A 72,089-nucleotide genomic window follows, 5' to 3' on the forward strand; every position below is an offset into this window, starting at 1 on the left:
TCATGATCTTCAAAATCTACGGCCTCGGTGGGACTAATGCAAGGAAGAAGGAAGCGCATGGAAGCAGAACGGTGGACCTTAACGTGAAAAATGGGTGTCTCGTCGAAAGAAAACTCACGTTCCTTGTAATGAAGACGGTCATGACGAGGAGCGGCTGTTGAACTTTTTAAAAACTTGGGTATCACCAATCGGAAGTCGACCATGGTGAGTCGCCGCTTGAAGACACCGCCTTTTCTTGCCCATAACAGTGCTAAACGAAGGAAACTCCATGCTCTTCGACCAAGATCAGTACCGTTTTTCTTAGGCATTTTGGTTAGTTTCATTTGCAATAGGAGAAAAAAAAAAACAAAAAACTGGGACAATCAATTAATTGCTCTGGTTTGGTTACTGAAATAGTAAGACTTTTTGTTGGAATTGTAGTTTGAGATTTTCTTGTGTTATGATGAGTGGAGTTTGGGTATTTATATGTTAATTGAATGCAATGATGGAGCGTTTGAGTACGCGGTAAGAGAGAAAAAAAAGAAAATATTTGTTTGTTTGGTGAGAAAATGGGGACCAATGGGCGGTGGGAAACACGGTTGTACGCGACCCAAATCGAGCTGTCCCCGCTTTATTTCCAAATATGACCTTCTCTCTTTTTGGTTTTTACTGTAGAAAATATTTCTGTTCGGAGGTTTTTTTTTTTGTTCAAATTTAATTTTGGTTAATCTATTTAAAAACTCCTTAAACTACTAGTTTTTGTTTAAACAAGTCCTTATGTTATTTTTGTAGCTAAATAACTTCCTAGCCTATGATTTTTTATCCATGAAAGTAATTGATTTTAATATTAAAATAAAATATTTTTGAATTTAGGTATAAATACCAAAACTATACATAAATTTTGATTTTGTGCAATTTTATACTTGAAATTTTGATTTGCTCCAATTCTTGTAAACTATTAACACAATTATTGATAGAATATCATTTTATGTTTATATATTGCATACATAAATATTTATATTGATCCATTATAAAAATAAATTGATGTATTTATTTCTTTAAATGTGTATAATTAAATCAAAATTAAAGTTTCAAGATACATTTGAACCACAATTAGAGTTTCGCATGTATAATTGCACCAAATTAAAGTTCGTATATAATTTTAAGATTTATCCCACTAATTTACTAATAAAGCCATAAAAGAGATATATAATAAATTATAAAATTAGAGGTGTTTATCGGTCGAGTCATGCCAGGTTATGGTCAGACTTAAGCATGATATTAACATATTTTATGATTGTTCTAGTCCCATCCAGTCTAAAATTTTGCCCAAGCCCATTCGTATTTGTAAAAGGCTAGCCTAAACTCATTTTAGGTTTACCTATATTATTTTAATTTAATATTTAATAATTTACTTTTATTTATTAAAATTTTATATATAGTTATCTTAACATTATTTTAATGTTTATATTATAGTAGTATTATATATTTAGTAGAGATTTTTCTTTATATGATAAATTACATAATATATAAAAAACGTAATATAAAGTATTATAAACTTAAAAATAGATCTAAATTTTTTTATCTAAATTTATTTTTCAAATACTCAAACCCTCCCAAAATTCAAATAAATCTTCATGTGAAAGGGTATTACAGTCAAGACGAAAATAATGATTCAACACTTAATAGTTTTAAAAATAATATGTTTTAGTAAAAAGAAAGAAAGAGGCAAATGATTGAAGTGTAGGCCCTCCTTTTGGGAGGCTTTTTGTTGCGTTTTTATTTAGGATAAATTAACATTTAGTCCTTAAATTTGATAATATTTTTCCATTTGATCTCTAAAGTTTTTATATTTATATTAGTTTCGGTTTTTTAGAAAATTTTCACATACCCTGAATTTAGATTCTATTAAAATATGATGATAAATTTTCATTATATCTTAATAGAATTTAAATTTAGGAATTAAATTGAAAAAAAATTGTCAAGTCTTGAAAGTAAAATGGACAAAAGTTAAGGGATTAAAATGAGAAAATGATAAAATTCAAGATGAAATATTTTTGGCAAGGTAAACGCATTCCGTATTGTTTAAAAGTACTGCCGAATTAAAGAAATTGAAGAATCCAAAGCTCAACCACTATGATAATTGATAATAAAGAATGAAAGGGACAGACCTTAACTTATTTGAAACACAAATTTCAAACGTTTGAACTGAATGCTCCTGGAAGTTGTACTAATCATATCATTAATATTTCCCTGAAACTTATCAACATTTTCACATGAAACAACAAAATAAGTTAACAACTCAAAACTAGTTGAGGACAAGTTTTCTTTTTTATTTTTTCATGAACGAAGATAAAGGGTAGACAGTGATTTTGGTCCTTAAATTGTTAACTTTCTCATTTAACACATTAATTTTCTTATAAAATTACATGTTAATATAATAATAAATTTATACTTTGACCTTCCAATAATTTTTTGTTCATCTTCGATCTCTCTCAAAGCAATAAGTTTGAACTCATTAAGAACAAATGCTTATATTTTCTTTAATAGGTGAGGCTCTCCAATTTTATAAATTTCTCAAAATCAGGAAATAAAAATCTGTTTTTATATTTAAATAATTGTAATTTTATTTGAATTTTAACTTAATTAATACTATTATTTACTATTTTTCAACTTTTTGAAGAAAAGGCACCTAAAAAGGAGTGAAATTGGCTGCGGGGCATTTTTTGTGGTATAGTTAAACTGTAGGTTCCCACATGTTTCAAACTGTTGGGTGCGGCTCCCACACTACAGCTTGTCGGATACATCAAAAACAGATGAATGCAAGAAATCCAGTTTTAAATTCAAGCTATGTTTTTAGTAAATTTAAAATCTAATTTTATATTTATATTTTTAAAAATTTAGTTTTTTTTTATTTTTAAAATTTAAAATTTATGTCTGTTTATATTAATTAAGTGTGAAAATGATAGGAAATTGCACTTTGAATTTATGGACGATTTTTTTAATTTTTTTTAATTTATAGAAGAGTGGTGCTGAGTTCATGGGCGCATGTTTCTTCTTCTAATTAAAATTATATTATGTGATAATTATGTTGGGAGTGTGGGGAGAATATTAAAACAACACTAAAATTTCAACCTGGACCCCGTGGATTTTAATTATTTCAACTTAGTCCTCCCATTTAATTTAAGAATAAGTTATAGAATTACTAAAATAGTTGGAAACTTTTGGTTGTCTGTCTCATTTTCTTGTTCCAAATGTTTTGTTGGCATATTTGATTTATTATTAAGCTGAAAGGGAATTTCGTCTACATTATAGCAATTTTATAACTGGATCCAAAGTTATAGTAAACATGTAATCTATTAACTGGATCTTGTAACTATGTACATATTAACATGTAATTTGTTATACCAGGACGACTAAAGTTATAGTTCAATATCAAAGAAGAATACGACATAAACGAGTTTGAGTTCCATCAAGTGTGATAAATATTCCGATTGGTTTAGTGCGGCATGTCTCCCAATGGTATTTATTCTGTTAAATTGGGGTACCAGTTAGTTGTTGATTTATACACTAATCTTGCTTAGTATAAGGAAGATGGTCCTTGGTTGCGTCTTTGGTATAGCCATGTACCGCCAAGGTTAAGGATTTTGCGTAGCGGTGTCTTAAATCATATGTTCCGACGAGGGGTAGACTTGCTGAAAAAGGAGTTAATATCGACGTTTCTTGTCCTCGTTGTGGGGGTTTGGATTCGTTGTATCATTTCTTGCTTTGGTGTCCGTTTGCCCAAGCGGTTTGGCAGCAGGCGGGCTGTTCATCGCCCCCATCTGGTGTGCAACAGTTTCTTGTGTCGTTGATTCATTCCCTTGACTCTATTGCGGCGAAGGCTGCTGTTGTGGGGCGTCAAGTTGTTCCAACGGGGTGAAACGAGTGGGGCCAATGCTAGGTACCCTGTGAATTGTTTTGGGTTGGGATCAACAGCGGTTCAAGTGCATCTAGATTGCCACTGAAGTTGTCTAAGCTTAGTTTTAGTTGTAACTTTTCCCATGGAAATGCGCACGGATTGATTTTCAGTGCATTGAGGAACTTCTAGAATTAAAAAGTATCAAATGGATAATAGTTTTGTTATTTCTGCAAACTTTATGACATACGATTAATGGAATTAGTGACTGTTATTTTGATGAAAGATGATAGCTGCAACACAATGAGATAAAGTTAGCTTAGACTTACAAGCAATCAACCCTGGCCTCTGAGGTGGTTTAATTATTGATAATTTGCTGCTGCTTTAGTTCATCAGATTTGTGGTCTCACTTCTTAGTTATTGTGCAACAACGTTTTCATATAATTGCCAATTTTTTCCTCCATAAATGAATTATAGGTTGACATTTAAGCTTCTTTTATGAAATCATGATAAATATTATTAGCTTTATTTTATGTTTATTTAAAGAGAAAAGTCGAGTTGAGTTCTGATAAACCCATAACTGATATGCTTGTTAAATGCTGCAGATCTTCATGAAAGAAATGAATAAGAAATAGATTCGGACGCCGCGAGTAAAGTCGTAAGTGGCTAAAGAGGCCCTGTAACGAGTAATGGCCTCAATTGTTAACGATGTTGGTGGCGGAGGTAGTTACCATGACAACTTTTACCTTTATTTACAAAAAAGAAACTCTTCTCTCTATACATCTAACAACGATTTAATTGTTTATGTAAACAAAATATGGATTTGAGATTTTACAAAGAGAAAAAAAATTAAATTACTCAAAATTTCATTTGAAATTATTATTTAACATAATATATACACTAATTAATAGTTTAATAACAAAATATTACAAATTGATAATATTATTGACCAATTTGTAATAAATTTTTATTCTTTTCTCTTACCGATAATTAATGGGCAGAATGATAAATCACATTATACTTCTTTCTATAAGAAAGCAATATTTAAATCTTAAAAGATAATTAGATTCGATATACTTTATTGAAGCTGTTGAGTTCGATGTGGCTGCCATTAGACGATTCCTGGATGTCGTAGTCCTCATAGGAGCAAATAATATCATGAACTCAAAATCCAACCCTTTGGAATTAATTAAAATATAATTAATTCAATATTATCTTATTTATAAATTAATTTAATTTATAATTTTTATAAAATATGATACTTATATAAACAAAAATCAAGTTGATAGATTTAATTAAAAATTAAGTTGATAAATTGAGCATTTGTATAAATATAATTAATTTTTAGAATTAGAAATAAATTGATAAATTTTGTAAATTTTAGGGCTAAATTTATTGATTTTTTAGAATTTGAATTAAAATAATAAATTTTGTAAACATTGAGGGTTTATTTTTTAAATATTTTATATTTAAGATTAAATTGATAGAATATGTAAATATATTAAAACTAAATTTGTTATTAGACCAATAAAAAAGCTCACATCAAATGTTCGTTAATCATCTAATGGCAATCAATGGGAAAGTGATTAAAATATTAGATTTCAAAAAGTTAGTGCCTAAATCGAAAAAATTAATAGTTCAATGACCAAAATAGAACAAAAGCAATATTGTAATGACCAATTTTGTATTTTACCCTAAAAAGTTTCTATATAACATTATATTTTATAATTAAATTGAAACAAAAATATACTATTAAGTCAGGGTGTTCTAGGTTGTAGATTGAATCACACATGGAATGTAAAAATAACTTGTTTGTAAATTTTAATTGAAACCAGTTTGAGTTTAAATATTCGATAACTATAAATGAAATTAGACTTAAATATATCATATCTCAAATTTTGTTGAATTTGAAAATAGAAAATTATTTTTATTTTTAAACTAGATATTTTTATATCGATTTTACGATTTATAAGAATAATTTTAAGTATTTTCTAATAAACATAAATAAAATCAAGTACCCATTCGGTAAGTAAAACTTGAGAGAATGGAGTTTTCCATTAATGCTTCTTTTCTTCGAAGAAAAAAGGACCAATTTAGTAACCAAATTAGTATTATTTTCGTTGCCAACACTATTTGTTGGTCATTTTAAGAATATTTTCTTCTGTATTAATCGTGTTTCAGACCCTCAACAAATAATATTATGTAAATCACTATTTCATTGTCTCAATTCAACAAAGGAATCTTTAATCTCTCTCTCTCTTTTTCATAATTAAAAAATAATACATTTGTGGCTCTTTTTTCTTTTTTGCCTCTATAAATGGAAGACAATGATCACCAATGACATGCATTTCCATCTTCAGGAACAAAAAGAAGGCTATCGGTGGTGGAAATGACGTGCCCTTGCAAAAGGGAAGAACACGTCCCCTTCCATGAGTTTGTTCAAGGAGGTACGAAACCTGTGGCCGAAATGGTGCCGATGTGGATTCGAAGGTAAGGTGGAAAGCGTTGGTTGTTGGGTTGGTGCATATCCAGTGCATTTACAAAGCACTCTGTTATCCCCATCTCATTCCTTGTGCATGAAGGTTCCCGCTCCTAAGATCATGTCGCTGTTGTCTCCGATGGCGTTCTCCATTTCATCTTTCGACGTTGTGTCAACTAAGTGACGTGAGCCTATATAGCTCACCTTGTGAAGGGAGCGACAAAGAGAAATGCGATGAGCACAACAACGAGGATAGCAACGAGGAGATTGATGTCAAGGCTGAAGATCAAATGAGACTTCAAACCTTGAATTCTTGAATTGTGATTGAATAAGTGAATAATTATGTGTGTGTAAAACCCTTGTACTTTGATATATCGAAAACTCAAGCTTTCATGGTAGCGAGTTGAAAGTTAGTACATTGGTTAAATAACTTATGCATGGCATGACTTCACTTACAATAGTGGAATCATAACTTAAATAAGAGAGTAAATGATATCATCTTTATTGGCGTTGTATAACTTATGAAAATGATATCATTTTCACCCCAAAAAATACAATAGTGCCCATGAGATAAAATGGATTGCATTAGTTAAAGAAGATAACCTAAAGGGATCAATGATATCCTATAAGAGTAACACACATATAATAAGGTCATTGGACAAAAAAACTTAATATTGTAGCTTTTGTAATGACATGTAACAAGGAGATCAATCGTGGTACTTTTAGTAGATTGGTTGTGACTAAATAACTTTATGATTAGTAGACAAAAAGCTGGGATCTAATTACAAATTATTTAAGCCAGAATTATATAAGTCTAGTCGGTTCCTCCGCCAACTCACTATAACTCTGAACGTATTGCATAATAAGAATTAATTGAATGTATGGAGAAAAAGCAATATATAATTAATAGATTGCATGTATTATTATTTGCAATAAATACATTTTCTTAAGAAAATAAGAGTTGACATAGAATTAATTTAATTTCTTTGTATTATTATTTAATTGGTTGAACATATTAAATAATTGAGTTAAATGTGAAAATTAAATTAAATAGTCATCATAATTATATTTTTATTTGGACAATTATAATTTATGCATATATTTTAATATACTAAAGTCATCGTGATTTTACTGAATTAAAATTGGATTATATAAATTATTTAATTTAATTAATTGATTTTAAGATAATTACTTTGAAGAACATTTAAAACTTGAGTTAAAAAATTATATGGGCTTCCTTTTTTTTTTTTGGTAAATTACAATAACAGGGCAAAGTGTAACACTCCTAACCTTTGTCCGTCGTCGAATTGGGGTTATGGAGTATTACTGTACAATCGGAACATTTAACATACATTACATATAATCATAAATATACTATAATTGAATCATTTTCATGTGTATAGTCCTAAAATAGAGCCTTTGAGGCCCTAAAAATACCTTAAAAGCATTTCGGGACCAATTAGAAATCATTTGGAAAGTTAAAGAAAAAGTTGTAATTTTTTTACTACAGGGGTCATACGGCCGTATGGGCATTCGAAATAAGGACACACGGTTGTATTCCAGCCCTTGTCCATGCCCATGTAACTCCCTAACTTGAGTCACACGGCCAAGCCACATGTCTGTGTGCCAGGCAGTGTGCTAGACCGTGTAACTGTCTGACTTGCATGTAAAGGAACCTACAAGGGACACACGGCTGAGATATACATTTGTGTCTCAGGCCTTGTGGTCTAAAAATCACTTAAAAACAAGCCTTTTTTCCAAACCAATACAAGCATAAACAATCAACTACCTAAATGCACTTTAACTAGGGACCTTTAACAACAACAAAACTCAATAAAACATGTTCAAATCTTATTTAAACAAACATCTTAATACCTAACCAATGTGCCCTCATTGACACCATATTTAAAACATCCATCCACAACAATATACCCTTCATAGGTACCTCAAATAAAATTTAAGCAATCAAATAATTGAATGTAGTAAAGACATGACCTATACTCATCTTTCTCAAAATAACTACCTTCACTGAGCATTATCATATGAAATAAGCATATAGACAAAACCAACCATCACCAAAACATGCAACATAGCATATATCTATGTATATTTACAATCTTATAAACACATATCTAAAACATTCAACTTCAAGGACATAGACACACCCTAGGTACATGCCAAATTTACAAAAAAAAGAAACATCATCGACGTTGAGTGCGGGATTCTTGTAGGATGCCGAGTTCGGGTCTACAATTTATCTAGCATGCAAACATGGAAACCAATTTACATTTAATAGAATTCATTTATATAATTAACCGCAAGAACAATCAAATAATATGAGCTTATATCTCCACCAAATAAAAATCTCAATTCTTCATTAATGATACCTATAACCAATTTTTTCGATAGTTCAAGTAATCTTGTTGTATGGTCTATTAGCTACATAGCACCCTATGCCTAGCGGACAAACCGTAGAAGAGTTTGTGCCTAATGTTAGTCGGGTTAGCAGACAATATTGAATGTGAGCCCAGCTCTAGCTGGATAAACCAACAATGTTTGCGCCCAGCTCTAGTCAAGTATACCGACAATATTGAATGTGAGTCCAGCTCTAGTTAGATAAACCAACGGTGTTTGAGCCCAGTGCTAGTTGGGTATAACAACGATTGTGTGCCCAGCACTAGTCAGACAAGCTGACAAAAATTGCACCCAATGCTAGTCGAATATATTGACAAAATCAGTAGTGAGCCCAACTCTAGCTGGTTAAACCAACGATGGTTGCGCATAACGCTAATCGGATATACCAACAATTGTGCAATGATTTACTTCCACGATTTCCTCATTCATTTTCCTTACATCAATTCGATAAAACACATACATTTTTATATCAAGTACTAGATTAGCATTGATTAATTAAATAGTAAATAGAAAAATTAAGTTTTAGTCTACGAACTTACCTTAACAAAACAGTAGTAATAGTGAGGCCGATGCTACTCCATTACTTTCGTTTTTCCACGATTCATGTCCGATCTATTCGTTCATTGATCAATGTTTACAATTTCATTCAATTAATACTATTTCTTCACATAAATAAATGCATTTATAAAATCAAATCCTTCTACTATTAATTGTGGAATCTTGACACCAATATTAAATATAAAAATTTGACCATATTAAATCATTAATACCAAAATTTAGGTTAATCACATCTTCATTACTTTTCCATAACATTTTCATAGTTAACTAATATACATATGGTTCATAAAAGAATTCCTAGATTCTTAAAAATAACAAATTAACACCATGGTAATTAAATTTATAATATTTAACTTCTTAAAATTATTACTAACAAAAACCCTTAATAAAAATATTTTAATCACTCATTACGCTTAGTAACTTAACTAAATTTTTCCAGGACAAAGAACTACATCCAAAACAGTCCTTAAACTTCACTTAGATAAATAATTTAGTCCCCCAATTCTACCAAACAACTTCAAAACTCAACTATTACAAAGATGATATGTTCCTCTACATTAACAACTAAAAATTTCGGCATGGGCAATTTAATTCATGATTTTAAGACTCCAAAAACACAAAATTCATGAAGAGAGAACCAACATTTAGTAACCGGTTTGAGCTTTAAAGCATGAATAAAATGACTGAAATTTTCTCTGTAACACCCCCTAACCCCAAACCGTCACCGAAACAGGGTTATGGAGCATTACCGAACCTATCGGATAATTTACAATTAATATACAAATAATTATCAAACATAATATAAAATAATCTTAAAGTCCCTTAGATGCACCCTCGAGGCCCAAAATACGAGTTAGGAGTGATTCAGGACTAATTCGGCTGCTTGGGGAAATTTTTATTTTATTTTATTATTTATTTTTTTTGTGCAAACTCAATATAACCCCTTTATAAATATCTAACCTTCCCTGCAAATTCAAACCGATACTAATCTAAACAAAAATCACAATCAATCCAATTTACATTTAAATACACCTAAATTATATCTAAAACAAGAACTTAATATTTTAATTAAATAAACATTCATAATATCATTCATTTCTATTTAACTTAGTATCAAAAATACCAAAGTGTCATAACTTTCCTTATCATTTCATTTAACCATCCAAACACTATAAGTCATCCTTTACAACCAAAACATAAGACATGTTCAAGTGACCTATATAACTCTTAAGTACATGCCACTTTTACCCAAAAGAAAGATTATATCACCAAATTTTCTCTAAAGTCGGGATTACTCTGGATGCTAATCCGAGACTCTTGACTTCTCTTGATCACAAGACGAAACAACTGCATAATCGAGTATATGTATACTCAGTAGTATTACCATAATTCAAATTATAATAATAATAATAAAACATAAACATCAAACATGTAATGTATAAATCATACATACAAATTTAAACTTAAATTTTATATTTCAACAATAACAATTCATCAGTTGATATCATATATCCACAGTTTGAACTTTGGACACATCATGAACCTTAGGTTCATTCCTCATTCTCATATAACATTTCAATTCACAATTCAACATTTTCATCTCATTTCAGCTCGATTGATCAAACTTATTCAGTTTATCATTCATTATTTACCGCTATTAACAAAACTCGAACCTTGGCGGATACACGGATCCAACCAAACACTTCAGTATGGCATTCAGTGCCTCATCAGATAGTTCGAAGCAATAGTTGACACCCAGTGTCTCATCGGCAAAGCCAAAGAAAGTTGGTACCCAGTACCTCATCGAATCTATCTGAAGAAATATAGTAACACCCAATGTCTCACAGACTCGAGGTCGAAGTATCCCTAAACTCTTCCAATCCTATGGCGTGCCAACTATATCCGACTCAACCCGAATAGTTAATAAGGTCTCCAAATTCACATTTCAATTCAATTTCACTTTTTCACTTTTAATAACAATTCAATTCAAAATTCACTTTTCCATTTTCAAGTCAATATTCAATTCAATTCCACACGTATATTCATCATCCAATTGAATTTCTTTCAACTTAATAATAATACTTACCTTATATTTCACTTACCATACATATAAATTTTAATATAGCATTTAATAATAAGTAATTTGAATTATAGTAATACAAATCGTAAATCTCCCGTTTTAGTCCTCGATAGCTTTCTCTTTTCCTTTCGATCCCGATGCCTCAAGTTCTTTGTTAGCTACGAAAATAATAATAATTTACATTATTAATTACAGCAGTAATTTACAATAATTAATTGAATTTCTTTTCAATTTATACCCTAATTCCAATTTAATCCTAATTAACTCATTTATTTTTCTAACTCAATTCACACTTCGTTTCTACTTAATATCTAGCCATATTCAACTTAACTATTCAATGTTCATATTAAAACCCTAATTTTAAACTTCTTTCAATTTAATCCCTACTATGTAAAACTTATAACTTACTTTACAATTCAATCCCCTTTTTCAATTCTATCTTGAAATTCATTCAATTAAACCCCTAATTCATTATTTTGTTCAACATGAACTATGTTCAAAAACCTAAAAACTTCTAAAACCCGAACTTAATTTCAACAAAACTTTATTCTAAAGCTTCTAAAACATCAAAATTAAGTAAAAAGGACTTAATTGACTTACCAATTTAAACTCCAAGCTTTAAAACCTCAATTTCCCCCTTTTTCTTTACTTTGCCTTTTTCTTTCTTCCTGTTCGAATGCTTCTCTGTTTCTTTTCTCCTTCATTTCTTTCATTTATTCTTTCTTTATTCTTTTATGTTTATTTACATTATTAATTTCATAATAATAATAATAATAATTTTATAATAAATATCTATTTAATAACAAATATTTATATTATATTTGTACATACATATATTTTACACTTGTCTATTATCATCACCATCCAATTGTCCTTATTTTATTTATTTTATATAATTTAATATTTCAATATAATAAAATCTATTTACTTAAATAAAAATAATTATATAAATATATTACAATTGTACAAATATAATTATTACACATGTATATTTTTATTACCATATATTTGTCTTTATTTTAATTTACTTCGTAATATAATAATAGAATATGAATTAAACAATAATAATAATAATAATAATAATAATAATAATAATAATAACTTAATTAATGTACAAAATCTAAGAAAAATCTTAAAATTTTCAATTCATTTCCGCCTCAACTAGGACAAATGACATAATTTCCATTTTGGTCCTTTATATTTTCTTTTAATATATAATTTAACTTTTCTCTTTATTCAATTTAGTCATTTTTCCTAATTATTCTTAATTAAGCTAAATTCACTTCATTAAAGCCTAATTAAACACACAACTAGACTCACAAATATTCCTAATAAATGTTTATGAACTCGGTTTACTAAGACAGAGGCCCTATAACTCGCTTTTTTGGTGCCCGTGAATTTTTAGGTCATTACATTCTCTCCCCTTTTCGGCATGCATGAGAACATGAAGCTTTACTTTTACTCTTTTTCTTACTACTAATCTATTTCTTTTTCTTATTAAACCATCTCTCTTAATTTTTATCTTTTATTATATATATTCTAATTACTAATGGTTTCAATACACAATATATATATATATATAAACCATCGTGAACATCCACTAACAAGATCTATATAGGTAATGCTCTATTTATTAGATAAGTCCTTTAACCAAGTCTCACTTAGCAATTTAATAATAACCACTATTTCTATCTCATTCTTAATTTAGTCCCTAATAATTAAAATTATCTAATTAAGTCCCTAATAATTAAAATTATCTAATTAACATTCAATTCACCTCTAAAGTAACTCCTAAAAATATAATTAATAATATTTTTAAGCCCGATTCGCGAAGGCAGGTCTCGAAAATATGTTTCCCGGCACCCCTAACTTATGAAACATTACACAAAGTCCGAACAACAAACGCGACTCGAACCCAGGCCACATCTGGAGTGGTGAACACCCTTAACCATTATACCATCACATATAATTACATTGGACTTGGACAAACCCATCTATCCAAATAAGGCTAGGGTGTCGTGGCACACAATGGAATTAATCCCTTAATGCCATTAGCCGTGGGGCATGAGGAATCCTATCAAGCCTCGGATTCTTCTTAAACAATTATTTCATGTGCATCGAGTTCAAATATACCTCTTGCAAATATTCTTCTAAAAATAGGATATGTAAACCAAATGTTATATAGACTATATATCAAGGGAAATTTTGGTCGAAATTTAGTAAAAATTTATTTGAGTTAATTTTCTTTATACTTAAATACATTCTATTTTTCTTGAGTCTTAGTTTTGAATTTATGAGATTATAATTGTGTTCATTAAGTAATTATAATTTAAATTTAGAAGTTATTTTCAATTTTAGCACTTCCACATGGAAGAAGTCAACTATACATTTTAAGAAGTTTTGGTTTTCATTTTGTGTTCAGTTCTTAGAACTTACTTTTTAAGCATTCAAGAGTTCTAAAATAATAAAAAAATTATTCAATACAAAGCTTGAAGACTGTTAGAATTAAGTGACCCGAATTCTTATTTAATAAAATACGATGGAAAATAAAATAAAAGTAAAATCCATATAGAACTAGACTTCTTTTATTTTATTTTAGAATAAGGTTTTAAACCTTATTAAACTCTATCTATTTTATATTGATTAGGATAAGGTATTTCAATCCTACTAGAATATGGCTTTACAAGCCTATAAATAGGCATAGTCTATTCCTTTTGTATTGAATTCAATTTTTCAACATAGTGAATTTTCTTCTCCTCTGCTCGTGGTTTTTTCCCGAAAGGGTTTCCACGTAAAATTTGTATGTTATTTTTTTATTTTATTTTTTTTTACAAATTGGTATCCGAGCTTCCGGGTTGTTCATCTAGATCACGATAATGGCGTCTTTGAAGTATAAAATTTCGTTGTTAGATCGCAACACCAGATTTGCGTTGTGGCAAATTAAGACGCAAGCAGTTCTTGCACAGATGGATCTGGAGGATGCCCTGCTAGGGATAGATAAGATGCTTTCAACATTAACAGATGAAGAGAAGAAGCGTAAGGATCGAAAGGCGTTAACACAATTACATCTGCATTTGTCCAACGAAATTCTGCAGAATGTGATGAAAGAGAAGGTTGCCGCTGCATTATGGAAGAGGTTAGAACAAATATGTATGTCGAAAACTCTAACAAGCAAGTTGTATATGAAGCAGCCTCTTTATGCTCATCGTTTGGAGGAAGGTGCATTGCATACACGAACACTTAATGTTGTTTAAAGAAATTCTCTCAAACTTGGAGGCCATGGAGGTTCAAGATGATAAGGAAGATCTAAGGTTGATTCTACTTTGTTCGTTGCCCCGCCTTATTCAACCTTTAGAGACACGATTTTATATAGCCGCGAGTCTCTCACAGTTGATGAGGTTTATGATTCTTTAACCTCATATGATAAGATGAAGCATCTTGTGGTTAAACCCGACTCTCAGAGAGAGGGTCTCATTGTTCGTGGGAGACAAGATCGGAATGCTAATGATGATCGTGGTAGGACACAGGAATGGAATCCTCGTGGTAAATCTAAGGGTAGATCGAAGTCTTCAAACAGAGGTAAAACTTGTAACTTCTGTAAGAAGAAAGGGCACATTAAATCTAAGTGCTATAAGCTACAGAACAAGATTAAAAGGGAGGCTGCGAAACAAAAAGGAAAACAACCAGAAAATTCCGGTGAAGCTGATGTTGTAGAAGATTACAGCGATGGTGAACTTCTAGTTGCTTCTGTCAATGATTCTAAAGTAAGTAAGGAATCGATACTTGATTCAGGCTGCACCTTTCACATGAGTCCCAATCGGGATTGGTTTACAACTTACAAAACAGTGTCTGAAGGTGTTGTTTTGATGGGAAATAATGCTTCGTGTAAAATCGCAAGTTTTGGAACAATTAAAGTTAAGATATTTGATGGAGTTTTCAGAACACTTAGTGACGTACGACATGTTCCAGAATTGAAAAGAAATTTAATTTCGTTGAGTACTCTTAATTTAAAAGGGTACAGATACACAGCTGAAAGTGGGGTTTTAAAGATTTCTAAAGGTTCCCTTTGTTGTGATGAAAGGGCAGAGAAAGATTGCCAAGTTATATGTTTTGTAGGGTTCTACTGTTACTGGTGATGTAGCTGTCGCTTCCTCTTCCTTGTCAGATGATGATATTACTAAACTTTGGCATATGTGCCTAGGGCATATGAGTAAGAATGGCATGGCAGAATTGAATAAAAGAGGACTTCTTAATGGGTAAGGAATTTACAAACTGAATTTCTGTGAGCACTGTGTTTTTGGGAAGCAAAAGAGAGTTCAATTCACTAGAGGAATCCATAACACGAAGGAAACGTTGGAGTACATTCATTTTGATCTGTGGGGGCCATCCAGAGTGCCTTCGAGAGGTGGAGCTAATTATATGCTAACCATTATTGATGATTTTTTCAGAAAAGTTTGGGCGTTCTTCCTGAAGCAGAAAAGTGATGTGTTTTATGCATTTAAGTCTTGGAAAATTATGATTGAAAAACAGACGGGAAAACAAATAAAATACCTCCGTACAGACAATAGCTTAGAGTTCTGTTCTGATGAGTTTAATAGATTGTGCAAGTCAGAAGGGATCATGAGACACTTGATAGTTCGTCATACTCCACAGCAAAACGGCATTGCAGAACGTGTGACAGCCCTAATTTGACCCTAGTCGGAAAGTGGTTTCGGGACCACAAAACCGAGTCATAAAAATAATTAATTGTTAAATTCTGTGTTTATTATATGTGTAAATGCATGTGTGAAAGTTTCATGCTTTGATCTGGTCATTTATATGTGAAATTTATAAGATATGACTTATGTGATAAAACTTGAAAGTGTGATAGGTAAATTTTAAAGTATCAAATAATGCATGAAATGATAACATGAGGGATTTGCATGTCAAATGGACCAATTTTGTTTAGTGGCCGGCCATAAATGATGGTTGATGTATAATATATGTTTTATTATACTGTTATAATAAGTGATGGCTTTATTTTTTAAAGAAATTAATTAGTAAAACAATAAAAGTTGAAAAAAAAATAGATGCTCATCTTTCTTCTTGATTGCCGAATTTGGGAAAGAAAATATTGAAAAAAGAAAAGGGGAAAGACTTTCGGTCATTTGAATGCTTAAGAAGGTTAGTATATTGTGTTAAAGTTGTGAAATTTTAGCTTGTTTTAGGTTAATTATCATGGTTCTTACTTAGCTCATGCTAAATTTTTAAATTTTGATGGATGGATGGAGTATTCGGCTATGGTTATTAAAGAAGGAATTTGATTATTTCCTTTAAGTTTTGATGAAGAATGTGTTGAGGAAAGAAATTGATCTTGCTAAAAATATGAATTTTTAATGCTCATATATGTAATAGCCGAAAATAAAAATGCTTGATGTCTTGAACAAATGTTGTTTTGATGTGTTGAATTGAGTAAATTAGATGTTTGAACACTTAAGGATTCGGCATTGTTCATGATTTTTTTTAGAATGTGATTTTGAATGATATGAGTAATGTTATGCATAGGTTTCGGCTTTGATAAGTAAAAATATAATGGTGGCTTAAGTTGAATAACACTCGGCTAAGGATTATAAATGTTAGCTAATTCGGCATAAGAGTATAGGTGACAACTACTTTGTATTTGAAGTTTTGAAGAATAGGTAGGGTTTAATTAAATGATGAAGGTTAAATTTTTTAAGTTTAATTAAATTGGGCATTCGGCATTACTTATGACATCGGATATGAGTGTATGAAAGATTAAGTTTGAGTAGTTAAGTACATTAAAATAGTTGATGATTTGAGTACTACCTATGGTTGATTCGATTATGGTCTTTGCATGAGTAAAGTGTTATTATGTGTATATATGCTAAGGAATATTCAACTATGTTATTCAACTATGTTATAAATTTTATAAAATAAAATGATGTATATGGAATTATGATAAGAGATATATTTTAATTTTGTTACAAATTATAATCCAAAGACTTACTCCATGATAAAATACATGAAATTGTATGCAAATTTAGTTTATGAAATTGAATATGCAAGGTAATAAGTTAGTAAAATGTTCCTTGATAGTTTAGTTTATTAATTGGGAATAAATGTGATTGTCGATTGTAGCCTAATAATATGTTCGATTATGCATGAGTAGGGCATATGAATGATGTTTAAATAGCTAGTTTAGTAAGGTCATTTGTACCTTAAATATATGATATATATATATATATATATGTATTAAATTAAATTGATTAATTGATAAGTAATTGAACAAAATTCATTTGTTTAAATTAAGCTCAAGAGCAAAGAGGAACTAAATCAGATAAGGGAAAAGAGAAAGCAATCGAGTAGCCTATCTGCAACTATTCAAAACATCCAAGGTAAGTTTTTGAGTAATGGAACTTAGCTTATGATTTGATAAAATCATGATATATAAGCTTAATATATAAATTGTAACCTAATGTTTCTACTTGAATTAAGTAGTGAGATAAATAATTTGTACATATGACTTGTATCCGAATGCTTATAGAGATCATGTTGAATATTGAAATGAAATCGGGTTCTTTGTATGTGGCTATTGAGTCGAAAGTGAAATTATTGATAAGCATGTTGTGCTTGTGTTCTAGTAAGGTAAATGAAATGCTAATGTATTAAGATATATATATGTGCACGATATTTGAGGATTTTAACTGCTAAGACCCGAGCCTTGTATGAGATTTATATCCTGCTAAGTCACAAAGGCATTCGTCTTGATATTATATCCGGTTAAGTCCCAAGGCATTCGTCTGGTATTATATCCGGCTAAGTCTCAAGGCATTCGTGTTGATATTATATCCGGCTAAGTCCCAAGGCATTCATGCCGATGTTATATCCGGCTAAGTTCAAGGCATTTGGGTTGAAATGTGTGATCTTCTGTAATAATTCAAATAAATGGGCTCACAAACCTAAGATGGTCAGGTATGTACCATATATATATGTTATAAAATTGATTCGGTTTAAATTGTGATTATTCATTTGGATAGTGTTCTTTCGGCCATTGCATATGGTTGTATGAAGTATATATATAACTTATTCAGGATATATGAATTTTGATTCAAGTGAAAATATGTTAAGATTGGCTCTGACTTTGTAAGTATATTGGTTGAAGTATGAAGTAACATGAACATGTGAATATGCGTATATGTATTTATTTAGCCTTGAAATTGGATGAGATGTATTTGGCTAAATAATGAAGTTGGTTGAATAAAAAAGAAGTTATCTATGTGATATGAATTGATGTTTAAGGAATAAATTAAAATGACAGGCATGAACAATAGTAGTATATTTAGACAAGTTTATATTAGGTCAAAGAAAGGATGATAAGCATTATGAATGCTATGCCTTAATTTTTAATGATTTCATTACTTAAAACTTACTAAGCATAGAAATGCTTACTATGTTGCTTTAATCCTCTGTTTTATAGATCTTGTTCGTTAGCTACGGTCTCGGGGATCCCAAAGTCGAAGTCGTCCACACTATCTAAGCCCATTCGGTACTCTAGTAGTTAAACTTCGATAATGGCATGTATAGGTTTGTCTTTTTGTTGTTAAATAAGTATCTTTTTGATGATGTATATATGTATAGCCATGCGAAAATGGCTTGTTAAGTTACTATATGTATTCCATATAGTTAATGTGAATGTGTGTTTGATATTTGATTTATGTTTTCAATGTTTTGATGTGAATTGAACTTAAGAATGAATCAATATGCCCATTATCTTGAGATGACTCTTTTGTATATTGTATAAAAAAAACAATTTGGAATTCAGTTTTATAAGTGTGATATCGGGAGTTATTCAAATATAGTTAAATGAAATTCGTGCTTGTTTGGTAATACTCTTTAACCCTCCGGAGACGAGTACGGGTTAGGAGTGTTACAGAACGATCATGGAGAAGGTTCGATGTATGTTGTCAAATGCCAACTTACCGAAGTCATTTTGGGCGTATGACCTCTCATCGATATTTTTTATCAACCGATCTCCATCCGTTGCCATTGAGAAAAAGACTCCACAAGAGGTATTGTCTGGTAATCCTGCTAATTATTCTGATTTAAAGATTTTTGGGTGTCCTGCGTATGCTCATGTTGATAATGGAAAATTGGAACCGAGATCCATTAAATGTTTTTTTCTTGGTTATAAAGCTGATGTAAAACGGTATAAGTTATGGTGTCCTGAAAATAGAAAAGTTGTGATTAGCAGAGATGTTGTTTTTTATGAAACTGCTATGCTACCTAACTTATCTCTTAAAGACTCTTCCAATAAAGAAAACCAAAAGCAGGTGGAGCATCAGATTAATATAGAGTCAACTCCTCAAGCCATAACAAAAATTGAAAATAAAGTTGCTTCTTCACCACAATACTCTATTGCCAAAAACAGAACTAGAAGATAAATTAAACCTCCAAAGAAGTATGCCGAAGCTGATTTAGTTATTTATACTTTAAATGTGGCTGAAGATATAGATGCGAATCAAGAGCCATCTAATTATTCTGAGGCGGTTAGCTGTGAAGACTCAGAAAAGTGGATGTTTGCTATGCAATAAGAGATGGAATCACTCCACAAAAATAGAACATGGGACCTTGTGAAACTTTCTAAAGGTAAAAAGGCTGTTCGTTGTAAATGGGTGTTTAAAAAGAAAGAAGGGACTCTAGGAGTTGAAGAACCCAGATATAAAACAAGGCTTGTTGCAAAGGGTTATAGTCAAATTCTAAGAGTGGACTTCACAAATGTGTTCTCTCCAGTTGTTAAGCATAGTTCGATTCGAGCTTTGCTTGGTATTGTGGCCATGCATGATTTGGAGCTTGAACAGTTAGATGTAAAAACTGTATTTCTACATGGAGAACTTGAGGAGGATATTTACATGCAACAACCAGAGGGTTTTATAGTCTCAGAAAAAGAGGACTATGTTTGCTTGCTGAGAGTGTCCCTTTACGGTTTGAAACAGTCACCAAGACAGTGGTACAAGAGGTTTGATTCTTTTATGACTTGTCATGATTTCAAAAGAAGTAGTTTAGACAGTTGTGTTTACTTTAAGAAAAACAGTGATGGTTCTTTTGTGTATCTACTTCTTTATGTTGATGACATGTTGATAACAGCAAAAGATAAATGAGAGATAAGAAAGGTCAAAGCCCAACTAAGTGAAGAATTTGAGATGAAAGATTTAGGACCAGCAAAGAAGATACTTGGTATGGAGATTCTCAGAGATAGAAAAGCAATTAAATTGTACCTAAGTAAGAAAGGGTACATTGAGAAAGTTCTTTATAGGTTCAATATGCAGAGTGCTAAGCCTGTTAGTACTCCTTTAGTAGCCCATTTCAGACTTTCATCGGCTTTGTCTCCACAATCAGATGATGAAATTGAGTTCATGTCATATGTTCCATACTCTAGTGCAGTGGGATCTCTCAAGTATGCTATGGTTTGCTCACGTCCAGATTTATCATATGCAGTCAGTGCAGTTAGCAGATACATGGTAAATCCCAGTAAAGACATTGGAAAGCAGTTTAGTGGATTTTAAGATACTTACGAGGCACTACTGATGTTTGCTTACAGTTTAGAAGAACTAAAGATGGAGTCATAGGGTATGTTGATTCTGATTTTGCTGGAGACCTTGATAGAAGAAGATCTCTCACAGGTTACGTCTTTACAATCGGAGGTTGTGCAATTAGTTGGAAAGCCACTTTGCAAACTACAGTCACTTTGTTTACCAATCGTTTGAGTACATGGCGATTCTTGAGGCTTGTAAAGAAGCTATTTGGTTGAAGGGACTATTTAGTGAACTCAATGAAGACCTTCAAATCAAGATAAAGATTTTGTGACGATCGAGTTCCATCTTCCTTACAAAAGATCAAATGTTTCATGAGAGAACAAAACATATTGATGTTCGGTATCATTTTGTTCATGATATTATTGCTCGTGGTGATATTGTTGTGAGCAAAATTAGTACTCATGAAAATCCTGCAGATATGATGACTAAGTCACTTCCTATAACCAAGTTTGAGCATTGCTTAGACTTGGTTGGTGTTCATTGTTGAAGTTAAACCCTTAAGGGGTTTTATGGAAGAGGTGGAGAAACTTGTTCATTGAGAATTTGTGTCAAGATGGAGATTGTTAGAATTAAGTGACTCGAATTCTTATTTAATAAAATACGATGGAAAATAAAATAAAAGTAAAATCCATATAGAACTAGACTTCTTTTATTTTATTTTAGAATAAGGTTTTTAAACCTTATTAAACTCCATCTATTTTATATTGATTAGGATAAGGTGTTTCAATCCTACTAGAATATGGCTTTACAAGCCTATAAATAGACATAGTCTATTCCTCTTGTATTGAATTCAATTTTTCGACATAGTGAATTTTCTTCTCCTCTGCCGGTGGTTTTTTCCCGAAAAGGTTTCCACGTAAAATTTGTGTGTTCTTTATTTTTTTTTATTTTTTTTCCATAAAGACTTTGGTCTACAGGAAAATTTTGGGTACGATTTAGGTATCTTCCTGGCTTCAAAACACAAGTTTAATATTAAGTTGTGCCAACAGAAACTGATTTCTTAAAAACAATTTTCCAGCAAATTTAATATTATTATATGCCTTACCTAGTTTTACCTTACTTCACTGAGACCATATCATGTGTCCATCCTTCTAAGGCCCATTACTTCACCAATGACAGAAACCCTATCATGCCTCATCTGGCACTTGTAAAACCAACCCACTCATCACCATGTAGATTGAGAAGGCTTGGCTAGGTGATGCGTGGCATAGAGAATATGTACCAATAAATGTGTCAACGAGACCACATGGCTCATCTCTTAGGTACCTAGAAGAGACTGTATGTATGTATGTATGTATGTATGTATGTATGTATGTATGTATGTATGTATGTATGTATGTATGTATGTATGTATGTATGTATGTATGTATGTATGTATGTATGTATGTATGTATGTATGTATGTATGTATGTATGTATGTATGTATGTATGTATGTATGTATGTATGTATGTATGTATGTATGTATGTATGTATGTATGTATGTATGTATGTATGTATGTATGTATGTATGTATGTATGTATGTATGTATGTATGTATGTATGTATGTATGTATGTATGTATGTATGTATGTATGTATGTATGTATGTATGTATGTATGTATGTATGTATGTATGTATGTATGTATGTATGTATGTATGTATGTATGTATGTATGTATGTATGTATGTATGTATGTATGTATGTATGTATGTATGTATGTATGTATGTATGTATGTATGTATGTATGTATGTATGTATGTATGTATGTATGTATGTATGTATGTATGTATGTATGTATGTATGTATGTATGTATGTATGTATGTATGTATGTATGTATGTATGTATGTATGTATGTATGTATGTATGTATGTATGTATGTATGTATGTATGTATGTATGTATGTATGTATGTATGTATGTATGTATGTATGTATGTATGTATGTATGTATGTATGTATGTATGTATGTATGTATGTATGTATGTATGTATGTATGTATGTATGTATGTATGTATGTATGTATGTATGTATGTATGTATGTATGTATGTATGTATGTATGTATGTATGTATGTATGTATGTATGTATGTATGTATGTATGTATGTATGTATGTATGTATGTATGTATGTATGTATGTATGTATATAAGCTCTTACTTAACAGAGAAAAAGGATAGATGACTCTTTAGGCTACTAAGCTCTCAGTACAAATTACACTGTATGAATCTCAGGCCCTTCCCCAAGCTCAATCCTTCTTCATCCATCTTTACATTCCCTCAACCAACGTCAACAAATGTGCAGTGAGTGCGGAACCTATTCACTAAGAAGCCTAGAGACTTCCAATGGTGAATTTTGATGAAATTATCTCCAATCACCAGCTAGCAATATAAGAAAATCCTCCAACCACCGTTGCTTATCCTCTTGGTACAAACCAACCTTATAGCTCATTAGACCCATATGATTAGGAAAACTCTATTTCTAGAGAAATTATTAAGGCAAATCCTTAGTGCAATTTCTAACCACCATCGAGAATTTAACAACATCCAAATTTTAATGATCAAACGACACGTGATCAGAATTCTAATTCCTAAGTGAAAATGAAAGTCATATGGGAACAACTGCAACAATAATAAGAGCAAAATTTCCAAGAAACCTTAGAAAATACCGAACCAATGAAAGAAATGCATTCCACTTGTATTCCACACATATATTCCATATGCGATTACTTCACCAATGACAAAAATCTCATCATGCTTCATCTTCCACTTGTAATCAATATGCAAACTGCGAAAGCTTACGATGTGACATGTTGTTCAGGGAATACGTACCAATATATGTCTCAACAATATCATCTAACTCATCTCATGGGTACCTAGAAGACATTTGTCTAAGAGTATGTATTTATAGGCTCTTACTTACCAAAAAAAGGGACTAGTAACTCTTCAGGCTATGAGGCTCTCGACCCATATTACATCGTGTGAATCTTGTACCCTCCCTCAAGCTTAATACTTCTCCTCTATACATCTCCACATTTCTTCTAACCAACATAAACAAATAGTAAAAAAAACCGAAGAAAAGAAATTGTATTTGTTACATTTTATTTCTTTAAAATCAATAAACACTAATTATCATTTTACATGGTAAAATATTATTTAGCAATGTTCGTATTCATTCATTAATTGGATTCTATTATTGAATGATAAAAGTATATATATTTCATAAATTGCAACCTCTCAAATTGAATGCATTCGTTAGTAAATCAGAGCTTTTATATTTAAGAAATTAAAAGAGAAATATTTTTATAATTATTGGGTGCAGTAATAAATCATATTGCATTTTTAAAAGAGAATTCATATTCGAATATCAGATGCATTATAAAATGGACATAAAGAACACCATAATCACATAAAAATGTTAACTTGTAGTTAGAAAATCAATAAATCATGTACCCTCAGTCTATTAGATATAAAAACAATTTTGATTTTGATTTTGATTTTTATTCTTCAAAATTTTTGTAGATAAAAATTTTCAATGAAATAGTTTTAAAATATATTCTTTTGTAAAATTTAATTAATTAAATATTTAATTTCAAAGTTCAAAAATTGACCCAAAAATATCAACCATGATATTTTAATTGAAAAAGAGAGTATTAATTAGAGTGTGTTTATACATAGGAGTCGTTGGTATTAAAACATGTTTCTTTATTAACATTATATTTTATAATTAAATTTAAACAAAATATCATTATTAATTAATAGTAGAGCCATGGACTAAATCATGTAAGATTTATTTTTATATTTTCAATACACACTAATAACCACTTTTAACCATAAAAACCTAAAGATAAAAAATCTTATTTGAGAAAATCATAAAAACTTTGCTCAAATTTGAAAACGAAGAAAAAATTATAATTTTTAAAATTAAAATATTTTCTATATCTGTTTTACGGTTAATAAAAGTTAATTTTAAACAGTTTTATAATATACATAAATGAAATAAGGCATCCCATTCATAAAAATAAAAAAATAAAAAAAAAACCTGACAAAGTGGAATCTAAGAAAGGGGTAATTGTTGAGTTTTGTAACTAAATTAGTATCATTTTTGCTGTAAATACTATTTGTTGGTCATTTTAAGAATATTCCCTTCTGTTTTAGCTGTGTTTCATACCCTCGAATCGTATTATATAGATCGTTATTTTATTGTCTCAATTTGGCAAAGGGATTTTTACTCTTAATTTGCATAGCAAAAAACCATACATTGGGGGCTCTTTTCTTTTTTGTCTCTGTAAAATGGAAAACACATCATCATCGATGTCATGTATTTCCATGTTCAGGGACAAAAAGAAGGCTCCCGATGGTGGAAATGATGTGGCCTTGCAAAAGGGAAGAACACGTTCCCCTTCCATGAGTCTTTTCAAGGTGGCTATTAGATTGTTGCGTACGAAACCCGTGGCCGAAACGGTGCCGGATTCAAAGCCCGTTCAGGTCGATGTGGATTCGAAGGTAGAGTGGAAAGGGATGGTTGTTGGGTCGGTGCATCCAATGTATTTACAAAGCACCCCATTGCTCCCATCTCATTCCCCACGCATGAAGGCCACCACTCCTAAGATCATGCTCGAGCCCAAGTATATGCCCAATAGAGAAGAAAAGGAGGAAGTTATTTTGTCGCCGTTGTCTCCGATAGCATTTCCGATTTCGTCTTTCAATGACGTGTCATCAAGTGATTCAAGCCCGTACGATTCGCCTTGTGAAGGAAGCGACAAAGAGAAATGTGATGAGCACAACGATGACGGTGGCGATGAAGAGATTGATGCTAAAGCAGAAGAATTCATAACTCAATTTTACGAACAAATGAGGCTTCAAACCTTGAATTCTGGAAGTGCTAAGACGTGCCAAAGATGACAAAAACAAAGAATGAATGGCATTTATTTGCATGCATGCACGTTAGGGCTATGTTTTGTATTTTACCCTTTTTATATATAGCGTTTGTAACATCAAATTGAATTGAATGTTTCCTTATTTATATATATATATATATATATATATATATATATATATATATATAATTTAGTATTAAGTGACTTTCTATTGTATTGTATGTGTATGGACTTCAATTAATATTGGTTTATTGTTATTCCACATCATTTCTATTCCTTTTTAATAGCAAAAATGATAAATCAGATTTTTCCTATTGATTTTTAGTATTTTTAATTAGATTTAAATTTAAATTTAAATTTTTTCAGAAGAAAAAATCTAATTTGTCATTCACCTATCGGGAAGGGATAGAGATGACGTGTAATCACAATTTCATTTTGACCAACAATTCATATTTTTATCTGAATTTCTAACAAAATCTTTCACAATATTAAACACATTGGGAATTCAACTGTATTACCAAACATTCCCCACAGTTTATTAAATCTTCTTCTTCTTCTTCTTCTTCTTTTGTCTTCAATCTAAGTACAGTTAATGTGTATTGGACAATAGTTGAAAGGAGACTGACTCTTCTCTAGAAGAGTATTTGAAATGTCGTCTATTTGAAGTTGACTGATCTCTTAATAAATTGATAATACCTCATCGTCGAGTTCAAATTTTGTCTCTTAACACTCTAGAAAATCTAAGTATTTGAATAAACATTTAAGATGCATGTTGGCAAAGTGACAACACCGAGACCGTGAAAAACATAGAATCAATTACTAAAAAAAGGATAATCAACTTACCATTGGTAAGGTTTTGAGCCCTAAACTATAACATAAAAGTCATCCGAGAGGATGCTACTATTTGATCTAGCCTCGTGTCGGTGGACCCCTCAACAAGAATCAATTGCCTTTTTCTATTTCCTCTTATTCATAACATTATTTTTCGTTTGAGACCATGTTAGTTTCATATAGTTATATTAGACTTCGATTAATTTATCAATTCTTAAACAAGAGTTTTTCTACATCTATAAGATATTATTTACAATATTAAAACTCAAAAATTAACATCAATTTTCTTACCACTCAGATCAAAAACTTCCATCATTGTGAAATGAAGAGGTGAATGACCTTAAAAATAAATCAACAATGCTCTGCAAACGTCTTTCATTTCTATCATTAATTGAAATAATGAAATTACAATAATATATAATGCTCCATACATTTAAAAAAAGAAAAAAAAGTCATTCAACATTTAAACATTTTTAACAGCTACCAAATTTTTCATAAATTAAACCCTATTCTCCAATGCTTTAGCAAGAATTAAAGTAAAAGAAAAATAAATAAATCTTATTCTAAAAAAATTTATATAATGTCCCACCTATTAGTCTTTTACTTACCCAGTTTTTTCTTTCTGCCCAAAAATGTCCAAAACCATCGATTTCATCGGGTCCAACTCTCAATCCGACGTTACACAATCTGAGCCGTTGATTTTCGCCGCCTTTTTTAATAACCATGGACGATCTGCGAGCATTTGTTCTTGATCCAACGAAGACCTTTACTCAATGAAGCTTTCATTTTCCCTTCCACTGTGTAGACCTTGTATTTCGCGATCCTCTTCTTCCTCTTCATCTCGGGATCCGTAAATCCCCATGGCTTTGATGATCCTTGACTCGTCCGAGTCGGAACGGGTGGTAAATCAGGGGAACGCGAACGAGTAGTAGAGTTGATCTGATTGGATCCAACGCTCGTGTTCTTCCCGCTAATTATCTCCATCCTTCGATCCGCCCCGTACGGCCTTTGACCCGATCCGTAACTCTCCATCACGATCGCAACACAAAAGGAAACCAAAAAGAAAGAATGGTGTTAGGGTTTGGGGAGCTGGTGCTTCTTTGGGTGAAACGAAAATGAAGAAGAGAAACAGTTTTTTAAGAACAAATTTGAAATTTTCTTCTTTGTTGTATTATGACGTGGGATTTTGTCCCGGATGATTCCTTCCTTTTTGTTTCAGAGATTTATTCCAAAAGAAAGGAAAAAAAACAAATTATGAGGTTAATCAGAAAAATTAAAAGAAATGTGTGAAGTTGCGATGCAACCTCGATTTTGGCGCTTCAAAACCTTGGGACTGTCTTCCTTTTTGCTCTGATTATTGGAAAATGTTTCAGTACTGCAACTTTCTGTCATAATTAATAAACAATTACGGAAGTTTAGGCCCAAAAGCGTGATGATCATTGATCAGAATCAGATTAGATAGATGCCTTGCTTCATAATTGGTGCTTTTTTTTTCTTTTTTCTTTTTCTTTTTTTTGTATTTTCCAAGTTTGCCCTAATGCTAAGGCAATCTTTTCAACTTTCATATGGGAGACACGAGATACGACCCACCATATTTATATATTTCTGTTGTTTATGCTTTATGTACACCATCTTTTTTTCCAAGTACCAGATACCATGCTTTCATGAATCATAACAAGCCATGTAATGATAAAACAAAAAACATAAAAAAGTCCTTAATTAACATCAATCAAACATGGTAGGCTACTTCTCAGAATCATCATCAGCCAATGAAACCTTGCTCAGCCTGCTTGGTAATGTTCTAGGGTCGGCATTGGTTTGGACCCTTCTGTTTCCGGAGCCGCGGCGGCTGCTTGGACCATAAACTGCCCTACGTGCAAGTGCTTTACTGAGTTGAAACTTAGTTGATTCCTGGCTAGCTGTTGATCGATCTCCGAAATTATCTTCGGTATCGTAACTCTGGGTCTCATCAGCATTGGCTTTCTCAGTAGCCATTTTTAGAGATAGGCTATAACAGTTGGAAGATGCAAGTGCAATAAGGCAAGTACCTAATTTTTATAGAGTACAGTAAAGAGAAAAGAGTGCATAATGTGTCTTTATAGCCGAAAGTGAACTAAAAATTGTTGTCTTTGATTTGAGAGGAAGAAACTAAATATACCAAAGTAGAAATGATCTTGAATCTTCTACAAGTGGCTGTACACAGCAGCACCCCCACAAGTTTTTGGTGATTGCTTTGCTTTGCTCTTTAATTTCACTAATACTAGAAATGGAATGAAAAACAGTTTTCATCAATCAGGCAATCACCAAAAGAGGGTATAGTATGTTATTTTCCAACATGAAACATTTGATGCCACATCTTTAAGAGGGAAATGCCATGTGAGGGTGTTGACAATTTAGGTGACAATTCATGTTTTCAGAGTACCACTTCTAGTTAATTCTCTCTTTTTCTTTCTATATTTAACTAACACCTGATATTCTAATGTTTTTGTTCTATTTTTGTTTCTACAGTTTTATATATATGCCTTTCATGTGAAGAAAACCGCCAACTAGGCACCAAAACAAGATCTCGAGCAATACAAATACCAGGGTACCCCACTTGCTTGAATGAAGTACGGACTGTAACAATGATTCCAAGCCATCAACCTGCATTTTATAATTTTAATTGTTAGCATAACTAGTTCTATCAAACATGTTGATAAAGCAATGCATTGCACTGAAAATATTTTTGTACTTAAAACATCAACTCTAGAAAGTGCATGTAATTTGCAAGTAGTGTTCTCATACAGTTACTTTGACATGAAAGAAATAAAGTATATCAGAATAAAAATATCATCCACCGTTGCTATTGCAACAACAAGGAAGATGGGGGTTCAAGCGCACTTAAGCGTGTTTTTCCTTTGATTTAAGGGTTTGGGTGTATGGGTAGAAGTAGGTATTGTATAAAAAAGAACATCCAAATTACAGCATTACTTGACAATGATAAAGCTGTTCAGAAATGCCTTAATAGGGCAATCAAGCTTGCAGTTTTTCACCTATTCTCAAGTAAATTACCTTCATGAAGGCAAGGATAAGAAACATAGAAAAGTACAAACCCAGAAAAGAAGAGAGAAAGATACCAAGTTATTTTCTGGTGAGCGCCAATAAAAGCCTTGCACGGCAGCTGGGAAAATGTCACAAGCAGCCAGAGCATATATTATAAGAGCATTCATTCCCATCCAATGAAGTAACACCACCGGCTTCCTAAAATGTTTGACGTCAACCTGCATCAAATACAACCGTGCTTAGTTGTATTCCTCATTACTTAGGAAATATAGTTTTTGTATAGCATTCAAAATCCTAAAAAATAAAATTATAAAAAAGGGACTAGAATTACTTTTGGCCATGTACATACATGCAGGAACTTCCAACAGGAATGCGAAAGGGGATCCAAGAAGAACAATCTCTAGGTCCCGTTATTAGGTTTTGAGCAGGAAAACCTTTAGCAAGTTCCATACATATACAATGGTTTCAAGTAGCAAAGCTAAAAAATTGCAACACCTAAGCCAAAGATTTACAGGGTTCAAAGCTATGCAACGGCTAACCCAACATCTAGATTTACTAAAGAAGGAAAGTTGCTCACAATAGCCTTCCATTAGTTGGAATTTATCTTCTATTGATCAGGCATTTCCTACTCGTGTGAATTAAGCTTTCCAATCAAATATCTTGCCATAATGTTGACTACACTTGGGCTCCTGTGCTCATGCAGATTTAAATTCTGGCACAAAGGAAACCAGGATGGATGTATGTATGCTTCCATCAAGGTTCCCTTCAGTCCCGAGGATAACATTTTAGAAAGAAATTGTGACAGACAGCTTCTTAATACTGATTGGACTGAAATGTACTATAATTTGATAAGAGCAACTGCTTCATGAATCAGGTAGAATATATCTTTTACAAACAGGACATGGAATTTTCTACTACTAAACATTAGGATGACAACCCAATCACCAAGGATGAACTTACTATGTAAAAGATGATGGTCAAGAACAAGCCTGATGCTCCTGCAGTGATGCACATATAGCTCAATGTGTACAGTGGTTTGGAGAAGGGAATGCCTGTTACAACAACCAGACATCAATTCGAAACTCCAAGAAAACCACACACCGACTGGGTTTAATATGACAAAATTATAATCTTGAGTTAGGAGATTGTCACTTGAGACAGCTTACCTAGCAATTGTAAAACAAATCCAGAAAATAGCAATGCAAAGGAAGACATGGACCACAGAACCACTCTATGCATTTGACACTGCAGAAAAGATATTTAGAGCACATTCACCAACATATGCATGCAATATCCTTAGCATAACCCTTTTTCCTTTCTGACAAGGAAAGTTCATAATTAGATTAGCCCACAGACCCCACCTAACAGTAAGAATAACAGTACCTTATGATGCAGAAGTATATGTCCAAAATGCAATCCCACAATACAAGTGAGGACAGCCATTAATGAACTGCAGAAATTCCATAAGGGTAATTTGTATATCACCGAGAAATAAGAACGGCATATTTGGTATTTAAGGACCTTAAGTTGTGTGCATACAAGTGAGAAAATATTATAATAAATATTATAATAAGTCATCTTTACAACTTTAAAGAACATAATTTACAGCTGTAGTGAAAAGCTAGAAACAAGATGAAAGAAGGTGATTATCTAACCTTAAGATGCCCTCAGGATCAAACGGAGCAAGGCACCATTCAGGTGAATGCGGTGGTAAAGGCCCAAAGTCGGGAGAATTAACACTGCAATCCTGTGAATGAAAATGAGTGCATATCCCATTAAGATCTTAAAACAGGGGGTATTCCAAAACGCATCACCAGATCAACAACACATAAGAAAATATTTGAATAACCTTTGTTCTTCTGTATACAGGATGTCGATAAAGATGTTGTTCACCCAGAAAATACCCATCAATATAGCCAACAGCATTGCATGGAGGTTCAAGACTCCCTCTTACTCCACAATGTACCTATTAAAAATTATGGTAACCTACTTAAGTTCCATGCATCAAAGAAAAAGCACAATAATAAACTAGAATTAAAGCTGGATGACAGAACATTTGCTTCTGATAGAAATATTGACAACATCAAAACAGAACACATTCAAATTTATGGATTTTCTTATCCCAAAAGTTGTAGTTTCAGATTAATATATCAAACCTAGCAGTACATCTCTCAAATCATATATTAATATTCTCATGAAATAAATTTTCATTTGTTTTCTCAACAAAGACAAATCAATTGAGACACAACCCACCAGGCTTTGGCTACCAGGATTGCACGACATGCCTACCAGATATGTTCATAACTTGTGCTTTAAAATTAAGTTCAATTAATTGCTTAAATCTATAGCCCCTGAAATAAGAAGAATATAGAAGGCTTGTATGTGAATAGATGGCAATATGACAGCACAGAAAATGAAAAAGGTTTGGCTCTTCAACAAAAGCAACATGCACAACTCACAGGATCCACAACACGGCTTAATCTAACAACAATATTCACCAACCAAATGCAAGCCATGTCAAACAACATACAGATATTTGACCTCAGAAATCACATTGTGTGACAAACACTTCATAGTGCAGTCTTGAAATGCCAAAGAATACAACTTACAATCTGAGTATGGGGCCCATTAGTGGACAGAGTGAGGCTTGGGGATTGAAATTCCCAGTTTGGAACATAAAGGCCATAGAACAAGCACATGTAAAGTGATAATAGTAGGGTAGCAACAATCCTGCAATAAAAGTAAAGGTAAAAGTTTTGCCAGCTAATAGCTTTTAAATAGAAATAAAAGCCAAAGGTGTAAATCTCTACAAACATTTCGACAAGCATAGTATTTCCTAACCACTGAATGTAGTACTTCTGAACAAATGCAGTTGGAGAGTCAACCATGACATTTCTAACAAGCCAGATTTCCGTTATTGAAGCCAGCAGATATCCAGTTGATATCCTCTGTAGACAATAAACCACAATATGATAGAAATTAGCTCAATGTATCTGAGTAAAGGCAATATCCATATATTTAGCACATACAGCAGAGTGCAGAATGATTTTTTTAACAACAATTGAGGAAATGATTAATGGAAGCATAGGTGATTCATGTTTGATCAACAGTTCAGCTGACAAAATATATTAGTCAGTGCAGTGCTTAATCAGGCAATGAGCATTGGTTCAGGCAAAGGTAAGGAACATTCCATGCCTTAAGCTGTTGCATTCATGCATATGACCTGAAAATGGTTTCGAATAGCTCCCCTTCACATTTGAAAAACAATAAATCCTACAAGGTTGTCCTCCTTTTTTTGTAAATACTAGCATATTTAGCTCCAACTTAGACTTCAGTGTTTTTCAAGCACATAGCAGAAGCAAAACTAACACGTATAATTTAGTGACACCTTGAATACATAAAATATATAATAATAATAAAAAAGAGAACATCAAGATTATTTGCAATAAAATTTATTACCTGCAGTACACCTAGCCATCTTATCTTGGCCACAGCAACTCCATATGCAAGATTATTACGCCCATGAAAGTATCCTCCTATGAGCATATTTCAAATTTTAAAAACCATGCTCCGAGCAGTATTAGCTAAACACAAAAAATACACATTTTATCCTCTTTTGCTTTCAAAACTATCAAGTAGGCAACAAAATGGATATTTGAAGTTTGAAATATGCATAAATGACTTTGTTACTAAGAGCTTGCAGCTTAACAACCAAAAAATAAAAGAAGAATTATCACAAAACAGACTAAAAGTTCTGCATTCAAGATATTCCAAAATTATATGAGTTGTGGGTAACTCCTATCTAGACTATAGACTTGTTAGAAGTTAATAAAATTTTAAGAAAACAATGGGTGAAAGTGGCAACCTTGTAGAAACAACCCCAGCAGAAAGAGCTTGACAGTCCTCAATACAACTTTCTTTATGACCAATGATTTGCTGGAAGCTTTCTGTACACATGTAATCAATTTTATTTGTTCCGAGTTTGTTATGTGCACTATCTACAGATACAACATTCTTGGCTATATACTTTTTTGCTGTTATATGGGCATGAACAAAGAGAAAATTTTTCTTTAGTCAATGGAAAAGACAGTGTTAATTGAAATCGTAGAATGGTAGAAGTGACCGTAAAGTAAGATGAATTCCGAACCTAGATATTGATTTAGAAAGGTTCAATGCGCTATGCATAAATTAAGAATAGCTATAAAGCTTTATGAGGAATGTGGGGCAAGGAAAAGAGTTCATACTGATACTGTCAAAATCATAAGGGCAAACTTATGGAGAAGAATCAAATAAATATTAAAATGGCATGCTACCTAGAACTTCATCAAACAACAGTAACCCCATAAGAGTCAAATCCATGCTGAAGAACTTTGCATACCTTAAATACAAGGCTAATAAGACCCCCAACAGCAAAAAGAGAAAGACGGTATCACAAAATTGGATATGCTAAAGAACTTTGCATACCTTAAATACAAGGCTAATAGAGACCCCAACACCAAAAAGGAAAAATGGCATCACGAAATCAGCTATGGTCACACCAAACCATGGAGCGTGATTGATTGATGGAAAAGCCCTCCAGCATCATCAACCAAAATCATCAACTATTAAAAGAACTATTAATTAGGAATTGAGTTGAAAGCTAAACTAATAGTAACTTAGTAAGTAATCACATAATAACGAAAAAAAAAACACCTCCTGATTTTATGGTAGGCTGCTTAATCAACCAAAAGATAACATAAGCAGAAAAAATAAAACTCCCCTAATTAGGGTTATAAATGAGACACCGATGCTCGCAAGTTGCTCGAGTTCAACTTGAAAAATACTCAAACTTGATTTAGTAATCATTGAACCAAATTCGAGCTTAGTAATACTCTGGCTCAAGTGGCTCGCGAGCCTTATCGAACTTTTCATTTTTAAAATATATTTTAATTATTTTTATATTATTAAATTATGTTATTACCCTTAATATATAATATTAACCCTAAGCTTAATTATCGACCCAAGCTCAATCTTGAGCTTAATCAAGCTCTAGTTTGAGCTTGAGCATAAAAATTAATAAATGAACTTAATCAAGCTCAAGCTTAAATATAGATGTTCAGTCCAGTTCCAGCCAAGTATTGAGCTCCAAATATTGAGTTGAGCTAGAGATAGAGCTGCCAGTATTCGTTCTCCGCTTGACTTAATTACACCATTACTCTCAATCAACCAATATGGGGGGAAATCGTCTAAAAGATGCATTAAAATAAACTTATCACGATGAGTAAAATATTAGCTAGCCAATGATTTTCCAAATGCTAAAACTTCCCAATTATGTCTTCACTTCAATTCTTACTCAACGCTCTCCCTTCAAATAACAGAAATAAGTCGTTCTCCTACCCTAACTGCTTCCAAGCTAATTTATCACATCGATTTTCTAATTACTGTAACAAACAAACAAAAAAGAACAACTGGCATGCTAAATATGAATAATACTTGAGCTAAAATCAAATGATAGGTTTCAAGTGGATGAGTATACCGCGACGGTAAGGCCACGGAATACGTCGATAGAAAGAAGGCGTTGATTAGAGCCGATGAGCTTGCGTTTAAGGGCATCTGGCTCATTGGATAATGAGGAAGTGACGACCTCTTCTTCGGTTCCACCGGTGGTAGTACTGTGGAGAAGAGGTTGTTGTTCTTCTTCTTCTTCTATAACGATTTGTGCAGGCATCATTCTTCTTCAATTGCTCAAAGCGAGGGAGGTGGGTTTTAGAAGTGTAGCGCTGCGCCTAGCCGCCTAACGGCATGTTAATCTTTGGCATTAATTTTCAACTGCTATTTTATTTTAGATTAAAATACTAGTTTCTTTTATCATAATAATTAAAATATGTATTAATTTACAACTTTTAAAATAGTCACTTTTGTTCATTTATATTTGAAATATTACGTTCTGGTCACTTATGTTATTATATTATAATATTTTAGTCATTGAGTTGTTAATTGTTGTTAACGATGTAACAGTAAACTGACATGACACATTATATCATCATTTCAAACAAAAACTTTAGATTAAATTATACAATTGGTCCCTATATTTTTTCATTTTGATCAATTTAATTTTTTCTTTTATGTTCTTTTAACTTTCTTTTTTTTTCTTTATTTTCCATTCTCTTCTCTCTTTTATTTTCCTCACTTTTCCATCTTTTTAATGTAAAAGAAAAAAATTAAATTGTTCAAAATAAAAAAAAATATAAGGACCAAATGTATAATTTAACCTAAAATTTTCGTTTGAAATGATGATTTAACGTACTACATCACTTCATCGTTATACTATTAACGGCAATTAATGCTTAATAACTAAAATATTACGACACAATAACGTAAGTGAATAAAACGTAACATTTCAAACATAAGTGACTAAAATATAATCAAACAAACAAAAGTTTACCTTACGAATATTATATCTTAAAAATATGAATAGTTTTTAAATTTTACATAAAACTTCATTAATGTTTCTAGATTGAATTACTTAATTACAATTACAATGAAATGGTTTTAATGATCATATAAATATATGTTATATTTGTAGGAGTTATAAAATATATTAAACTATATGCACTCGTGTCTTCCAAAATTTCGGTTAAAATTGAAATAGGAGACAAACAAGTGGAAGTTTTCAAGTTTAGGTTAAAATGAAATTAATCGATCAGTTAACTAATTCAATTCGGTCGGAGGTCGGTTAATAATTTTTTAAAAATTTAGTTATCGATTAATTTGAATCGAAATCAGGTAATTAACCAAACTTAATAAATAATACAAATTATATGTAGTTTTAATTTGGTTAATCCGGTCAAATGAATTTTTATATATATTTTATACTTGTTTCAACTAAAAAACAAAAACATATAAATTTCGATTAACTGACCGACTTAATCGAAATATTTCAGTTTGGTTAACGTTTAAAGGATTAAAAATAATTCGATTTGGTTAACAGTTTGAACACCCTAACCATCACTACTAAAATCTTATCAATTTATGAAACAAACTTTTTTTTCTACAAATTTATGTTTAGACTTGCTCATGGGCCAAGTCACTTGCTTAGGCCGTTTGAAAAATGATAGGGATTGGACAAAAATATAATACTTGAATATATAGGGTGGGTTGTGGGCAAGAGTTTTTTGGCCTGAACTCAGTTCAACCTGAATATATAATGTTATAAAAATAATTATATTAATTATATATGTTAAATAATTATTATATATATTAAATCACTAATCTAATAACAATTAAACTCATTAATCAACTTAAAAAAAACCTTACCCCACAAAATAACTCAACTCAAAATATAAAATTTTAAAATTATATTTAATACTACAAAAAATTATTATATTTATTTGTATTTTTAATACAATAAAAATTTATTATATTTATTTGGGTTTTTAATATAATAAAATATTTAGTATATTTATGGTAATTTTTTAATATAAATACTTTTAAATATATTTTTAATGTGTTAGAAAACTTTTATTTTAGTGTTTTTAGTACATTTAGGCTTCATTTGTTTCACGTAAAAGCTTTTACGGAGATATTTTTAGCCTTTTTCGATGTTTATTTCATATAAAATAGGATAGTCAACATAAAAGGTTTTCTAGTCAACGTAAAATTATCTCCTTATTCCCGTAAAATGTCTTACCAATTTTTTTTTGGTAGACATTTTCCAAACTGACAGCTTTATTTACCAATATGTCTTCAGACCTTTTCCAGTTGACGTTAGCTACAGGTTAACATAAAATATATAAGACTATAAATAATCAATCAATTAACATTCAATTATCAATTTATACAAAATTTATAATTTATTCAATTTAGTCCCTAAAACCGGGACTAACATAACTTTTGATCTAAAGCTTCAAATTGAATTCTAATTTCACTATTATACATCAGGGACCTCCTATTTCTTATTTCTACAATCAATTTTACATTTTTTCAGTTTAGTCCAATTTAGTCTTTTCTCACATCTAAACTTGAAATCTATCAATTTAACACCTAAAACTTTAAAAAATCAACAACGACAATTTTCTAAAACTTTAACAGTTTTATAAATTAGTACATGAGCTAGCTAAATCAAATTTTTATGACCTCAATCTATAAAATTACAAGAAAATAATCAATGACTTACTTGAATTATGAAGTTAAAAGCTTGTAGCCCTAAGAATGACATCTCCAAGCTTGTAGCCCTAAGAATGACATCTCCCTAATTATCTTCATGTTTTATGATTTTACCATAGATCTGAGCCCATTTATTCTACTAATTGAATAATAATAAATTAACTTTTATTTAATTTTTATTCTACCATTTTTAAGCTAATTTATTATTATTCAAACAAATATTTTAGTTATCATGTGGTGTACTATTAATTATGCACTTAGATAATATTATTAATTTAATGTTATATACTACTAATTGTGGTTTGGAAGCTAATTTATTATTATTCAATTTTTTGTTTTTTTATAACACAATCATGAATTTATCTATTCGGTTTGATTGTTTTCAATTTATGATTGTTAATATTCTAACTTAATAATTAAGTAATATTATATATCTAATTTGATGTATTTATTTTAAAATAAATCATTACAAGATATGCAAAATAATGTAAAATATTAATTTATGGATATAAAACAAATTCAATTAAATAATTAAAAGATGAGAAATCTCAAGTGTATGTTTATTTCATTGAAAGCAACTTTTATGAAATATTTTCAAAAATTTACTAAATAAAAAAATTACACATTCATTCAAACATCAAAAATATTAATTTTTTCAGGAAAGTAATCATTTTCCAAAAAAAAAAATTCAATGAAACAAATGGAGCTTTAGTTTACTATATTTTTAAATGGAAAATTAATTTAAAAAATCAAATATAAGCAGGTCGGGTTGGGCTAAGTTTACCTTTCTTAAATTGGGTTAGATTTGGACAAAAAAATAAACCTATTTTTGAGTTGGACTAATCCCAAACTTTAAAAATTGATCAAAATACTTTACATGAGTCCAACCCAAACCTGACTCGATCTGGCCCATTAGCACCGCATTGAAAAAAATATATTATATAACAAAAAAAAAATTATTTACGCTGAAAAAAATGTGTTTAACAGTTCAGCAAATGTAGAATTGAATAGAAATAATTAGGTAGGAAGAGAAATGGAAAACCAACATCATTGAGACCTTAAAAGATACATGTTCTACCGTTGTTATGTAGGAAAACGTCCCCCAATTATTGTAAGGAAAATCACCATGCCACATTAATTACGCCAAAAAAATAGCAACAATAATTTTTGTGAAAAATAGTAACATGGGGTTTGAGTGGACGGTTGGGTGCAGTGCATTTTGTTTATTTTTTGTCTCACGTTACAGTATTATTAGGGGTTAGTATTCGATCAAGTCGAGTCGAATCGAGTAAAAAAAATTAAGTTAATCGAGTTGATGAATCTTATTTTAGCAACCGAATTTAATTTGAATGTTTTTCGAATCGAATCGAGTCAAAAAATTTCAAGTCAAGTCTAGTCAAGTTAACAAATCCTATTATTTATACTCAATGTTGTGTTTACATGAATCAATTATTTAATTAGTAGACAAAGTACAATATTATTTAACTACATAAACAATATAATGGTTTTTCCTTTTAACTTAATGAATAAACATTTAATTCAAAATTTGAAATTTTTATCGATTTTTTTGAATCGAATCGAATTTTATTCACCCCTAAGTATCGCTATAATATCTAATCTTACCGCCATCATTAATTTTATACTAACAGCAGATAAACGTACCATCTGTTCAAGCTAAACCTAAATTACATTGAAGTTTCCGAAAATATATATAGAGTAATAAATTAACAAATTGATTTCTTGACATAGAAAATGTAAAGCTATTAATATTTTAATTGATGACACTCCACAAATGAAAGTTTTCAATTTTGCTCAAAAACTCAACTATAGAAATATTAGATACTATAAAATTTTCTTTTATCTTTTTAAATTTTAGAATTTAGTCACTATACTTTTATTTTTAGAAAGGAATAATTTACTTTTTGACTCTTGAACTTGGCAATATCTTTTTTTGTCCATATTGATCATTGAACTTGACAACTATATCTAGTTTGGTTTTTGAACTTAGATCCCGTCAAAAGTTGATAATGTAACTAGTGTTGTTGGAATAAGATAAGATTGGACGAACTAATAACTAATCAATATAATGGTTAAAATAAAGGAGTTGAACCAATTTACTTGGAAATTGCTTAAAATTGGTAAAAACAAAAAAAAATTCAGGACAAAAATCGATAGTTAAATAGATTGAATTCATTCAATAATATTTTTATTTTTAATTTTTCTTAGGATTTTATGAAATTTTAATTATTGTTGGTCTAACAGTAAACGTGACACTATTCAACAATCAGTCCGGTTATTAAAATACTAAATGTGACACTCTTAGATTTCAAAATTATATTATCCCTTCTAGGATTTAATTTTTCTATTTTTCAAATTTCAAAATTAAAGTTTAACACTGTTAAAATTATTTTATTAAGTTCGATTCATTACGCCATCATTGTTTTAAGTACATTGCAACCAAGTGATTTTTATTTTTTTCAAAATGTCAAACTAACAAATTTGACAAAAAAATTAACACTATTAACAATTGGCTCTTAATTTTGAAATCTAAAAAATAAAAGAAGTAAACTTTAAAAATAAAAATAAAATGATTAAATTTCAATTTCATGAAAAAAATCCTATTTTAAATATTTTAAAATATTAGTTTTTTACCCAAATAATATAAAAATAATTAATTATGAAAAGGTATGAAAACATATTAATTACAAAAATAGGCATTTGCTATAGCATTGGCGGCACCAAACTTTAAAAGGTAAATTGCTTCATAAACCCCATTGTTTATTATTTTATTTTATTCTCTTTTAACACTAAAAAATTATTTATTTTTTGAAAAATATTTTCTTCACTGCTCTATTATTCAAAACTCACTTTTTTCCTTTTTTATCTTTTGGATTATAAGGTATAGTATCTCGTTTTTCAATTTAACTCAATATAAAGCTATCTTATTTTTACTTTAATTTATGTTTGCTTGTAATTTGTTCATATTTGATTATATATATATATATATATATATATATTAAAAACCATCTCTATATTTACCTCATTTGATCTCTCTCCCAATCCTACCTTAACCTGCTTTTGTTTATCTTAAGGTTTATTTTATCCGGTTTTCTTCCTTAATCTTGTTCATTGATGATTTTTGTGAAAAATAAAATAAAATAAAGAATACACAAATTTTACGTGGAAACCCTTTCGGGAAAAAAACCACGGGCAGAGGAGAAGAAAATTCACTATGTCAAAAAATTTTGAATCAATACAAGAGGAATAGACTATGTCTATTTATAGGCTTGTAAAGCCATATTCTAGTAGGATTGAAACACCTTATCCTAATCAATATAAAATAGATGGAGTTTAATAAGGTTTAGAAAACCTTATTCTAAAATAAAATAAAAGCAGTCTAGTTCTATATGGATTTAACTTTTATTTTATTTTCCATCGTATTTTATTTAAATAAGAATTCGGGTCACTTAATTCTAACAATCTCCACCTTGACACAAATTCTTAATTAACAAGTTCTTCATCGCGAACTTTTAATGAACAAGTTCTCCACCTCTTCCATAAAACCCCTTAAGGGTTTAACTTCAACAATGAACACCAACCAAGTCTAAGCAATGCTCAAACTTGGTTATAGGAAGTGACTTAGTCATCTTATCTGCAGAATTTTCATGAGTACTAATTTTGCTCACAACAATATCACCACGAGCAATAATATCACGAACAAAATGATACCAAACATCAATATGTTTTGTTCTCTCATGAAACATTTGATCTTTTGTAAGGAAGATGGCACTGATCGTCACAAAATCTCTGATCGATTTCAAGGTCTTCATTGAGTTTACTAAATAGTCCTTCAACCAAATAGCTTCTTTACAAGCCTCAAGAATCGCCATGTACTCAACTTTCAGTGGTAGACAAAGCGATCGTAGTTTGCAAAGTGGCTTTCCAACTAATTACACAACCTCCGATTGTAAAGACGTAACTCAGAGAGATCTTCTTCTATCAAGGTCTCCAAGAAAATCAGCATCAACATACCCTATGACTCCATCTTTAGTTCTTCCAAACGTAAGCAAACATCAAGAAGTGCCTCGTAAGTATCTTAAAATCCACTAAACGCTTTCCAATGTTCTTTAATGGATTTGCCATGTATCTCGCTAATTGTCTTGACCGCATATGATAAATCGGACGTGAGCAAACCATAGCATACATGAGAGATCCCACTGCACTAGAGTATGGAACATGTGACATGTACTCAATCTCATCATCTGATTGTGGAGACAAAGCCAATGAAAGTCTGAAATAGGCTGCTAAAGGAGTACTAACAGGCTTAGCACTCTGCATATTGAACCTGCAAAGAATTTTCTCAATGTACCCCTTCTGACTTAGGTACAATTTACTTGCTTTTCTATCTCTGAGAATCTCCATACCAAGTATCTTCTTTGCTGGTCCTAAATCTTTCATATCAAATCCTCCACTTAGTTGGGCTTTGACCTTTCTTATTTCTCCTTTATCTTTTGCTGCTATCAACATGTCATCAACATAAAGAAGTAGATACACAAAAGAACCATCGCTGTTTTTCTTAAAGTAAACACAACTGTCTAAACTACTTCTTTTGAAACCATGAGAAGTCATAAAGGAATCAAACCTCTTGTACCACTGTCTTGGTGACTGTTTCAAACTGTAAAGGGACTTTCTCAACTAGCAAACATAGTCCTCTTTTTCTGAAACTATAAAACCCTCTGGTTGTTGCATGTAAATATCCTTTTCAAGTTCTCCATGCAGAAATGCAGTTTTTACATCTAATTGCTCAAGCTCCAAATCATGCATGGCCACAATACCAAGCAAAGCTCGAATCAAACTATGCTTAACAACTGGAGAGAACACATCTGTGAAGTCCACTCCTGGAATTTGACTGTAACCCTTTGCAACAAGCCTTGCTTCATATCTGGGTTATTTAACTCCTGGAGTCCCTTCTTTCTTTTTAAACACCCATTTACAACAAACAACCTTTTTACCTTTAGGAAGTTTTACAAGGTCTCATGTTCTGTTTTTGTGGAGTGATTCCATCTCTTATTGCATAGCAAACATCCACTTTTCTAAGTCTTCACAACTAACCGCCTCAGAATAATTAGATGGCTATTGATTCACATCTATATCTTTAGCCATATTTAAAGCATAAGCAACTAGATCAGCCTCGGCATACTTCTTTGGATGTTTAATTTCTCTTCTAGTTCTGTTTTTGGCAATAGAGTATTGTGGTGAAGAAGCAATTCTATTCTCAATTTTTGTTCTGGCTTGAAGATTTGACTCTGTATTAATCTAATGCTCCACCTGCTTTTGATTTTCTTTATTGGAAGAGTCTTTAAGAGATAAGTTAGGTAGCATAGCAGTTTCATCAAAAACAACATCTCTGTTAAATCATAACTTTTCTATTTTCGGGACACCATAACTTATACCCTTTTACACTAGCTTTATAACCAAGAAAACGCATTTAATGGATCTCGGTTCCAATTTTCCATTATCAACATGAGCATACGCAGGACACCCAAAAATCTTTAAATCAGAATAATTAGCAAGATTACCAGACCACACCTCTTGTGGAGTCTTTTTCTTAATGGCAACGGATGGAAATCGGTTGATTAAAAAACATGCAATAGAGGCTGCTTCTGCCCAAAATGACTTCGGTAAGTTGGCATTGGACAACATACATCGAACCTTTTCCATGATCGTTCTGTTCATTCGTTCTGCAACGTCGTTTTGCTGTGAAGTATGACGAACTATCAAGTGTCTCATGATCCCTTCTGACTTGCACAATCTATGAAACTCATCAGAATAGAATTCTAAGCCATTGTCTGTGTGGAAGTATTTTATCTATTTTTCAGTCTGTTTTTCAATCATAATTTTTCAAGAATTAAATGTGGAAAACACATCGCTTTTCTGCTTCAGGAAGAACGCCCAAACTTTTCTGGAAAAATCATCAATAAAGGTTAGCATATAATTAGCTCCACTTCTTGAAGGCACTCTAGATGGCCCCCACATATTAGAATGAATATACTCTAACGTTCCCTTCGTGTTATGGATTCCTCCAGTAAATATAACTCTCTTTTGCTTCCCAAAAACACAATGCTCACAGAAATTCAGTTTGCAAATTCCTTACCCATCAATAAGTCCTCTTTCTCAATTCTGTCATGTCATTCACACTCATATGTCCTAGGCGCATATGCCAAAGTTTAGTAATATCATCATCTGACAAGGAAGAGGAAGCGACAGCTGCATCACCAGTAACAGTAGAACCCTGCAAAACATATAACTTGACAATCGTTCTCTACCCTTTCATCACAATAAGGAACCCTTTGAAAATCTTTAAAATCCTACTTTAACTGTGTATCTGTACCCTTTTGAATCAAGAGTACTCAATGAAATTAAATTTCTTTTCAATTCTGGAACATGTCGTACGTCACTAAGTTTTCTGACAACTCCATCAAACATCTTAACTTTAATTGTTCCAACACCTACGATTTTACACGAAGCATTATTTCCCATCAAAACAACACCTTCATACACTGTTTCGTAAGTTGTAAACCAATCCCGATTGGGACTCATGTGGAAGGTGCAGCCTGAATCAAGTATCCACTCCTCGCTTACTTTAAAATCATTGACAGAAACAACTAGAAGTTCACCATCGCTGTAGTCTTCTACAACATCAGCTTCACCGGAATTTTCTGGTTGTTTTCCCTTTTGATTCGCAGCCTCCCTTTTAATCTTATTTTGTAGCTTATAGCACTCAGATTTAATGTGCCCTTTCTTCTTGCAGAAGTTACAAGTTTTACCTCTGTTTGAAAACTTCGATCTACCCTTAGATTTACCACGAGGATTCCGTTCCTGTGTCCTACCACGATTATCATCAGCATTCCGATCTTGTCTCCCACGAACAATGAAACCTTCTTCCTGAAAGTCGGGTTTAACCACAAGATACTTCATCTTATCATGCGAGGTTAAAGAATCATAAACCTCATCAACTGTAAGAGACTCGCGGCTATATAAAATCGTGCCTCTAAAGGTTGAATAAGACGGGGGAAATGAACAAAGTAGAATCAACCCTAGATCTTTCTTATCATACTGAACCTCTATGGCCTCAAAGTTTGAGAGAATTTCTTTAAACACTGTTAAGTGTTCGTGTACAGACGCATCTTCCTCCAAATGATGAGCATAAAGATGCTGCTTCATATACAACTTGCTTGTTAGAGTTTTCGACATACATATTTGTTCTAGCTTCTTCCATAATGCAGCGGCAGTCTTCTCTTTCATCACATCCTGCAAAATTTCATTGGAAAAATGCGGATGTAATTGTGTTAACGCCTTTCGATCCTTACGCTTCTTCTCTTCATCTGTTAATGTCAAAGGCATCTTATCTATCCCTAGCAAGGCATCCTCCAGATCCATCTGCGCAAGAACTGCTTGCATTTTAATCTGCCACAATGCAAATCTGGTGTTGCGATCCAACAGCGGAATTTCATACTTCAAAGACATCATTACTGTGATTGAGATGAACAACTCGGAAGCTCGGATACCAATTTGTGAAAAAATAAAATAAAATAAAAAACACACAAATTTTACGTGGAAACCTTTTCGGGAAAAAAACTACGGACAGAGGAGAAGAAAATTCACTATGTCGAAAAATTTTGAATCAATAGAGGAATAGACTATGTCTATTTATAGGCTTGTAAAGCCATATTTTAGTAGGATTGAAACACCTTATCCTAATCAATATAAAATAGATGGAGTTTAATAAGGTTTAAAAAACCTTATTCTAAAATAAAATAAAAGAAGTCTAGTTCTATATGGATTTTACTTTTATTTTATTTTCCATCATATTTTATTTAAATAAGAATTTGGGTCACTTAATTCTAACAATTTTTAATAGTTTTTAATTGATAATTGGTAAAGCATAACAGATTTTTAGTTCGAGCAAATAATAAAGGAAATGGCGAATATCGACATTGATGGGATCTTGAAGGAGCTTCCAAATGATGGTCGTACCACCAAAACCAAAATCGTTTACACTCTAAATCCGACATCGTGATTGATACCCATGATTGAGAAGCTGCTGAGAGCTGACATGAATGTTGCTTGCTTCAATTTCTCCCATAGTAGCCATGAATATCACTAAGAAACCTTGAACAATCTCGAAATTTATTTTATTTTATTTATTTTTGTGTTAAAGGGGAATAAAATAAAATAATAAATAATTTTTTTATTTTTTATTTTATTTTATTTTTGTGTTATGAAGCAATTTATCGATTTAAAGTTTAGTGTCGCTACACTTAGGGGCACCCTTAAAGCCTTTTTTCAGTTGCCAACTAAAACAGGAAATTTACATATCAAGTCCCTGAATATTTTAGGTCATCACATTTCAATTTGGTGTCGCCAATTTGTCAAGCTACACCGTCAAAACTGTAACACCCCTATCCCGTATCCGTTGCCAGAATAGGGTTTTGGGGCAATATTTGGATTTTCATATCATTTAACAAAAATTTCAATTAAATACTTACTGATTAAATGCATCATATAAATAAATATATTACCATTCAATCAATAGCTTGACACTTGTCTAAGTATCAAACAACAACATTGTTAGTATACTTGTACATATTTATATAATGTCAACATTGATATACCTATTTTCTCGACATATCACACTTGAGTTTAATAATAGTCTCAATTTACATAATTTCCTTGTATCAACATATAAAAATAATCATATATGTACATGTCACAAAATATATTATTCTCTTACCGCTTTCTTCATAAGCATATATCATTCATTTCGTTATATCAATATTTCATGCACCATCATTTCCATATATTTTATGTATATTTATTTCGGTAATTGTTCATGTTAAACTTAACATAAATTAAATTCCATGTACCTATACTTATTTCATTTATCTATCTTTTTAATTATTTCATACAACTATTTTGTACATATATTTCCATATGACCAATTCTTGTAAACATTTCACACAACCATTTTGTATAACCAATTCATATAACCATTCGTCATCTGGTACATATTACCTGGATATTAGTTGTTCAACAGATGTCTTTTTGGCATCTCTCATCCACGATCTTATTTATCTTCGACATGATGCCATAGTGTTTTTCAACTATGGTCTTACTCATTTTCTGTCATGTTGCCATGGTATCTTTCAACCACGGTCTTATTCATTTCATGTCACTTTGCCATGGTATCTTTCAACCATGGTCTTACACATTTCATATCATGTTGCCAATGTATCTTTCAACCATGGTCTTACACATTTCATATCATGTTGCCAATGTATCTTTCAACCATGGTCTTACACATTTCATTTCAGAAAGCACACTCCCGCGAACCTCATCCTTACAGCGAAATTACCAGTCCAGGCTAAATCCCCTGCAACGATAATTACTCTCATGAGCTTGGATCTGGATTACCAATTCAGGCTAAATTCAGACCCTAATTCGGATTACTCGTCCGGGCTAAATCCATTTTACACATATTCTTCGGGAGGGCTATATCAGGATAGGATCACCCGTCCGGGCTAGATCCTTTTTACCGTTAATTCATTTTTTAGAGATCCATTGAATTTTCCTTTCATTCAACCGAGATTTCTTCCCCTTTTTATCAAATATATCAATGTTTCATCAATTTTCATACCAGGAATATTTAAATCATATTCACATCAATAACATACATTTCAAGCATTTAAGAATATAATTCAAGTTACATGAACTTACCTAGCTAAATTACAGAGATACCAAGATTCGGGGGCATTTTGGTAAATTTTTCATTTTCCCTGATTTTCACCCAATCTTGATCCAAATTAATAATTTCATTCAATTTATTAATTTAATCAATAAAACAATTCATTTCCTTCAATTTGGCCATTTTTTACATTTTTAAAGTTTTCTGTCAAATCATGTACAGGTTGCTTGTTACACAAAAAAAAACGTACTTCATCCAGACAACTTACGGTACATTTGTAGTTGCTATATTTCATCCGGGCAACATACAAGAGCTTGACCTTTTACAAAATTGCCCCTACAGTTTTTCTTTTATTCAATATAGTCCCTGAGTCTAAAACATGCAAATTAACCATACTAGCTGAATATTCATATATATTTTCCTCTTCCCCCTCTCCATTCCATATCCTTAATGTATATAACATGCTTATAAGTAACATTATCTATAATTTCACTATTTACTTATATGTATATTCAAAGCTGTCCATCCGTGTCATAGTCACTAAATTATTTTGATCTCAAGATACAGAACTCCAAATTAAGATCCGTTAATTTTATCTGAAACTAGACTCACATATATTCTTACCATAAAATTTTCAGAATTTTTGGTTTATCCAATAAGTACAGTTTATTCTTTAAAGTTACCCATGTTCTGCTGTCTGACAGTTCTGACCATTCTTTGCTAAGAATTAATTATCTCCTTGTACGAGATTCAGATGATGTTTCCACTTATTTTTCTTGAAAATAGACTCATTAATTATTTTAAACATATAAATTTAAGCCCTTAATTATTTTTATCCAATTTTTTATGATTTCCCAAAGTCAGAACAAGGGAACCCGAAATCATTCAGACCTTTTCTCACAAAATTTATTATATCTCATAATTCACAATTCCATTTCTTACACCGTTTCTTCTATAAGAAACTAGACTCAATAAGATTTAATTCCATATTTTTTTCATCCTCTAATTCAATTTTAAAAATTTATGGTGATTTTTCAAAGTTAGCCTACTGCTGCTGTCTAAAACTATTTTAGTGCAAGATGTTTATTTACCATGTTTATAACACCCTTATTTTCTTTCTCTACACTATTTCTCATCACTTTCTCTTATTTTCTCTTCACTAACATGTTAAGAACATAGGTCCATATATTAGAAAACTCTACATTAACATCAATTCCATGTTTTTTAATAATATTAAACTTAAAAATATATTGAAATCTTGATGTTATTACCTTTTCTTATTGATTTCAACCTTTAACTTGATTTTTCTCTCTCCTCCAGCTTCTATGAATTCAACTTGATATTCTAGCTCCTCATAGTCTTCTTGTTATCTTTCTCTCTTGATGGCTATGGAAATTCTTTTGATTTCTAGGTAAAAATGGTAAATTTTTGGTGGAAGGATCAAATTGTAAGAAAAGGAAAACTTCTTCTTTTCTTCTTCTTCTTCTCACGTTAGTTGCATGAGAAAGGTGATCATTCCTCTTTCTTTCCTTACATATATATATATATATATTAAATAAAATAATAATAAAATAATAAAATATCATTTAAAATAAATTTAAAGTATTAATAAATTAATATTTATTTATTTAATTTATTTAAAATATCTCCAACATCATCATTGTCTCTAGATTTCTCTCTCCTTCTAATTGACCTTATTGCCCTTGATTATCTTTTAAAATTCCATCCTTGAGTCATCATTTAATTTGGTAAAATTATAATTTAGTCCCTCATAATTCTTCACCTATTCAATTTGGTCTTAATTCATCCATTTTCCTTGGTTTCTAGATCATTCCACCCTTAAAATATTTTCACTATTGGTCCTTAAACTTTTTTATATTTACACTTTAACCCCTCAAGTTTTGAATATTTACTCTTGTGCAACAAAACTTTCCCACTTTTACAATTTAATCCTTTCTTGAATCAAGATATCATAATTTACTTCCCAATGTTGTCATAACTCAAAACTTCCCTTTTTATCACTTATTTCCTTATTTTTCTATATCAAGATAATATCTTACTATAGAAATTTTCAGGGTATTACAAAAACACTGTAGCAAATACCTATTTTCGTAATTAATATATTTTTTATACTTTTTTCGTAATTAATTATTTTTTATATTATTTGGGTAAAAAAGTCAAAAGTGTTATTCCAAACTTCAAAGCAAACATAAAATCATTACTCCAAGGGACGAATTCGATAGGGTTTATTGAAAAAAAATTTCAAAACAATTCAATCAATTAATTATATATATATGTATCCACTAAAGCGAGTCCAATGACTAATTCTTCGTAATAAGGGGCAAAAATTAGTTATGAGTTTTAAAATTGTTCTATATATACCTAAAATAAGAATCAAACCAATAACCAATAGGTAAGATAAAAGAAACATTTATCATCTCACCTAGTTCTCGTAATTAATTATATATTTAATCTTATTAAAAGGTTATATATTTTATCGAATATATAATTGGATTAATTCTTAATTGATATTATCCAATAAACTTAATAATAATTGGTTAAGTAGGTTAAACAAAATTCTTTTTATTTTTATTTTCCAAATATGAGATATACGACTAGAAGTCCATTTAAATTTAAATTGAAAATTGATGCATCATAAATATTTTAAAAATATATATATAACATAAATATTAAGTATTCACATAGACAAATTTTGCTATTAATTTATGTATTTTGCATATCTTTATATTTTAATTTGTTCAATTAAATTTTAAAATTTAAACAATACAAATAAAGAATAATTAAATTAAAAATAAATATTAATTTCAAGATTAATAAATTTTTTATTTTCACTTAAATTTAATTTTTTAATAAAAATAGAATATAACATTTAGAATTAAATTTGATGATAATGACATCATTTATATTATAAAAATAATTTTAGTGAAAAATTAACTTAATCAAGTATTAAGGAAAGCCTTAATTAGAGCAAATCATTAACGGATAAAAATGGATTTGTCTTCCTTGCCTACATATTCGTGATTCAAATTCAATGCATTAAACCCTGGATTCTTTCCATTTTTTCTCAGTGAAGTAAATTAGAATGCCGGCTACTAATAAAAAGAATCATAAATTCATGCCTTTTTCCTTCTCTTTTACCCAATTAATCAAAAGATTTCCAATTCATTATAGAGAAAACCAATGCCAGAAAGATCAAATCTATGGGGTGGTACGTTTGACATTACCCTAGAAATGGAAGATCAAAGCATCGAAAATGGCCACCGTCACTACTATGACAGATCTGCCTATCAATCACCATTGGAAGACGAAGTGAAGCAAGGCTGGTTATTAAGACCGGCCATGGATATGGAAATGAAAAGGAAGAAGAAGAAACGTTGCTTCAACATTAATCCCACCGTGTTGATCAGAACCCTGGTAGTGGTTGCCGTATTAGCCGGGTTTGTAGCCCTTGTCGCTTTTCTAGCAACTCACCGTCACCACCACCGTCCACCTCCCGTTCAGGACAACTACACCATTGCTCTTCAACGTGCCCTTATGTTCTTTAATGCTCAAAGATGTATGTTGTTGTTTCTCCTTTCTTTGTCCTAGTACATTGAACCAGGGTACAAGTAGACGTTATTTTACTCTTATTGTTGATCATCAATGTTTGTTTCTTTTTTAGCTGGAAAACTCCCTGCAAAGAACAATGTTTCATGGCGGGGTGATTCGTGCTTGGACGATGGCAATGGATACTTGAACGGGCTAGAAGGCGGCTACTACGACGGCGGGGATGCGGTCAAGTACAGTTTTCCGGCCTCTTTTGCAATGACCATGTTGAGTTGGAGTGTATTGGAGTACAGTGCAAAATATGAAACTACCGGAGAGCTTAACCATGTCAAGGACATAATCAGATGGGGAACGGATTACTTATTGAAGACATTCAATTCATCTGCAGATACAATAGACAAGATTGTTTTACAAGTTGGAAAAAATTCTCCAGAGAACTGTTGGATACGTCCCGAGAGCATTAATTACCCAAGGCCTGTAATACTATGTTCTACCTGTCCAGCTTTAGCTGCAGAAATGGCTGCTGCCTTAGCCGCTGCATCAATTGTTTTCAAAGATGATCATAAATACTCGAAGAAATTAGTCCACGGAGCAGATATACTCTTTAAGTTCGCTACGAAAGGGGAAGGCGAACGGTATGCCGGTGGTTCGGATCCCCCTTCGAATTTTTATAATTCGTCTGGTTTTTGGGATGAGTTTGTTTGGGGAGGAGCTTGGATGTATTGTGCAACAGGGAATTCTTCCTACATTGACCTTGTTACCAGCCCTGGTTTGGCGAAACATGCCAAGGCTTTTTGGGGAGGTCCTGATCATGGCGTACTCGGTTGGGACAACAAGCATGCGGGTGCACAATTGCTTATGAGCCGGCTGAGGATGTTCTTAGATTTCGGCTATCCATACGAAGAAATGTTGAAGAACTTTCACGAGCAGATCAGTGAAATCATTTGTTCTTACCTTCCAGGGTCTCACAATTTCAGGAGGACGAATGGTGGCCTAATAGAACTAAACCATGGTAAGCCTAAACCTCTTCAATACGTCACGAATGCAGCTTTCTTGGCCACGTTATACGCCGATTACCTCGAAGCTACATTGACACCGGGATGGCAGTGCGGGGCTAAATTTTATCCGAAAGATGAATTTCGGGACTTTGCGAAGACACAGATCGATTACATCCTGGGGAGGAATCTGCGGCACATGAGTTACGTTGTAGGATTTAGTGATCATTTCCCTCAGTATGTGCACCACAAAGGTGCATCGATTCCCGGCTACATCAAGCATCAAAGCTGTCAAGAAGGATTGCGATGGAAGGAGAGTAAAAAGCCGAATCCAAATACGATTGTTGGAGCCATGGTTGGTGGACCTGATAAGCACGATGGTTTTCAAGACAACAGGTCCAATTACAATTTCACCGAACCAACCATTGCTGGAAATGCAGGTTTGGTTGCAGCATTGGTGGCTTTGTTGGATGGAAGTAAAACCGGGATAGACAAGAACGCCATGTTCTATGCCATCCCTCCATTTTCTATGTCTCGACTGCCACCACCACCGGTCGGGAAACCATGACATATGTATGCTTTGGGCAGCTAGTGAATTTAGTGCATAGAAATTTGTTAGTAAACTTGTTAAGAGGACTAGGTAGTTCAGTGTTTGAAAGTACAGTTTCAAAAGTTTAATGCTCCAGACAAAATTTCTTCAATATCTTTTTGTTCTTCGAAGATTTTTCATTAGGGATGCGATATGTTTATATCTATTCTTTTTAATAGTATATCTAGAACTACTCATAATCCCGCCTCAACCCATAAATAGGAGAATATTGCACTTTAGCACATTCTAACCGACGTACTCTTGCATTGACAATAATGCCTATGCCAATCGAGTTAAGGCTCAATTGATGGTAGATATTGATATTATATATATAATTGTTAAAGTTTGGTATGAGTTTCAAATTTTGTTTAAATTTTAAAATTTTCCATATTTGTAAGTAGTTTACCTAAATTCTTTAGGTGTTCTATTATTATATTTTAGATGGTCAAAGTTTACTTGGAATCCCTATACTATTATGCAAAGTTCATTTTAGTCTTTCTACTAAAACTTGCTTTAGGTTTTTTTTTTTTCATTGAAAATTTATTCATATCATAACACCATTACAATTTATCGATCATTTGCACAAATATATCATACCCAATTTATTTACGCATAATCCGACCCGACCCATTAATAAACCCAACCATCTCAAAATAAATTCATATATAAAGCAAATTTTAATAGAGACTCTTTAGTAGACCTTAACCTATATTTTTATCAGACAAGTCTTTAAGCTTAAACAAATAACCTCAATGAAATCTCTTGATGAGGAACTTTATCAGGAAAAATAAGAATTCTGTTAGCAAATTCCTTTTTCCTTTAATTATTTATTCAAACTAAAATACCTTTTGAGTAAATTATACCTAAAGTTATTAAATTACTAATAAATTTACGTTTCGATCATTCAACTTCAAAAAGTTACAAAATAGTTATTGAACGATTCAAAACTTTTCATTTAAGTCAATGAGCCATTAAAATCACTTCTGCATAGTCTTATTTGTTAACACCGTCTGCAGTAATCGAAAATTTTCATTCCCATTCTCTTCTATAATTTTTTTTCATGAAACAATTTTGAATGTCACAGATTTGCGAACCAAAATTCAAATAACTTTTTTTTTTCTGATATTCGACATTGACTACTAGATCGACTTGGATCTAAGATATGTTCTTCTACTCATCGATGGGTACTGATCTATTATATCGATCGTTGAATCGTTGCCTGAAGCTCGTTAGCAGAACTTTTTTTAAAAAATTAACATCCCAATTACTTAAATAAAAACTTTTGAATAGTTGAGTGACTTAAATAAAAACTTTAGCATAATTTAGTGACTATTTTATAATTTTGAAGTTGAATGACTAATATGTAAACTTATTAATAATTTAGTGACCTTAAATGTAGTTTACCCATACTTTTTGTTGCCCTAATTGTTTTATGTACATAATTTTTTAAGAAATACATAATTATAATATTATGTTTTTTTTGAACCCATGTAATGGCTTGATGGTCAACGGTATTTATCGTCCTAGGTGTGACTTGAGTTCAAGTCATACTAGTCACGTTTGTTGTTCAGGCCTTCCCTTATTATTATAATTCATCAAAAAAAAAAACTATTACATCTTTGTTTTTTAATAATAATTACTTTTTTCTTAACTTTCCATTCTTCTCCTATTATTTTTTCCTTTTCTTTAACATATATATTTGCTTTAATCATTTATCCAATCTAAAGCCTAGTTTAGCAATACTTTTGAAAAGTATAGTTTAAAATTTGAGTGTTTAGTATTACTGTCAAAAATTACTTTTGAGAAATAAAATATTCATTTTAGATATGTTATTATTAAGTAACAAATATACATTTAAATAATATTTAAATTAGTTAATATTAATATATTTTAATAAGAATATAAAAATATTATAATTTGTTGTTAATATTTTTATATATGAAATATAAATTTTAAATATTTTAAGCAATAAATATAAATTATTTATAAAATTTAATTAGAATATATAAACTATATTTTAAATATTTAAATATAATCATTAAATATTTTAATTAATATTTTAAAAATATTTTTAATTTTTAATTAATAATTTTAATACATTTATAATTAAACATAAAGAAAAAAAGAATATAACTTTTCTTCTAAAAATACTTTTAAAACTAAAAGTATTTTTTTAAGCATTACTAAACGTTCCTAAATTATCTATTTTGAATGAAAAAAAAAAAAAACTACTATTAAGATATCCGGTGAGTTAGGTTTTCTCCCAAACGTTCAAATTTAAAATCAGTGGCACCATCGTAATTATTATCACATCAAACTCATATTCCACCAGAAAGAAAAGAATAAATAATTTCGAAAAGGAAAGTAACCCAGAAAAAGAAATGAAAAAAAAAAATTCCCTCTCTGTAAAGTATAAAACAATATATCTCTCCTCAGCTTCAGCCCAACGTCTCTCCCGATCCAATAATACGAATAACGTTCCAAAAACCCTCTTCCTCTTCCCCTTTCATTCTCTTTCTCTCTGTCATTTTCTCAAACAACTGATCGGTTCTTTCCGAAAATCGTACGCCGTATTTCACCTGCCAATTAATCAGTGATTCGATCGGATTGACTGAAAAAAATAAACAGGCGAAGATGTCTCTTAGACCGAGCGCGAGGACCGAGGTTCGACGGAACCGATACAAGGTGGCGGTTGGTGCGGAGGAAGGTCGGCGAAGGAGAGAAGACAACATGGTGGAGATACGGAAGAACAAGAGAGAAGAGAACCTTCTAAAAAAGCGTCGCGAAGGACTTCTTGCTCAACAACCGCAACCGCAGCAACAGCAGATGTTATCTTCCGGCGTTTGTTCCGAGAATAAGGTATAATCTACTGATTAATCGATTTGCTCCGTTGCGTCGTGACTGATAACTAGGGTTAATTAGGTTTTGTACATGAATACTTTTTTGCAGTGTTAATCGTGTTTTGAAATATGAATTGCTGATTAGTAGGTAGCTCAAGCTGTATTAATCAAATGGAGAGGAATGTTTGTTTAATATATCGATTGTAGTAAGCCTCAAGAAGAAAATTGATAATGGATATTGCATTAAAAAATATTTCTGGTATTTTTATTATCTAATTGCAGTTAGAAAGTCTTCCGGCTATGGTTGTGGGCGTTTGGTCTGATGACAAGAATGCGCAGCTTGAGGCAACCACTCAATTCCGAAAGCTGCTATCAATAGGTTGATTAATTTGCTGTTATGTTTCCCCTTTCTGACATCGTTTTTTGTTAGAAATTTGAGTTTTACTCTTAGTTTATGTGCAGAACGTAGTCCTCCAATCAATGAAGTTGTACAAGCAGGTGTTGTTCCTCGCTTTGTTGAGTTCCTTAATAGGGATGACTTCCCTCAGCTTCAGGTGTGATATTTTGTTTCTGAAGTTACTAAGATTTTGCTCAATCTCTTTCTTTTTTGTTTTTATTGTTTTATCCTTTTGTTTTGTAGTTCGAGGCAGCTTGGGCTCTCACAAATATTGCTTCAGGAACATCAGACAATACCAGAGTTGTAATTGATCATGGAGCTGTCCCTATATTTGTTAAACTCCTAGGTTCTCCAACGGATGACGTACGCGAACAGGTAAATACTGCAGTTTGCAAGTGATCATCTATTCATTAACACAGTTTATTTGCACTTCTCTTATGGTTCATTGTTCTTTTGGAATTGCAGGCTGTTTGGGCATTGGGGAATGTTGCTGGAGACTCTCCTAAATGCCGTGACCTGGTCCTTGGCCATGGGGCCTTAGTGCCTCTTTTGGCACAATTTAATGAGCATGCAAAGCTCTCTATGTTGCGAAATGCTACCTGGACTTTGTCAAACTTCTGCAGGGGCAAGCCACAACCTTCATTTGAGCAGGTTGGACTATCTGATGATGACTTGTTCAAGTTATGACCCTTTTTCTGATGAGGAACTTTTCTAATACATGGTGCTTTTGAAATATGATAAGCAGACAAAGCCAGCTTTGCCAGCTCTTGAGCGCCTTATCCATTCAAATGATGAGGAAGTCTTGACAGATGCATGCTGGGCTCTGTCATATCTCTCAGATGGTACTAATGACAAAATCCAAGCTGTTATTGAGGCAGGTGTCTGCCCTCGACTTATTGAGCTCTTGCTGTAAGTGATGGACTTCTTTGCCTTTCTGAAATTGACGTGTTTGTTTTCCTATGTTTATTTCTCCTAGTGGTTGCTTGTGAATTCTGGTTGTTTTGAATATTTTCTCACTCATCCTCCCTCTTCTTGTTAGTCATCCATCCCCAACGGTCCTCATTCCTGCCCTTCGCACAGTTGGAAATATTGTTACTGGGGATGATATGCAGACTCAGGTACGGAATATTTCCTGACAATGGATATTACTTTCTCAACAGCTATTTCAATTGCATTCCCTTGAGATATGGTTTGTGATAGTCCTTGTTCTTGTACACAACTTACTATAATGTATTTTGACTCATCCTAACGCTTCTTTGTGGTTAAACCTTCTGGGGGGCAGTGCTGATATTTTTTATTAGGATTATTTTGACAGACTGTCTCTACACGTTAATGCAGATCTATTACTCTGTTCTGCTAGGTAGATGTACATGACTTTTGCTTGATAAATACAGCAAGTGATGCATAGCATCTAATGTGCCAGTTTGCTCATTGCAACTCTGACTTTGAGTGTTGGTCCTTAACATGTGTTTATCCCATTTTATCATGTCAATGAATTTCTGAAGATTTTAGGGTTTTAAATGAAGATTTACTATTGAGTATTATTCTGAAGACTTGAAACCTTTTACATGGTTTTCAATTGACTTTTAAGTTTGACATGCACATAGAAAATTTTCTGTGAATAACATTGAACTTCACATATTTTGCTTGATAAATACAGCCAGTGATGCATAACATCTAATGTGCCAGTGTGCTCATTGCAACTCTGATTTTGAGTGTTGGTCCTTAACATGTGTTTATCCCATTTTATCATGTCAATGAATTTCTGAAGATTTTAGAGTTTTAAATGAAGATTTACTAGTGAGTATTATTCTGAAGACTTGAAACCTTTTACATGGTTTTCAATTGACTTTTAAGTTTGACATGCACATAGAAAATTTTCTGTGAATAACATTGAACTTCACATATTTTCCTTCTAGAAGAATCTAGATATTAGAAGATTTGTTATGTAAAAATTGCTGACTGGGCAAAAATTGTACATCTTATCATATTATCCATGCATAATTTGTTTTTGGTGTATTTTTTTTCATGGTTAATTGGTATATTGTGAGATAAATCGTAGTTTATGTCTTAAATATAGATTTGATCCGACAGAATAATCATTGTAAGTGATTTAAGTTATAACGTCACCTGCTTCTATTTCGAATACAATTATTTTTATTTTTTCAATTCACTGCTTTAGGTTGCCTCTTTCTGCATTGCTCTGATTCTTTATGTTGTTACCCCGTTCAGTGCATTATTGGCCACCAAGCCCTTCCCTGCCTCTTGAACCTGTTGACAAATACCTACAAGAAGAGTATCAAGAAGGAAGCTTGCTGGACCATCTCAAACATCACTGCTGGAAATGTAGATCAGATACAGGTAAGCCAATCATAGAGTATGACAAATCCATCTGCTGCAACGTTTAAAAAGTAAAATTTTTTAGTTTTCAATTGTAGCATTTTCATCCTATTTGAATGGATATCCATTGGATCACGAGTTTTAAAAATCTTTTGCAGGCTGTAATTGAGGCTGGGATTATTGCCCCTCTAGTCCATCTCCTTCAAAATGCCGAGTTTGAGATCAAGAAAGAAGCTGCTTGGGCAATTTCAAATGCTACATCTGGTGGTACCCATGAACAAATAAAGTATATTCCCTTTGCCATGATCATTCTCTGGATTCTTCTTGGAACAATTTGTTTTAAGTTACTAACTTCCTGTCTTGTTCACCAGGTTTTTGGTGAGCCAAGGTTGCATTAAGCCATTATGTGATCTTCTGAACTGTCCTGACCCAAGAATTGTCACAGTTTGTTTAGAAGGTCTTGAAAACATTTTGAAGGTTGGTGAAGCAGAGAAAAATCTGGGTCACACTGGAGACGTCAATCTCTATGCCCAGTTAATTGATGATGCTGAGGGATTGGAAAAGATTGAAAACCTCCAAAGTCATGACAACAATGAAATATACGAGAAGGCAGTGAAGATTCTTGAAACTTATTGGGTGGAGGATGAGGACGAGCCTTTACCCCTTGGTGATGCTGCACAATCTGGGCTCCAATTTGGAGGCAATCAACTTCCTGTCCCCTCTGGTGGATTCAATTTCAATTGAAGGTATGAATTTCATTTAAACCCGCATAGCTCTCATTGCATCTCTTCTTCATGCTCTACTCGAAATGTTCAGTTAGGTCTCTATATCTAGGGAGTGAATATGTGAATTATTTGGCTGTGCCATGCTTTATAAAAAAATACTATTGTGAAAATGAGCTTTTGACTTAATTGCCTAGATTGCATTATTTTGTGATTTGCATCTGGAATTGGTCACATGCCGCTTGTGGCTAGTGATTCAGTTTTGCTGCTGCTCGGTCTAATTGCTTAGAAAGTATATATCTTGGCTGTCTGCCCTAACTTTCGAATTTGCAGGAAGCTTGGTTGGAGTAGAATGAAACTCAGTGGTCAGTACTTTCTTGGTGTTTCTCGGAATTCACATATCGTTCAAGTAATGCATAAGTATGTCCTCAAGAAGTCATCAAATAAAGACGAGGTGTATGATAAACCATGGTAAAGACGCTTGAAGAGTCCAAAAGCCGTACAAATATTTGTTTTTTCTACTTTATCTTTGCAGTAGTTCATTCTTTTTCAGCATAGTAATACTCGGATGCAAGGGTCGAGGCATGCAGCTCCATGTCCTACCTTCTGCTTTTTTCCCTTGTTTTATATCAGTCAGTCTCAATATATGCTCCTGCATATGCTCAATTTACTTTCTTCATTAAAGGTCTTTTTTTTTTTAAATAACTTTTAGATATTTCATTTTAGTAATAGTTGTGGAGTTACTATTTTGGTCTTTCCGATCAGTTTTGAGGAAGAAAAAGAAAAATTATCTTTTACGGTAATGCATCATTGTCGAAAACCAGAAGGATGTTTTTGGAGTTAAAACTACAGTGTTTGTTAAATACAATTAGTATTATTCCTATATTTTATGCCCACTTTCGTTAATTGCATCTAAACTTACACTTTTGCATGAACAAGGTAAAAATTTTGACTTTTGAATCTTTATTTTTTCAAAAAATTTAATTAATTTAATTTGAAGATTGGACCTAGTTTCAAAAATATTGCTTTCCCCTTGTGTTAGAGCAATCCAGGGTCGGTAAATAGGGATCGTAACAACTGGGTTTTTATTTGCTCCCCTTGATATCGGCTCAAGTTTTATATCTTTCATCTCAATTTTTTGTGAATTTGTATGAATTTAACCCAAAGAAAATTCAACTCACTCTTTGTCCAGAAAATCTTATAAAAATTAAACATATTTATTTAAAATAGTTAAAAACTTGTCCCATTACACCCTCTAATTCGATTTACTTTTTGCATGTTTAACTTTTGTATCTTTGGGGTCGTTACATTTTTAGTATATACTAACGGAAATTTTACTAAAACCTAATGACAAAACTACCCATGTCGTAGCCTTTTGGAAAAGTTTGTGATGAGGCTAATTCCGTAAAATTATGGACGGTTGGAACTATCCGAAAAATGAACCATCATCTTGTATGGAAGGAACCAGGAAATTGAACAAAGATTGTACATGTTTGGATGTAGCTTTGAAGCACTGTTTTACACATGCATCTTTTGATCACCTTCAACCTTTATTCCCAACAGTGCGACCATTGGCTAATAGAGTCATTTGGTTCAACAATCATCGGTGTACGCTAAGCTGCCATCGTCGTGTTGACGAATGCCGTTGGAAACAAGAGATGAAAAGCCAAGTATCTTGTGTTGATGAAGACGACTGCGAGTCATGTAGATTGGCGTATTGTTGGTGGAGAACAGCTGCGGAATTCGACAAATGCGCTAAGTTGAAGCTGGGATTTCCTAATGTTTCCATTCTAACGCCTAGGCTAAGACTACTTAGGGAGTTGGAGAGATTGGCTTTGGTTGCACCTGATGGACTAAATGAGCTTCAGCACAAGCTTCTCGAGTATCGCTCGGGTGATTTTTGGGTACCTACCGGAGGGATCACAAGGGAAGATATGGATATTCCACCAGTTAACACAATTCTCTTGGTGGGATTTTCGGGTTCAGGCAAGAGCTCGCTTATAAATCTCATGTACAGTATTCTCGGTCGGTCCGGTCTAATACCCTTTGCTCAAACATCATCAGGTAACTTTCTGTTTGTATAATTTAATAACTTTAGGTGCAGCAACAAGAGATTTCACAATTTTTACCTGCAGGAAGTTCCAATTACACAACCATGTACATGGAAGAACATAATGTCCTGAGATCAACCCGTAGCGGCTTCTGCATTTACGATTCGAGAGGGTTCGATTACCATAGTACAAGAGAAGCATTGGAGGAAATGTCGAGTTGGATGAGTGAGGGGATTCATCATAATCAACCATGCTTCAGATACAATGACCGTGCAACGACGGCAGACGATGCTGCCATGGAAAACATTACGTTGAGATCGTCTTCGAACTTTTTGCAGAGAGAAGTGAATTGTGTGATGGTTGTAGCTAACATAGCACAGATTTACAAAGCTTTAAAAGCAGGAGACTTAAAGCCATTAGAGGCCACCAGACAGCTTTTCAGCTTCCCTGCTTTAAGAAAAAGCAGTAAGTTCTCTCTCTCAGTACTGTCTTTAACATACATACATACATACATACATGCATGCATGCATGTCTTGACTAAGTCTCCATTCCAAATTATGTGTGGCTGCAGATGAGAACCCTCTATTGATCTTAACACATGGTGATTTGTTATCGACTGAGGAGAGGATTGATGGCAGGATGAAGATATGCGAACACCTCGAAATATCGGAGACTAATGGAGTTTACGACATACTATGCCTCAATGAATATGGATTCCCAGTAGAAGAATCTGATCCAGTTTCAGCCTATGCCTTGACCGAAGCTGTATACAGGGCACTGCTCATCTCAGATAGAAGCCACTTTCCAAAGATGAAATTCAAGGACTGGGCAATGTTGATATTATTATGGCTAATGCGCTTTATGGGCTTTTGTTTTGCTTTCTTAGCTGATGTTTGTTCCAACCTTGGCAAGAAACAGAAACTGAGGAATGAATTTGATTCAAGACATTACAAGCTTAAACCATAAATTTCTTTTGAGTGAAAAAAACAGTGTTACAGTCACTAAAAATGTGTTTCTTTTAGGAGTTTAGCTTAGGAAAGTGATCTTGAGATTGATAATGACAGACCTTATAGTATAAATGTCTTTTAACCCATCTATTTTTTTAGGGCACGACAGTTATCATTGACGAAAGTGAACATCTGGTTAATAAGCTACAATTTATTGAAGAATATATCATTATGGTTAATGCTATGTGATTATGTTATACTCTGCCACCAGCCCCTCACCTCAAAATATTATGCTTGAGCCCTCCATGAAAATTTTTCTAATATATAAAAATATTACGCATAATTTGCGTAATAAATATATGTACACATAAAATTAAAAGTTTATTTTTAACATAAAATCAATAGTAAAAATGTCAACATTTCATTCGTAAAAAGTTAAAAGATAAACCCAAATACTTTAACAGGTGGTCCTTTTTAGTGTATATGATTTATATAAAATCCTTGAAGCAATCATTACTTGTAGACTTTGTATAATATTTGCAACTTTCTCCGTTTTTTTTTATCCCCTGTTTTGCTCTGCTTCTCCCCTGCCGTAAACCCTCCAATTCCAATTCCACCTTCACCTTCCTTTGATCAAACCTATTTAAGATGCATATTTTACATCAGAGACAATTGAAGGAGGAAAACAAAAGATGTGTAGATTGTAAAACCACTAAAACCCCACTTTGGAGAGGTGGTCCTGCTGGTCCTAAGGTAAAAAAAACTCATTTTACAACCATAATATGTATAGAATTTTGGTGTTTGCTGTGACTGACTTTTTGGGTTTTTGTTGCTTCATTTACAAACATGCAGTCTCTTTGCAATGCATGTGGGATTAGGCTCAGAAAGAAAAAGAGGGCAGCAGTTCTTGGGTTGAACAGTGATAGTAGGAACATAACAGAAAAATATAAAACTAAAACTGGAATTGATAATGTTGGTCCAAGTGGGATCAAAATACAGGGAAGAGATATGAAGGTGCATCAAATAGTGGAAGACCAGAAATGGAAGATGAAGCTCAGAGAGGAAGAACAAGCAGCTTTTCTTTTAATGGCTTTATCTACTGGCTATTAACTGTGCTTAGTACCTGTTTAAGGCTTAGGAGAATATTTAAAAAAACCCAAAACCCCGATTGTTATTGCATCTGATGTAATCCATAATATGTTAATTTAAGGTATATATATTTGCTTATTGCTTCGTCTTTTGCCTTCTTTTCTAAAACTTGCTGGTTGTACTAGTGCCTACAATATAGATATAAATTTCTAAATTGCACTTGATTTTGGCTTTTTCTTTGATTCTCGATTTTTTTAAAAAATCCGATTTTATCAAATTGAAACCCATCAAAATCGGATTAGTTTTCTTTTTTGCAAACCCTAATTCTAGGGTAGCCTGGATAAGTGAAGATGACCAATGATAAAAAAAAGTTTTGGCTTTTGCGTTTCAAGTTCTCGAAGTTTAAAGCAAATTCCAAGCAGGCAGAGGGAAGTTCCCCATGCTTCTAGGTGCCTCTGGCACCAACACCAAAACCGAAAGTATAACGCCACGAGGCATTATAAATTGATGCCACCTCAATTCATTCGTACACGTGTCCTCACAAAATTCTTGAAATCCATCTCTTTTCTTCGTCCACCTCTGTCCATTTCATAATCTAAAATCTCAAGTGTGTTCCCTTTCTTACTCGACCAAACAAAGAAACCACACACCATAAACCAAGACAAAACAAGGCAATGATGCAATTTAGATTGGCAACAGCATCATCAAGATCGTATTTGGCAGTGTTTACAGCCCAAAAACAGGTTCAGTTCCGAAGATTTGCCTCTGGAGCAGCTATTAAAGGAAGAACAGCTGACCCTACTATTCACTCTGGAGAACTTGAAGCTGGACCTGATGTTCACAGGGGTGAACCTCAGGTATCAAAGATTTTATCTTTTTTTTTTTGTGCTTTGTGCTTTGTATTGATTTGTTAAAAGTTACAACCTTTTTTTAAAAAAAAATTTACGTTGCAGGGTATAGAAAATCATCCAGATGACCATGGAGAGAAAGAACTCAAACCCTGTTCCGAAACGGATCCGGTAAAACAACCCAAGCTGCCGTATAAATCTTCTCCGAGGCTGAAGATTTCGCCAGTGAATCATCCTTTGGAACCCAACGTTCAACAAAGGCGTACGGCTACTAGCGGTGCAGCACTGGACGACGTAAGCTGCGTGGGGATGGACGGTACGCCTTTGCCGGAGAGCAAAGAGGAGGAAAGGGGAAAGAGAGAGGAAACGATGGATGACAAGGAGTATTTTAAGCATCACAAGGCTTCCCCGTTGTCGGAGGTAGAGGTGGCGGATACTCGGAAGCCGATCACTAGAGCGACTGACGGGACAGCATCGGAAACGGAACATAGTAAGGGAGAGAGGATCGGGTGGAGGGCGGAGCAGCTAGAGACGGCTGAAGAGACGCTGTTGAGGGCTACTAGGATTTGGAAGGAAAACGCGATGCGTGGCATTCCAGAGGCTCCGCATTCTAGGAGACTCAGAGAACTCCGTGGTGAATGGTTTTGATTTGCAAGTGAAGCCCAAGAAAGGGTAAATAAATGAAGCTAATGGCGTTGTTGCCCCCAAAAAACTCTGTAAAAGCTAACGCTGCAATCGTAATTTATGGTTTTCTTTTTTGAAAGAAGGTAATTTATGGTGTTTTGAAAGGAGAATATTGGATGACGCCTCATTGAGTATCATACCTCACGACACTGTTAGATGTATAACATCGTTCAGTGGTTAGATCACGACACTTTCAATCATTTCTTTGAGTATCATAGCTTACGGCTATGTATTCGATTGCCTTCTTATCAAACTTTGGTTAGGCACAAATACGTAGCCGATATAACCTTAGACTTGATTTTCCCAAGATTTTTTGTATAGTGTCATGAAATTAAGCTTTGCCTGTGGCAGTGGATCGATAACATCAGCAGTTATTTTCATATACTCTACCCAAAATTGTAGTGGCACATTCTTTGTATGTAACATGCTTTGGTAAGTATGTCGGTTCTTCTACTCGACAATTACATTTTTTGTGGGGTCGTCTGACATGGTGGCTATCTTCGCATATTCTTTAGACGTCATCTGTATAAAGGCATCGTAAATTTCGATCAAGCTCCTTTTCGACCATGTCTTTAATTGCTTTAAACTTCATTAAAACTTTTGATTTTTTCTCATGAAATCCATCCATACATATCTACAAAAATCATCAATAAAAGTGATCATGTACTTAAATCCATTAATTGATGGCTGCTTTACTAGTCCAAACAGGTTTGAGTGTACCTATTTTAATAGTAATTCGGCTCAAAAGCTTGACTCGCTGTAGGGTAGTTAATGTGTCTTTCCATATTGACAATTGACACAAACTACAGCATCAACTTTAGTTTTACATAACTCATGTGATCAAGCCTTGTGTGCCTTACATTTTTCAAGTTGATTATGTGGACATTGTGTAGATTGACTTCAATTGCCTTCTTTCCACGATTGGTGTATTGGTGAGTTTTTATTTCTGACGTCGTCAGGGTCAGGCCTGAAAACTACATAACTTCTATCTGATATTGAGTTGTGATATTGTAACAGATTTTTCTTCATTTCTAATACATGATACATATTATGTAACTTCACCTTATGTGGACTGAATATTGATAGCTTAGAATAGTTGGCACTAACCACAATTCTTCTTCATTTGTTATCTCCAGTGTTATGATTAAAGCAATCAGAGTTAATTATTTAGTCATTTTGATAGTTGATCAAATTTTCTCTACCATTGTTAGAGCATTTCTAGCTGTGGCTCCTCAACCATAACCATTCAAGTATTATTAGCGCTTACAACATTTAAGTCTTGGAGACTTCAGCAAATGGGTATTCTATATGAAGACCATATGCAACAACCAAGGGGATTCGAAAGTAAGAATCACCCCGAGTATGTGTGTAAACTAAAGAAAGTACTCTATGGATTAAAACATGCACCGAGAGCCTAGTATAGTAAGCAGATTTTTTGTGCAAAGTGGTTAATCAACAGCACCAGCAGACTCAAGCCTATTCGTGAAAGCTCGTGATGGAAGAATATCAATAGCATTTCTCTACGTGGATGATCTTATTATCATTGGAAATGATGGATTGAGATTTATCAGATACAAGCTAATCTTTCAACAATATTTTAGACCAAAGAACTCTTTGAGAATTGAAGCATTTCTTTAGGCTTAAGATAGAACAAATAGGGGAGGTTTGTTCCTAGGTCCGCAAAAACAAGCAAGATTGTAAATAAAATATGGGAAGCATGAACTAGTGTCACGGGCCAGAGTTCAAAGCCCGTGACCATCGAGCCAAATGCATCTGATGGAGGTCTATTACTCAGATGGGGATCATTTGGCCCACGTGAGCTGGCCCGATTCAAGGAACTGTTGGAGAAGCCTGTCAGATTAAAGTCTGGTTGGCCCAATCGGACTGGCCCGTTGCTTGAAGAGATTGAAGGTCCATCTACAAATACGGAAACATGATCTTAAAAGATATGATATGGAATCTTATAATATATTATATTATAATCTTAGAGATCTTAGATATGATATGATATTATATTATAATCTTAGAGATATGATATGAAATCTTATAAGATATTATTTTATATTCTTAGAGATCTTAGATATGATATGTAATCTTAGAAGATATGATTTTATATTATTAGAGATTTGATTTGTAGATACCCTTTAATCATAGTCGTTGATGTACTTGATTTGTACCGTTGGATTTGGAGAGGCTCAACTATAAATAGAGGCCTCTCCCCTCATTTGTAGGAGACTCCATTCATTGTTTCATTATTCTTTGTGAATAAGAGAATATAGAGCATTTACTCAAAACACTTTGCAAGCGTCCCCTTCTGTTGTTCTTTTAAGCTTCTTTTGGCATAAGTTTGCTTCCGCTGTACGAGTTGGTACCTTGGAGGAGTTCTTAAGGAGCCCTCATTCGAGTAAAGGCTGACTTGGGCGAGTTTAGACGACCAAATCGACTAAGGCCGCACGGATTGCGAGACGAAAGGTCTAGCCTCGTGACAAGTGGTATCAGAGTTGTTGGTTCGAAGGCACTGTTGGGATGTCGAAAGAAGAGTTCGAACAAAGATGGGCTAGAAAATCTTTGAGGGAGATGCTGTCGGCAGTAGAGGTACGCGTGGGTAAACTTGAGGAGTCCATGGAGGACGTTAAAGAGTCTGACAATGCTCGTGGGGAAAGCATTGAAGACATGAAGGAACAGTTTAGGGACTTTGTGACCACGTGTCTAACTTCCCAAAGGGATAACGTGCAAGAGTTGCTAGATTCCCAAAGGAAGAAACTGACAGAGAGGAACAATACTCTCGAAGCCATGGTGAAGGCTTTGAAGAAGGAAACAATGGCCACGACGCTGGCTTTAAACACAAGAATAGAGGAGCTCGAGGGAGAGCTGGCCTTGTGTCGAGCAACAGTGGGGGAAGGAGTGTCAAGTGCAGCACTCAGTAGCGAGTATGTCCCGAAGCTGAAAGAGTTTGTGGGGACAAGGTCTGCATGTGATGTGGACAATTTCTTGTGGAGGATGGAAAACTACTTCCGTGCCAAAGGTATCGTGGATGATGCGGGTAAGGTACAAACTGCTTCATTATTTCTTACTGATATTGCGCTTTTATGGTGGTGAGGTAGGACCACAGATAAAAGGCAATGTGAGATTGGAACATGGGAGAAGTTCCAATACGAGTTGAAGGGACAGTTTTACCTGGAATTTACCGAGGAAGAAGCTCGGGCAAAGTTGCAAGGGATAACGCAACGGGGCACAGTGGGGGAGTATGTTCGTGAGTTCAAAGAATTCATGCTCTAAGTTTCGATGTGACCGAGAGAGAAGCAATGCTTGCTTTTTAAGAGGGATTAAAGCCGTGGGTCAGACAGGAGGTGGAACAAAGAGGTGTCCAAAAGCTGTCGGAAGCCATGAAGGTAGCGGTATCCGTGGTTAAGCTTGGTCTAGGGAAAGACAAGCTTGGATCTTCCAAGTCCGAGGGAAGGGGCGTATGTGAAGGGAATCACAAGGAAGTTACGGATGAGTATGGCAATGGCAACAGCAACAATGGTGGTAATGGGAAACCACGAGTTGGGAAGAAAAAACCTAAGAGGAAAAGGGACAAGCTGAAATACTTTTTCTGTGACGGTCCACACATGTTAAAGAAGTGTCCGATGAAATCCGTGCTTAGGAAGAAGCCGGTGAGTAAGGCCTTGGGACTTGGCTCGAGCGCAAGAGGTGTCGAAGCCAAGGAGGCTGAAAGCAAGAAGAAGCCAGTCGAGTGCTTCTTATGTCATGGTCCGCATCTGTTATCGATGGGAATGATCGAGCAGATACGGAGCTCAGGAAGCTTGGTTCGAGCAAGAGAAAAGTCGAAGCCAAGAGGGCAAAGAGGAGCAAGTCTGTCATCGAAGGGAACGATGGAGCAGACAAGAAGCCCAAGAAGCTAAGTTTGAGCAAGGGTAAAGCCGAAGTCAAGAGGGCTAAAAGGAGCAAAAAGAAGCGAGTAAAGTGCTTCTTGTACCGTGGTCCGCATGAGTTGCGGAACTGTCCAAAGCAAGCTGTAGTCAAAGGAAAGGCAACGTCCGAGCATAGTGAGTCGTCGGAGGGGCTTCCACCCAAGAGAGAGGTGAGTTTGTCATCGAACTTAGAGGAAGAAGTTGTGATGAAAACAGTGAAGCTGGGACCAATGAAGCTCTAATCGAGTGAAGCGTCGGAGTTGGCCGAGTCATCGACAAGACTTCTACCTATGGGAGAGGTGGGTGGTGCATCGACTTCAAGGAAAAAGAAGTGATGCATGTGGGACAGTTGACCCGAGTAAATGCAAAGGTACATTCGAAACACTCTAATAGTGTTTAGCATTCTAACTTATGTACTTGGCGAGAACGTATGAGCCCTGTAACACCCCAAACCCGGCTCAGACGTTATGGCCAGATCCGACATGCCACATCGAAGCGTTCAAAACATTTTATATTGTTGATCCAGAAAAACTTACTTAGTGTTTTAAAAGATAATTTCATTATAAGTTAAAGTGAATGGAAGCTGTGCACCAGGTAGGAAATCGGAAAAGAGGTGGTGAGTCCATCGGACTGCTTAAGTACCAAACTCTCTTCGGATCCAATCCTAGACATGCATACCGCCATTGCCACACCTTAACATCATGGATATTTCTAGAAAACCGATTTGATTAAGTCATTTTTAGGAAAGGTGATTAATTTTGGAAAATACTTTCATTGCGGAAGCTTTGCTTGTTGTCGTGTTATTTTGAAATCAATTGTTGTTTTTTTCTTTTTAAACGCTACCAAAGCTATCCAATTTCAACAGTTAAAATAAGTAATACCTATCTTATTAATACATATTAAAACCATCAAAATAATTAAGCGGCCTTATTACATTTAAAACCCAAAACTTCAAACGTAAATAAAAGTCACCGAAGAAAATCAAACTTTCGAATCGGTGGCCACTCAAATTCCCTCACGCTCCAAGCCCACTATGGTTGGGGATTTCTGCGTGGATGAAAATAAAAGGGGTGAGTTTGAGGAAACTCGATTAATGTAAGGAAAACCCATTCAAAGCCCAAGTCACTCAAGCCTATTGGACCTAAGCCCATTCAGTAATAGTGGTATTGGGCGAGCCCTTTTCAGATTACAATAAACGGGCCTTAGCCCTTATTCAGATAATGATGGCCCATAGGCCCATTTCAAAATACATGCAACATCAAGAAACATATGCAAGCCCATTTGGGAGACTACTCAGCCCACCAACCACTACACTCCACCAGTAATAGCCATACACTCCATGTGGGAATAGCTCAACCCATCCAAATTTAACACTCCACAGATTCTTGCCTTCTTTGCTCGATTATCAATAAATTGAGGCAAAGCCTCCAAGACGTGGACAAGCCACTTTCAGTACTTCCTCCGTCAATATCCCATCCCATACATCGATAATAACAACATGGCATGCAAGAAATAACAACATCAAACATGCATTTAGGTCAATTTAACCCTGGGGTATTTTAAATTTATCTCTTAGGGGTAAACTCAAATTTTCCACTTTTAAAAGTATTTCAATAATTTATCTATTTTAGGGTTTTTCATGCATATTCCTACCTTTCACGTACTAATGAATCACTACTGAGGGTTCTTACCGAATTGGGCCTGCTTGGCCCATCATTCCAATTTTGGCCCATTAAGCCCAAAAATATCGAGGGCACGAAATCATGCACTTTGCAGTCCAAACATTGCAGCTTACCTAAAACATTAATCGATTTACCTCACGAGCATTCGCACACTCGCAAATCTACAAAATACCGGTTTTTGGCATTTCGGCTTTTCTACTTTTGCCGATCTAAACTAAGAAAGAGGGTGTTAGTTACACACCTGTTTGCGACGATATGCTGACGAGATCCACACAAGAACTGCCTACAATTGGATTACTAACACGTTAATCTAACTATTCAAATACAAACTACGTATTAACCCCTTACAATATTCGACCAACCACACCTACAGATCATAGTAAGCTTATAAGAAAACAATAAGCAACTCATTAACAAATTTTTGTCAATGTTTACCACATAATCATAATTTCACTGCAAGCTGTCTTCCTGAGCAACAGTCACTAAATCATTTATAACTGGAGCTACGAAACTCCAAATCAAGTGCCGTTAATTTTCCTTGAAAATAGACTCATATATATTCTATCCATAAAATTTTCAAAATTATTGGTTTAGCCAATAAATACCAGATTTTTCTCAAAGTTTCCAATGTTTCACTGTTTGACTAATCTGACCACTCTTCATTACGAATCAAATTTCTCATTGTACAGAATTCAAAATATGTTCTTGTTTATTCCATTTGAAACTAGACTCATTAAGCTTTAATTACATAATTTATGCAGCTTCTAACTCATCTCCCACAATTTATGGTGATTTTCCAAAGTCACGTTACTGCTGCTGTCCCAAGCAGATTTATTACCAAATCACTCTTTCACACCTAACTTGCATGCTTGTTATTTAAACATGTATATCACCAATCAATCATCACATATCTATGATTTTACTTAAGTATAATCTCCATTTCATCATTTTAAAGCACAACATGTTAGCCGATTTTTCCCCTTAGCATCTTAGGCACATGCATGCTCATTTGTTTGGCTCAACTTCACCTATCTTCCATTTTTCATCAAAAGAACATGAAACAAACCATTTCCTTCATTTTAATTCATGACTAAATGTTCACAACACAACTAAAAACCAAAATATGCTTCAAGAGTTACGGTAGAATCAAGAAGAACTCATGAACCTCAAAATAGAAGCAAGGTACCAAAAACTTACCTTCAATTTTCTTCCACGAGTGACCGAATATTCAAGAGCTTTCTCCTCTCCATTCTCTTCTCTAACTTTAGGCTATGATGAACAAAGATGGACAAAACTTTGTTCTTTTCACCCCTTTTTTTTTAATAAAATTTCATATTTCATCCATTTAATTCTTTAATACAAAAGACATGAAATTCCCATCTTGAAACATTTACCTAAACCATTATCATGGAACATTTATGTAACCCATTATCATGGAATATTTACCTAATCCATTATCATGGAACATTTACCTAACCCATTATCAATTTGTACCATGAATTATGGATATCAAGTGCTCATATTGTCTACAACAACATGATGGCTGGCCACTTCATGTAAAATGGGAGGTTTGTCATGCAAATCCTCCTATTTTACACTCCTATTTATTTGGCCACTTCAATTTAGCCTATAGCATTTTCAAACATTTTCATATAGGTTCTATTTCATAATTTCACCCTTTTTTTCTTATGGAACAAAAATTAACTAAAATTGCCGAGTTCTATCTTAAGCTTGGGCCTTCTAGAGGCCCACTAACATAATTAAACCTATGCCAACATTCATAGAATTCCTGAAAATTGGGGCGTT

General features: G+C 32.9%; 8 protein-coding genes and 1 pseudogene across 8 annotated transcripts in view; 6 read left to right on the forward strand and 3 right to left on the reverse strand.

The window, feature by feature from the left end:
• Positions 1 to 458, reverse strand: part of LOC108478770 (uncharacterized) — a 944-nt gene extending 486 nt beyond the window's left edge. The window contains exon 1 of the mRNA XM_017781230.2: positions 1 to 458. This exon is cut by the window's left edge and continues 486 nt beyond it. Within this exon, the coding sequence (XP_017636719.1) occupies positions 1 to 323 (323 nt within the window). The 5' untranslated portion in view covers positions 324 to 458.
• A 24,703-nt stretch (positions 459 to 25,161) lies between these two features.
• LOC108477706 (uncharacterized) lies at positions 25,162 to 25,893 on the forward strand. The gene has a single exon (XM_017780216.2). It carries the CDS (start codon positions 25,269 to 25,271, stop codon positions 25,878 to 25,880), a length of 612 nt encoding a protein of 203 aa, XP_017635705.1. The 5' UTR covers positions 25,162 to 25,268; the 3' UTR covers positions 25,881 to 25,893.
• A 1,255-nt stretch (positions 25,894 to 27,148) lies between these two features.
• On the reverse strand, positions 27,149 to 29,173 carry LOC108476599 (uncharacterized). The gene has a single exon (XM_017778847.2). It carries the CDS (start codon positions 27,716 to 27,718, stop codon positions 27,401 to 27,403), a length of 318 nt encoding a protein of 105 aa, XP_017634336.1. The 5' UTR covers positions 27,719 to 29,173; the 3' UTR covers positions 27,149 to 27,400.
• Positions 28,267 to 35,537, reverse strand: LOC108476598 (uncharacterized; annotated as a pseudogene).
• Positions 35,538 to 50,711: 15,174 nt separating this feature from the next.
• LOC108477705 (endoglucanase 9-like) lies at positions 50,712 to 52,829 on the forward strand. Its single transcript, XM_017780215.2, has 2 exons — positions 50,712 to 51,195; positions 51,301 to 52,829. The coding sequence occupies exons 1-2, from the start codon at positions 50,820 to 50,822 to the stop codon at positions 52,746 to 52,748; spliced, it is 1,824 nt and encodes a 607-aa protein (XP_017635704.1). The 5' UTR covers positions 50,712 to 50,819; the 3' UTR covers positions 52,749 to 52,829.
• Positions 52,830 to 55,102: 2,273 nt separating this feature from the next.
• LOC108479774 (importin subunit alpha) lies at positions 55,103 to 59,773 on the forward strand. The gene is made up of 11 exons (XM_017782553.2): positions 55,103 to 55,628; positions 55,892 to 55,988; positions 56,072 to 56,163; positions 56,250 to 56,381; positions 56,472 to 56,657; positions 56,752 to 56,915; positions 57,046 to 57,124; positions 58,239 to 58,367; positions 58,505 to 58,632; positions 58,718 to 59,092; positions 59,402 to 59,773. Exons 1-10 carry the CDS (start codon positions 55,404 to 55,406, stop codon positions 59,088 to 59,090), a joined length of 1,605 nt encoding a protein of 534 aa, XP_017638042.1. The 5' UTR covers positions 55,103 to 55,403; the 3' UTR covers positions 59,091 to 59,092; positions 59,402 to 59,773.
• Positions 59,774 to 60,030: 257 nt separating this feature from the next.
• Positions 60,031 to 62,352, forward strand: LOC108478785 (uncharacterized). Its single transcript, XM_017781245.2, has 3 exons — positions 60,031 to 61,132; positions 61,204 to 61,584; positions 61,691 to 62,352. Exons 1-3 carry the CDS (start codon positions 60,481 to 60,483, stop codon positions 62,083 to 62,085), a joined length of 1,428 nt encoding a protein of 475 aa, XP_017636734.2. The 5' UTR covers positions 60,031 to 60,480; the 3' UTR covers positions 62,086 to 62,352.
• A 204-nt stretch (positions 62,353 to 62,556) lies between these two features.
• Positions 62,557 to 63,369, forward strand: LOC108478877 (GATA transcription factor 15-like). The gene is made up of 2 exons (XM_017781334.2): positions 62,557 to 62,819; positions 62,919 to 63,369. The coding sequence occupies exons 1-2, from the start codon at positions 62,715 to 62,717 to the stop codon at positions 63,174 to 63,176; spliced, it is 363 nt and encodes a 120-aa protein (XP_017636823.1). The 5' UTR covers positions 62,557 to 62,714; the 3' UTR covers positions 63,177 to 63,369.
• Positions 63,370 to 63,690: 321 nt separating this feature from the next.
• LOC108477238 (uncharacterized) lies at positions 63,691 to 64,797 on the forward strand. Its single transcript, XM_017779729.2, has 2 exons — positions 63,691 to 64,012; positions 64,109 to 64,797. The coding sequence occupies exons 1-2, from the start codon at positions 63,830 to 63,832 to the stop codon at positions 64,649 to 64,651; spliced, it is 726 nt and encodes a 241-aa protein (XP_017635218.1). The 5' UTR covers positions 63,691 to 63,829; the 3' UTR covers positions 64,652 to 64,797.
• Positions 64,798 to 72,089: the final 7,292 nt, after the last annotated feature.

Source organism: Gossypium arboreum, chromosome 12 (assembly GCF_025698485.1).
Source record: "Gossypium arboreum isolate Shixiya-1 chromosome 12, ASM2569848v2, whole genome shotgun sequence".
NCBI lineage: Eukaryota > Viridiplantae > Streptophyta > Magnoliopsida > Malvales > Malvaceae > Gossypium > Gossypium arboreum.

Bases quoted from the DNA above. Each gene is read 5' to 3' on its own strand.
- LOC108477706 (XM_017780216.2), top strand. From the start codon at position 25,269: ATGGAAAACACATCATCATCGATGTCATGTATTTCCATGTTCAGGGAC.
- LOC108476599 (XM_017778847.2), bottom strand. From the start codon at position 27,718: ATGGAGAGTTACGGATCGGGTCAAAGGCCGTACGGGGCGGATCGAAGG.
- LOC108477705 (XM_017780215.2), top strand. From the start codon at position 50,820: ATGCCAGAAAGATCAAATCTATGGGGTGGTACGTTTGACATTACCCTA. The intron at 51,196-51,300 runs GTATGTTGTTGT...TTTCTTTTTTAG, and splicing joins GTTCTTTAATGCTCAAAGAT to CTGGAAAACTCCCTGCAAAG.
- LOC108479774 (XM_017782553.2), top strand. From the start codon at position 55,404: ATGTCTCTTAGACCGAGCGCGAGGACCGAGGTTCGACGGAACCGATAC. The intron at 55,629-55,891 runs GTATAATCTACT...ATCTAATTGCAG, and splicing joins GCGTTTGTTCCGAGAATAAG to TTAGAAAGTCTTCCGGCTAT. The intron at 58,368-58,504 runs GTAAGCCAATCA...AATCTTTTGCAG, and splicing joins GAAATGTAGATCAGATACAG to GCTGTAATTGAGGCTGGGAT.
- LOC108478785 (XM_017781245.2), top strand. From the start codon at position 60,481: ATGGACGGTTGGAACTATCCGAAAAATGAACCATCATCTTGTATGGAA. The intron at 61,133-61,203 runs GTAACTTTCTGT...TTTTACCTGCAG, and splicing joins CTTTGCTCAAACATCATCAG to GAAGTTCCAATTACACAACC. The intron at 61,585-61,690 runs GTAAGTTCTCTC...GTGTGGCTGCAG, and splicing joins CCCTGCTTTAAGAAAAAGCA to ATGAGAACCCTCTATTGATC.
- LOC108478877 (XM_017781334.2), top strand. From the start codon at position 62,715: ATGCATATTTTACATCAGAGACAATTGAAGGAGGAAAACAAAAGATGT. The intron at 62,820-62,918 runs GTAAAAAAAACT...ACAAACATGCAG, and splicing joins GTGGTCCTGCTGGTCCTAAG to TCTCTTTGCAATGCATGTGG.
- LOC108477238 (XM_017779729.2), top strand. From the start codon at position 63,830: ATGATGCAATTTAGATTGGCAACAGCATCATCAAGATCGTATTTGGCA. The intron at 64,013-64,108 runs GTATCAAAGATT...TTTACGTTGCAG, and splicing joins TTCACAGGGGTGAACCTCAG to GGTATAGAAAATCATCCAGA.